At 39.3% G+C, this 70,215-nt stretch overlaps 6 protein-coding genes and 1 long non-coding RNA gene across 13 annotated transcripts in view; 1 reads left to right on the forward strand and 6 right to left on the reverse strand.

Moving 5' to 3' along the window:
• LOC18780757 (probable leucine-rich repeat receptor-like protein kinase At5g49770) lies at positions 8,285–8,764 on the reverse strand. The gene has a single exon (XM_020562378.1). It carries the CDS (start codon positions 8,762–8,764, stop codon positions 8,285–8,287), a length of 480 nt encoding a protein of 159 aa, XP_020417967.1.
• LOC109948682 (cubilin-like) lies at positions 8,801–10,326 on the reverse strand. Its single transcript, XM_020562379.1, has 3 exons — positions 10,322–10,326; positions 9,677–10,048; positions 8,801–9,594 (listed from the first exon to the last, which is right to left on the reverse strand). Exons 2-3 carry the CDS (start codon positions 10,026–10,028, stop codon positions 8,801–8,803), a joined length of 1,146 nt encoding a protein of 381 aa, XP_020417968.1. The 5' UTR covers positions 10,029–10,048; positions 10,322–10,326.
• On the reverse strand, positions 17,477–19,424 carry LOC18779467. The gene is made up of 3 exons (XM_020562803.1): positions 18,428–19,424; positions 17,709–18,245; positions 17,477–17,612 (listed from the first exon to the last, which is right to left on the reverse strand). Exons 1-3 carry the CDS (start codon positions 19,238–19,240, stop codon positions 17,514–17,516), a joined length of 1,449 nt encoding a protein of 482 aa, XP_020418392.1. The 5' UTR covers positions 19,241–19,424; the 3' UTR covers positions 17,477–17,513.
• Positions 21,752–24,767, reverse strand: LOC18779671. The gene is made up of 3 exons (XM_007212546.2): positions 23,924–24,767; positions 23,277–23,648; positions 21,752–23,190 (listed from the first exon to the last, which is right to left on the reverse strand). Exons 1-3 carry the CDS (start codon positions 24,765–24,767, stop codon positions 21,884–21,886), a joined length of 2,523 nt encoding a protein of 840 aa, XP_007212608.2. The 3' UTR covers positions 21,752–21,883.
• Positions 25,494–31,881, reverse strand: LOC18779358. Of its 5 annotated transcripts, none has more exons than XR_002271002.1 (5): positions 31,308–31,881; positions 29,723–30,156; positions 29,316–29,468; positions 28,507–28,761; positions 25,494–26,087 (listed from the first exon to the last, which is right to left on the reverse strand). It is a non-coding gene; the product is annotated as an uncharacterized LOC18779358 (long non-coding RNA). The 5 variants fall into 5 exon arrangements; XR_002271001.1 differs by having other exon boundaries at positions 29,723–30,165; XR_002271003.1 differs by having other exon boundaries at positions 29,723–29,979; positions 31,308–31,875.
• On the forward strand, positions 58,745–64,582 carry LOC18778141 (protein N-lysine methyltransferase METTL21A). Its single transcript, XM_020562110.1, has 8 exons — positions 58,745–58,979; positions 59,133–59,200; positions 61,265–61,384; positions 62,040–62,113; positions 62,205–62,262; positions 62,337–62,438; positions 63,194–63,305; positions 64,054–64,582. Exons 1-8 carry the CDS (start codon positions 58,906–58,908, stop codon positions 64,184–64,186), a joined length of 741 nt encoding a protein of 246 aa, XP_020417699.1. The 5' UTR covers positions 58,745–58,905; the 3' UTR covers positions 64,187–64,582.
• Positions 66,493–70,215, reverse strand: part of LOC18778541 — a 5,370-nt gene continuing 1,647 nt past the window's right edge. For 2 of the 3 annotated variants that reach the window (XM_020562108.1, XM_020562107.1), the window contains exons 4-7: positions 68,524–68,655; positions 68,162–68,206; positions 67,500–67,572; positions 66,493–67,056 (exon numbers count right to left, since the gene is read on the reverse strand). In XM_020562108.1, coding sequence (XP_020417697.1) covers positions 66,947–67,056; positions 67,500–67,572; positions 68,162–68,206; positions 68,524–68,655 — 360 coding nt within the window. In that variant the 3' untranslated portion in view covers positions 66,493–66,946. The remainder of the gene's footprint in view (positions 67,057–67,499; positions 67,573–68,161; positions 68,207–68,523; positions 68,656–70,215) is intronic. The other variant, XM_020562109.1, reaches the window with a different exon arrangement.

A 70,215-nucleotide genomic window follows, 5' to 3' on the forward strand; every position in this document is an offset into this window, starting at 1 on the left:
AAACCCAGCAACAATTTCCTCATACAGTAAATACAGTCCTATTGCCATCGTCCTTTCTGTCAACATTAAAGCCACAACTACTGCCAGCCTCACCCTCATGCATCAAAACCTACACCCTAACCGACAGTCAAAGTCAATTAAAGCCCATCCTCCAGCAACTACCTATTTCTCATTTAACAACATTAAAACCCAATTTTCTTGCAACCACTGAGAGCTCCAACGCCTATAAATGGAAGACATTGGTTACCCATGGGGGGTAGACAGACAAGAATGGCAGGAAGAGCAAGCATATCCTTTAATTGCTTAAAGTACCATAACTTAAGCCTTAACCTTTCCATGCCTTTCCCAAAAACACCCGAACCATTCCAGTATCCATTCCTCAAGCAAATCTCTCATTCTTGCTAAACTTATTGGCTCTTAGCTCCCACACCACAAGCCACTCAAACCAAGCCTAAACTTTTGATTCACTTATCTTTATTTGCTTGGTGAGAAAAACCAAAGTATTCCCTAAGAATCATCGTTCTTTCGTGGTATTTTGGGGCCTAGTTCTTGAACCCAAGCAAAGTAGCAACTTCACACTCTCTTTACAGTGGCCCAAGTCTACCTAGAGCTGCTGGAACAAAAAAGACCCTCACATAAATGGTGACTCTACTTGGGACTAGGCCATTTTCTCTTGCAGTGACTCCTCAACAACCACAAGCTTTATGATCTTTTCAGGCCACTGAGGTGTCAGAGACACCAAAGCAAACTCCTAACAAACCTACTTGGGGGCTTCATGCCAAGCAAAATTTGAAATATATATATTTGATTCGCTGCTCTGCTTGTACATCTACCAAGTAGACTTACCATTTGCAGATGAACCACCATTCCAAGCAGAAACTATTCTCTCCATCCATGTCCATGAGGATACCATCGGATCCATCTTCAATATCATTCTCATTAGCACTGCAGACATCTCTCAACATCCATTCACGACTGGAGGCTTCAGCCAACATGCAAGCCGCTGATCACTGCCTTTCACTTCTATCTCCACCATGAAACACTATCAGCAAGCCTGAAGCATCGCCAAAATCCCTTATGTTATCCAAACAAAAAGCATGAAATTGATTATGTGGAAGCAACCAATGGTTTCACTTTCTCGAATTCGTCCTTCCTTTTGGCGATTAATTGGTATAAGTTTAGTGGGCGTTATTGTTCGATTTTTGCTGGTCCTCACCTTATCTTGGAGGATTTCAATGCTGTCCTTGGATCTCATAAGAAACTTGTTGGGCTTCTCCCACGTCGTGCATCTTGTGAGGATTTTCAGGCAATGGTTGATACTTGTGATCTTTTTCTTATTGACACTAAGGGCTCCCTTTTTACATGGACCAATGGTCGTGGTGCTTCAACGCACATTTAAATGCTTCTAGATCATTGTTTTTGTTGTTCTTCTTGGTTTGATGCTTGGCCAGTTGCAAGTTACTCTACGCGCTCGTCATTCTTCTGATCATAAGTCGCTTTTCAGAAGTATGTTGCACAATTTCCCACTCATTTTCGCTTTTAGTTCGTTTGGCTTTATCACCCAGATTTTTAAAATTTTGTCAAGGATGCATGGACTTCTTTCCAAGTTTTTGGTTGTCCAATGTATGTTTCACAGTCTAAACTGAAATTACTCAAGCCTCTTCTAAAAGCTTGGAATATTAATGTGTTTGGTAATGTTCACACTACGGTTGACTCTGCTTGATCAACTTTGGAATCTGTTCAACTAGAGATTTCTACTTTGGGGTTTTCTGAGGCTTGTCATGAGGCAAATTGCAAGCACTTTCTCATCTCTCTCAGGCTCATTCTAAATGGTTACATGATGGGGATTAGAATACCAGTTACTTTCATACTCTTGCTAAAATTCGACGGTGTTGTAATTTTATTTGTTCTGTCTAAGTTGGTCCTAATTTGGTGGAAGATATTAATTCTTTAAGGTCTCATGATGTGGATAATTTTTCTATAACGTTTACTGATGATCAGTCCACCACTGATATAGGTCTCATCTCAAGGTTAATCTCTCCTATGGTGTCCTCCTCTCAAAGTGATTTGTTGTTAGCTGTCTCTACCTTTGATGAAGTTCACTGAACTGTGTTTTCAATATATCCAAATAGTTCCCCTGGGCTCAATGGATGTGGTAAATGTGGTTCGCACATTTTTTTTATATCTTGCTATATTCTCCCTAATCTCAATTCTAGTTTTTTTTTGTTTTTTTTTGTTTTGATCCCCAAATAGCCGGAGGCAAATTCCATCTCCCAGTTTCGTCCAGTTGCCATGGATAATTTTCTTTTAAGATCATTACCAAGATCCTTGCTTGCCCTAATTGTTGCCAGAATTATCTCACCAAATCAATTTTCTTTTCTTAAGGGCAAACATATTTCATATTGTATTTTACTCACTTCGGAAGGTATCAATTTACTTGATAATAGAAATTTTGGTGGTAATGTGTCAATTAAATTTGATGTCGCCAAGGCTTTTGATACCCTTAATTGGACTTTTCTCACCAATGTTCTCACTGCCTTCGGTTTCCATGAAGTGTTCATTAAGTGGGTGGGTGCTATTCTTTCCCCTGCTTGTTTTTTGATTCTTTTTAATGGCTCTCCAGTTGGGTTTTTTGGTTGTTCTCAAGGGGTTCGTCAAGGGGATCTGCTTTCTCCCATACTTTTTTATCTTGCTGAAGAGGTTCTGAGTCATTGCTTCCACGACCTTCATATTTCTGGTTGTATCAAATCCATTTCTTCCCCTCGTAGGGTTGCTGCTCCCTCTCATGTGCTTGATGCTGATGTTATCCTTGTGTTTTGTAGTGGTGATAAGCGTGAAGGGAATATTGTTGGAATGGTGTTGTGTAGAGATTTCTAAAAACTCTAAACAAAACTTTGAGAGTATAAATTACCTAACAAGCCATATCTAATATGAACTCAAAGTATGAGCGGAAGCATTAAATAAACTAGGGATTCATGCAAGTCTCATTTGGTCCCAATCTTTATAAGCCTATGAAAGTGTGCACTAAAGACTCTCTAAATCCTATTTAAGAGAAAGATGAGATGTTCATAACCTTGGAGCGAATCTTGAAACCAAGAATGGTGTTCAAGTAGAGGGAGTGGTCCCTTTGTTGTCGGCTCTCCTTTTGATGTTGATTCTCCACCTTGTAGCTTTCCAAATATGTACAAAGATATGCACCTCCCCAAACCTCTTCACCAAGGATTGAATGAGATGAGAGAATGAGTAGATAACAAGTGAAGAGTGGTGCTAGCACCCTCACTTGATGTGATAGGTTGAAGGGGTTAGAGAGGGAGAGCTTGATGTTTTCTCTCTTCCAATTTCACTAACTCGAAAATCCTATGATGATAGGATTTCATAGCTACACACTTATAGGATAAAAAATGTCATAAGAGTGACAAAAATGTCCCCAAACCCTAGTGTAGCCATGTCATCTTTTGCTATCTTGGTCCAACACATTAACCCTATAATGTGTCACATATGTGCCTAAGTCCATATGGTCAAATCCCTTTTGAATTTCCAAGTCGTATGAGACCTTTAATTAAAGTTTCATAACTTTAATTGAATAATTAAATTAATCTAATCAATTTAATTACTCTAGTGACTTGACTAATTCAATCCCTCACTTGTCTAACGAGTGTTGGTCCCAATCATCCTTAGTTGACCGTGTCAAGTGTCGGGTCAACCGTTTTGACCTTTGATCTTTGACTTTTGACTTTGACCTTTGACTTTTACATTGACTTTGACCAAGTCACAAAATCATTCATTCTCTTTATAATTTCCCAATCGATTCATTTTCGGTGTGCGATTTTATAGGTTCTAATTAGCGAGGCAGTGGGTATGAATGATTCACTCTGAATCAAGTGTGAATTGTATTCCTCCATACAATTCTCCCTATTGTGAAGGTTAATTATAATTAGTCCTTACAGGGCTTCCACAAGCCATGAGTGACACCTAGCAGTATGTCATGGCTACCCAAACTAAAAATAATTCATTTAGAGAACCTAGTCAGTTTGTGATTACAATGCAATTTGATCCTTCTCTAATTCAATACTGTCATATTCTTGAGATATGGTAAACTTGTGTCAAAATCCCTAATATGTCATCTCTAGATTATATGATTCAATTTGATGAAATTGCAAATGTTCTTGTTTTAGTTTCCATCCAATACTTTGGCCAAAGATTCATGAATCATATCTTTAGAGTATTCTCTCTTCTTACTAAGAGCAGAGATTCCTTATTGTACATTCACCTGTCTCTACATACACGCTGAGAATCCTGAGGAACACCTTTAAGTCACATCATTTTGATACGACCGTATAGTGCTCTCAAAGAGAAACAACATATACACAAGACAATTGTGATGTCTCAGGTCTAAGGATTAATTTGCATTATCACAACTTAGAATTCTTTGTTTGATACTTGTGAGTAAGACTTCCATACAAGAATTCTAGAGTTGATCGTGTTCAGTGGACTCCATCCTCTATAGAGCGCCTACACATCTGTCTCAGTGTCTCTACACGAATGACTGGAGACTAGTCATCCTCCCAATTGAGCAGACATAATGTGTACCAGTCTTTGCAGGTCACCATTGTCCAATTGGTGATCCTATGACCAGGAATATTTTAGGATACGATATTTATATGTATGGAAAGGTCTCGTGCATCTAACTTCTTTAAACCACTTTCCATTTATATCTTAATCCATGGACTTGTTACTTTGTGTACGTTATGTATCTAAAGCAACGTTCTTGCCCCTTTGATTATTATATATTATTTCCTTAGAATTATCCATTTTATATTAGCTTCCAGGGCACAGATCTAACAAAGCAAACTCTACAAATTCTCACGACTTTCATGGATGAGTATGGTTTGAATTCTAGGTAGTTTATTAGCAAGGCAAAGTCCCGTGTTTATCTTGGAAAGGCTGTTGTCCCATATAGCTCTCTCATTCTTTCTTGGTTAGGGATTTCCCGGGGGGAGTTCCTTTCACTTATTTGGGTGTGCCTCTCAATCATGGGTGTCAAAAACGCTTTTTTTTTTTTTTTTTTTTTTTTCCAACCTTTAGTTGATAAGATGTGGCAGCTTATGTCACATTGGAATGGCCGCTCGTTATCTATGGAGAGGCGTCTCACTCTCGTTAAATCAGTGGTAATTAGTTTGCTATCTCACAGTTTTTCAGTTTGTGCTTGGCCTGCTTTTATTCTCGTATAAGTACGTTCTTGGGCTTGTAACTTTATTTGGACTGGTTGTGAGGATTCTCGTGGGTTTTCAACAGTTGCATGGAAAAATATTGTGTTCCTTACTATGAAGGGGGTCTTGATCTTCACAACTTTGCCTCCTTAAATAAGGCTTTTCTCCTAAATAATTTGACTACTTCTTCTATGGTTGCAATTTTTTTCCGAAGTCAGATTTTTTAACAGCTTGGGACTGCCTTGTTCGTGCTATAAGTGTTCATCGATCTTGCCTGGTTTGGGTCCACTTTGTCTCTCACTCACTTTGGACTATTGGTAATGGTGAACATGTTTCTTTTTGGCATGAAATTTGGTTAACTAAGCCCATTGTGGATGCTTTAGGTATTCATGTGTATATGTAAGTTCTTGAAAGCTAAAGTCTCAGATTTCATTTTGAATGGTCGTTGGTGTTAGCCTACTTCTCTTCATAATTAGATGCAACCCATTTGGAATCAAGTGATTGCTATTACATTACCTGCGAGAGCTGGAGTAGAGGACCAAATTTGGACTGATGAATCTGATGGTCATCTCACATCAACTCGGGCTTATGATTTTAAGCGTAACAAACAACCTCTTGTTACTTGGGACCACTGGGTTTGGCGTTCTTGTTATTGCCCTCGTAATTCTTTTCTTTTATGGAAGTATTTGCATAGTAAACTTGTCACTGACTCTCTTTTGCGTCTATATGCTCTTTATGTCACTCTGAGGTTGAAATGCTTTCTCATCTCTTTTTTGGTTGTACTTTTTCTCGTCAAATTTGATTAGCTTGTTTGAGTTGGTTTAAGGTGGGGATTCTTTTTTATTTCACCCTTTGTTTCTTTTCCCCTTCATCATGGTTTTGGCTCCCAAGTTCAAATTTTATGGTGGGGGATGGTCAGAGCTGGTTGCTATTCTATTTGGGCGGCTCGTAATGTGGTTTAACGAGCTCTCCCTCCCAGTTTCCTCTATTGTTCATGCAAATAAGTTACAGTTGGTTGAGATTGATTCTCTTAGCACAAAAACTACACGCAAATATGTGTCTGATCTTTGTATTCTTTGAGCTATTGGGGTTCAAGGGTGTTGAGGATTTGGCTTCCTCCTTCAATTTCTTAGATTAAGGTCAACACTGTTGGTGCTGCTCGTTGTAGTCCTGGTTTAGTTGGTCTTGAAGGTATTTTTTGAGATCATTTTGGCAATTGTTTATGTTGTTTTGCCTCTTTTCCTGGACCTGCTTCTTCTTTGGAGGCAAAGTTGCATGCCCTTATCAATGCTATGGATTTAGTTGGGGAAAGAGGTTGGAATTACTTGTGGATTGAATGTGACTCTTCTCTAGCTATTCTTTTTCTTTGTTCTTCGGATCGTCGAATACCGTAGCGTTTGAGCTTTCGTTGATTTAACTATCTTGCTTTGCTCTCCCGAATGTATGTTCGTGTCACTCATATTTTCTGGGAAGGTAATCAGATTGCTAATTGTTTGGCTAATTTCGGTGTGGATCATTCTGGGACATTTTATTGGGACTCTTGTCCCCCTTGTGCGACTTTTGCTTTTTTTTTTTTTTTTTCATAACCTTTCTTCTCGACCTAATTATAGGTTTTGCTAGTTTGGTTAGTTTCTTATCTATTGGTGCTTGGGCATACTATATTTCTTTGCGGGGTTTTGGCTCTTCGTCGGTGGATGCTTGCATCCTGTGACCTTCAGTTAGGAGCTAATCTTGCATAATCCTTTATTATTATTATTATTTTAAAAGGTATGTTTTTTTGTTGCTTTTCTATTTAATGCAATATAATCTAATTTGTTAATGAAATATGTGTGCAACTACTCTTTAATTTGTGATTGACAATTTTTTTTCCTATTAAACACATATTGCTTATTGGAGGTAGTAAGGGACCTTATGGGGGCATAAGGAGCTTCTTTTTGTACCAAACATACTAATATTTAACTTTATCAAATTAAAACATTAAATTTTTATGAATTTGATTTTTGATTATTACATGTTCATTGACGGTGACTTTTAGTTATAAAAAATTGTTTTACAACATTAAGTTATAGAAATTTTTTTTTTTATAGTATTTTCGTATTAGATTATGTGAGGCCCCAATTTAAGTTCACACATGGCCCTCAAAATCTCAGAAATTGCCCAGTCTCATATCAACACAGTTAATCTGTTGCAATGTAATTCTATGGCTGTTCCATGTAAGAGTACACCTCTCAATTCCAAGACCCAACTTTCTTCCTTAGATAGTGATCTACTATGACTATCAGGCCCCACTGAGCACTGTCACCTCGTTGGTTCTCTTAAGTATCTGACAACACTTACCCCACAGACATTGCCTTTGGGGTTCATCATGTCGCACAATTCATGAGTGTGCCTCGCACTTCTAACCTCGCTGCTGCTAAGCGTATTTTGAGCTATCATTTCTCAATCCCCTTCTGGTCCTCTTGCACTTCATGCCTAGGCATTCTACTTCATGTTATTGTATTTTTCTTGGTATGAATCTAATCCATTGGAGTGCAAAGAAACAACCATTTGCTTCTCGTTCTAGCGCTGAGTCTGAATACCATTCTCAAACTTTACACTCAATGTTTGTCAAAAACAAAAAACTTTATACTCAATGCGCTAGACTTGCAGCCTTATAATGATACTGTAATTCATCACTATCAATCCTTTTTGTTTTTTTGTAGACACCTAGTTGCTACATTTGGTTGAACTTAGGTTGTTTATGTACAATATGTTTTTACGAGCAATGGATGCCTAATTGACAACTTAATTGATTAATTATTATGTAACATTGACAACACTACTGATGTACCTAAGTTTTATTTTCTTCTCTGATTTTTTTATTTTCCTTTGCAGATTTTGATTGCAATATAGTTTTGACGTAATGATGTGAAAGGAATAGTTAGGATGTGTAATCTGGCTTTCGATATATGTAATGTGGTTTTTACCAAAGCCTACACCTAAAACATGTACAAAATCCACAGCTCAGAATTTCATCCAACAATTACTGCGACTGTTGTTCTAGTTTTTCGCTATAACAATGTGTTTGTTTTGTTTCAACCTGAAGCAGTGGAAAACAAGAGCTTCACCTGCTTCAAACCCGACAAAACATCACCTATCTTGGGATTATTCTTACCCCCCTCAACTCTCCAGCTACTATCAATGCACCACTTTGCAATTTCACCAAGCTTTACAAAACCCATTTTGCATGTTTCATGGGGGATGGTCAACCTACGGTCAACGCACTCCTGACTGCCAAGGAGCTCATTTATCTCTTCTAGCCTCCTAGAATTTTTATATGTTTCTCTGTCCACCAGAGGCTCACCTCTTAGAAGCTCAACTAACAGTAGCCCAAAGCTCCATATGTCTTCAGCCATTTCTGATAGTTGCTCAGGATTAGCTCTGTTGCTGCTGCTGCTGCAATAGTTTGCAGCCCCAAAACCTCCTAATTTTGCGTTGTAGAATTCATCAAGAAATATGTTTTCAGATGTTATGTTTCCATGACATACTGGTGGCTTCAAGTACATATGCAACATTTGAATAGCAGAGCAGATTTGTAAAGCTATTGCTATTCACTTATCCAAGTCCAGTGTTTCTCCTCTTTCCCTCAAGTTCAAGCTCAAGTCTCCCCTACCCATGTACTCAAACACAAAATAGTGTCTTCCAAGTCCGTCTTGAGAATGCCCCAGAAATGAAATAATGTTTGGATGAGAAGAGGATTTGGCCATAATCTCTTGTTGAAGTTCTGTTTCAGCAGCTATAACTCTTAGAGATTTAATTGCTACCAGACCTCCATCAGTCGAAACTGCTCTATAAACCACAGCAGAAGGCCCCTCTCCAATTCGGTTTTCCACCCTAATAGCGTCTGTGCTCATTAGTGTAAGTCTCTCGTCTGAATCCATTGCGTTTTTGAGCTCTAGTTTCTTTCTAACTACAGCTAATGCCACAGCAAGAAGAGAAACACTAGCTGCTATAAGTGCTAAGACAACAATAAGGATGACAACGAAGACCTTGTCATGATTCACAGGATGAGCGATGTAAGAGTTAGCTGACCAGCCTTCTCCTTGATCAGTCTGAGTGGTGAATGCAATAATAACCTCACCACTCAAGTTCAATTGTGGGAGATCAGAGCCTGTAAACAACCCGGAAAAGTTTGCTATCTGCTGCATTGTGCCATTATAAATCGCAAGAAAATCCAAACCTTTAGAGATGTTTATATGAGTGAAGGTTATAAAGACAGGAGTTCCAGGTTTTCCATGGAGAACCCATTGGCATTTCAGTCCCTCTACATAGGGAAAGCTAGTAGATGCCACGTAGCCGATATTTCCATCATGTTTGTATAAATTTTCCTTTCCATAGCAAAGTCCTAGCATTGTGCAGGAAACTATTAAAAACAACTTCTAAGCATTATATATAGTTAAAACAGTCATATTAGCTTGGGATTTTACCTGCAGAATAACTGAGCTCCCATCCTCTTGACTCAAAAGAAACTTGGTCACCAGTTCTGAACTCAATGTAAACTTTTGAGCTCATCAACTTGAAATTCTTCTCATATCTTCCATTGTTTGATTTCAACGTAGAACACTCTGCAGATTTTGATTTTGACCTGCAAATTAGCAGGTGATCATCACTATCTGCTGCAACTGAAAGGTAGTTGATGGTGAATCGGATAAACTTTGCTGTTGGGTAGTGGATTGCCCAACGACATTTTTGGTTTGGGGGATATGGCTGCAAACCATTGGAGCGGTTTACTATAATTCCTCCCCTCAAGTATCCTTTTGGCTCCCTTAAGATAACCATTGCATTAGTTTCATAGGTTTCTGGAAGGAAAAAGAAGGGGAAAACAAACTTGATTATGTTAAAGACAAAAAAGAAAAGAAAAACACCGGAAGAAAGGCTCTCGTTAATTTGCCAAAAGAGGAGGAGAAAATCAACAAGAACCTTTCAAAACTTTGCAACACGTATATGAAGATATTTTATGGTTGACTGTTATCATATTCTTTACTAATGAACAGAGAAAAAGAGGGTCATGCATATTGCAGAAGAAGAAGGCATTTAGCTTTCTACTTCCCTGTTTGATTCTTATAATATACCTGAGAGTTTCTGTTAAAGTATAAGTGTTTTTAGCTGAGTGTGTATTGTTTAATTGTGAACCATTGGATCACAGTCCAATGGACAGCTGAGATGTATTCTTAGTTTTAGTAGAATTGTGCCAAGTGTAGCTATCTCATAGGATAGTTTAATCAATGGTTAGATTGAATGATGTAAGAGGAATATTCTATTCCTAATGGATATTTTTGCTCTGCACAGCTTGTGCATGACTAAGTAAGAGATAACAGACTCATTTTTGATCTTCTTCTTCTCCAAGTTTTCTCTCTGTGTTTTCTCTTCCTACATGAGCTCCATCTACCAATAATCCAAAACCTAAAAACAGATCATAGTCTGTGAATTCTAACATGGTATCAGCTGCCTGGTTGGTTATTTAGCTGGGCGTTTGAATCTGTGAAGGAAGTAAGCTGCGATTTCTTGGAGATCTGTGTCTAACATGGCAGGATCTGGAGGTGGTGAGCTGCGAGCTCCGATCTTCAATGATGAGAACTATGAGTTCTGGAGCATAAGGATGAAAACCATTTTCAAATCTCATGGGCTTTGGGAATTGGTTGAGAAAGGAATAGGAAGCTCAGATTCGAAGGGAGATGATGAATCTGATGCAAAGCAGAAGGAAAAAGAGGAATTGAGTGGTGCTGGGAAGATGGCTCTAGCTGAGATCCTGATGAAAGATGCTAAGGCCTTGGGGTTGATTCAAGGAGCTGTATCTGAAGGGATCTTCCCTAGGATTTCTCATGAAGAATCATCTCATGGAGCTTGGAACATTCTGAAGGAATTTCATGGTGATAAGCAGGTAAGGAGTGTAAAATTACAGAGTCTTCGTAGAGAATTTGAATATACTAGAATGAGAGAGGATGAATCTCTATCTGCTTATCTTACTAAGTTGTTTGATCTGATAAATCAAATGAGAGGTTATGGAGAAGAGTTATCTAGAGAAAGAGTTGTGCAGAAAATGTTAATTAGTCTGCTGCCTGTGTATGATCCAATCTGTTCTGTAATTGAACATTCAAGGGATCTAGATGTAATTGAGGTTCAAGAGGTGGTAGCCTCATTGAAGAGCTTTGCTCAAAGATTGGAAAGACATCATGAGAACAAGACTGAGAAGGCCTTTGCTAGCTTGAGTGTAGATACCAAATCAGCTAAGGCCACTGGAAATCAGAATTCCAAGCAGCAGAAGAATTGGAAAGACAAGGAGAAGAAGTGGGATAATAAATCTACTGATGGAACTAAAACTCCTTGCAAACATTGTGGGAAATTGCATTATGGAGAATGTAGATTCAAGGGCAAACCGAAGTGCTATAACTGTGACAAGCTTGGTCACATTGCCAAAGACTGCTATAGCAAGAAACCTGTGGAGCAGCAGCAGCTTCAGTTTGCTACTCAGGTTATCTCTACACCAACCATGTTCTATGCTAACAATGCAACTGAGAAAAGGTCCATGGAAGAGGTATGGTACTTGGACAGTGGGTGTAGTAACCACATGACTGGCAGAGAAGATGTTTTGATTGATATTGATAGGAATGTAACTGCTAAAGTTGCAATGGGGACAGGACAGTTGGTTGATGTCATTGGAAAAGGAAGCTTGATGGTTGAAACTAAAATGGGAGGGAAATATATCAAGGAGGTGCTGCTGGTATCTGGTCTCAAAGAGAACCTACTCAGTGTTGGACAAATGATGGAGCATGGATATTTTCTTATCTTTGGAGATAACAAGGCAGAAGTCTATGATGATAGCTCTCTCTCAAATCTGGTGGCTAGAGTGCATATGAAAGGAAATAGAAGTTTTCCTTTGAAACTTCAAACAGACTTGCATGTTGCTCTAACTGCAAGCATTAGCCAATCAACATTGCTTTGGCATAGGAGAATGGGGCACTTAAACTTGCAGAGTTTGAAACTGCTGCAGAATGAAGACATGGTGTTTGGTCTGCCAGAAATAAAAAATACAAATGCAGTGTGTGAAGGCTGCACTTTTGGAAAACACTGCAGGAAGGCATTTCCAAAAGAAGCAACCAGCAGAGCTACATCTCCACTGGAATTGGTACACACTGATGTGTGTGGTCCAATGCAAACTGTTACCAAAGCAGGAAACAGGTATTTCCTTACCTTTATAGATGACTGTACAAGAATGTGCTGGATCTATTTCTTGAGATGCAAATCTGAGGTATTCACAGTGTTTAAGAGGTTTAGAGCCACTGTTGAATTGCAAAGTGGATATAAGGTGAAGAAACTAAGAAGTGATAGGGGAGGAGAGTACACCTCTAATGAGTTCAATAAATTCTGTGATGAAATGGGAATGGAGAGGCAGCTTACTGTGGCATACTCACCACAGCAGAATGGTGTGGCTGAGAGGAAAAACAGAACCATAGTGGAGATGGCCAAGTGTATGATGATTGAGAAGGGCATGCCACTTGAGTTTTGGGCAGAAACTGTTAATACTGCAGTGTATGTTCTAAACCGAAGTCCAACTAAAGCTCTGGACAAGAAAACACCATTTGAAGCCTATAGTGGGAGAAAGCCAGGACTTAAACACTTAAGAGTGTTTGGATCTTTGTGCTATGCACATGTTCCAAATCCACAGAGGCAGAAACTGGATTCAGCAAGCAACAGATGTGTGTTTCTAGGATATGGCAGCTGTGAGAAAGGGTATAGACTGTATAACATTGCCACTGAAAAGGTGATTATCTCAAGGGATGTGGTATTTAATGAAGAAGCTAGCTGGGATTGGAATGCACAAAAAGAATGCAGTGTTTCAGTGCCATTTACTGAAGTTGTGTCTGAAAAGGAGAAAGGGAGCAATGACACAGTTGTGAAACAAGCAGAACATTCAGTTGAGAATGAGCTGCTAACAGAAGACAATGAAGAAAGATCTGTGGTGGACACAGGTACACAAGATATTGACCACACTCCATTGAGATACAAAAGTCTTACAAAGATCTATGAAAGATGCAACATCTGTATCATTGAACCAGAAACCTTTGAAGAAGCTGTCAAGGATGCAGCATGGCAAAAGGCAATGGAAGCTGAACTTGAGATGATTGAGAAGAATGAAACTTGGGATTTGGTAAAAAGACCATCTGATAAACTTATAGTTGGAGTCAAATGGATCTTTAAAGTCAAGCTAAATCCGGATGGATCTGTTCAGAAAAACAAAGCAAGGCTAGTAGCTAAAGGCTACACTCAAAAGCCAGGAATTGATTTCAATGAGACATTTGCACCTGTTGCTCGGCTTGACACAGTTAGAACACTGATAGCTCTGGCTGCTCAGAAAAGGTGGAAGCTGTTTCAGCTTGATGTAAAGTCAGCCTTCTTAAATGGAGTTCTACAAGAGGAGGTGTATGTGGATCAACCTCCAGGATTTGTGGTTCAAGGCAAGGAAGACAGAGTTTATAGACTCAAGAAGGCTCTTTATGGCCTTAAACAAGCTCCAAGAGCTTGGTATGAAGAAATTAATTCATATTTTACAGCTGCAGGATTTCAGAGGAGTCCTAGTGAGGCTACATTATATGTGAAAGCTGCAGAAAGTGGAATCCTAATTGTTTCACTATATGTAGATGATATCATCTACACAGGAAGTTCTGAAGAATTGGTAATGAACTTTAAAACTGAAATGATGAAAAGATGTGAAATGACTGATCTGGGATTGTTGCACCATTTTCTGGGATTGGGTGTGATACAAGCTGAGTCCTACATCTTCTTGCATCAGAAAAAATATGCAAGAACATTGTTGGACAAGTTTGGTCTCAAAGACTGTAAAGCAGTGTCAACTCCACTAGCTATGAATGAGAAATTATCCAAGGAGGATGGAAGTGAACTGGCTGATGAAAAGGTGTACAGACAGATAGTTGGAAGCTTGCTATATCTGACAGCAACAAGGCCAGATGTCATGTTTGCTGCAAGTCTTTTGGCTAGATATATGCATGGACCTACAAAGAAACACATGGGAACTGCCAAGAGAGTACTTAGATACATTCAAGGTACTCTAGACTATGGCATATTATATGAGAAAGGAAAAGAGGCAATGCTGGTTGGATATTGTGACAGTGATTGGTCAGGTTGTGAAGATGATATGAGAAGTACTTCTGGCTATGCTTTTCATCTTGGATCAGGTGTTTTCTCTTGGGCATCAGTTAAGCAGAGCAGTGTAGCACTATCTACTGCAGAGGCAGAATATGTTAGTGCAACTGAAGCTACAGCTCATGCTGTCTGGTTAAGATTTGTTCTATCTGATTTTGGTGAGGAACAAGTTGAGGCTACTCCAATCCTATGTGACAATACTTCAGCAATTGCAATAACAAAGAATCCTGTGCATCATCACAGGACAAGACATATAAGTAGAAGATTTCATTTCATTCGTGATGCTTTGCAGAATGGTGAGATTGATCTGCTATACTGCAGAACTGGAGAGCAGAATGCAGATATTTTTACTAAGGCATTGGCAAGGGATCGGTTTGAATATCTAAGGGGCAAGCTTGGAGTCATCTCAGCTAAACACTTAGAAGGGAGTGTTAAAGTATAAGTGTTTTTAGCTGAGTGTGTATTGTTTAATTGTGAACCATTGGATCACAGTCCAATGGACAGCTGAGATGTATTCTTAGTTTTAGTAGAATTGTGCCAAGTGTAGCTATCTCATAGGATAGTTTAATCAATGGTTAGATTGAATGATGTAAGAGGAATATTCTATTCCTAATGGATATTTTTGCTCTGCACAGCTTGTGCATGACTAAGTAAGAGATAACAGACTCATTTTTGATCTTCTTCTTCTCCAAGTTTTCTCTCTGTGTTTTCTCTTCCTACATGAGCTCCATCTACCAATAATCCAAAACCTAAAAACAGATCATAGTCTGTGAATTCTAACAGTTTCAAGGCTTAGTTCCTGGTATTCTGGTCCCAAACATATGGTATGATGTATCGATAACCATTCAAACCAACCACATTGAAACTCATTCTTTTCTGTATCCCTGAACAAAGGAGGATCACCATTATCCCTCCAAAATGGAGAGGCACAAGAATTACTAACTGTCATCCCACTGCCATCATTACTAACCCATCCACTTCCATCTTGGTTGGTAACCTCCTCAGCAACGTTGGCAAGCATATAACCCACCAAGCTATCAACCTTCTCATCACCATTTGGAGGTCCCAAGTAAGAATTTCCATGAAAAAGCATTGAACATTGATCAGCAGCATTTTGAGGGGGTCTTGCCCAAAGAATATTTACTTTCAACCCTGCAAAAACCTCAAGTTGAAACCCTCCACTACACATGTCCATCAGTTGCCTCTGCTCCTTGCTGTCTAAGAACATCACAGTGTAAGAAAACACAATATGGTAGATACTGTTATCATTTACTTCGAAAAGACGATGACAGTTCAGGTTCCCATCAAAACCTTTGATGGAAGACTTGTTGAACACTGATCTCCCAATGTAAACTACTTGGTCTAGGGTCATGTTGAGTTCAGGACCTGTATATAGAAGCACTCAGCACCCAAATCCGCTCTATCAGTGACAGCAACATTATTACTGTCTCCATACTGTCTAATAATCTCCCACCAGTTTCCCAATGTAGGAACCTCAGAATCCTTAACAAGATATTGAAATGAAGTTAGTGAAGTAACAGACATTCTTATAGCTTCTCTATCAGATTCTTGCCAACCAGTACCAAACCATAGAATATTAACAGAGACCGGTTCTGTCATGAGTTTCCCTCCATGATATGAAAGACCAAAAGAGCTTTCACCTGAAGAAAAACGCTGAAACTAAGCAAGAAAGTACAGTGAAGTGCCTATTAGAATAATTCCAACCATTTGAAATTTTCGAAAAATATTGTAAATGTTAATGGCAATGTAATGGAATTATCATCGTAAGTATAGTGTGGGTTTCAGCCGGCATGTGAAGTGTGGGAGCAAATTTCCCCACGAGAATATTTGGTTCGAAAGATTCCCCTCCCTTCTTTGCCGCCTCTTTCTCCTTGCAAAATAGAACAAATACGGGGACCACCCCCGGGGGGTGTTGGCCAAAGCCCCTCCGATGCCTAAATTAGTTCAATTGAATCGTATAGGAAACAATAGCTAATAGGGTACGGAGATATGTTTATAATATAAACCGGGCGGCCGGAGCCTTATGTAAAAGAGAGAGAGAGAGAGAGAGAGAGAGAGGAGGTAGCTAGGCTCTATGAGGGAAGATCTCTATAGAGGTTTTAGTAGTACTTCTGACGTACCTCATCCTTGTGCGTAACCAAGTATTTATAGTGGCCTTGGAGAGGTTGGTGGGGTTGGTGTAGTTGGTGAGGTTGGTGAGGTTGGTCTATTTAGGGATTATGAATTTAACCGAATCCCTAATTAAGGCGAGGATAACCCCCAATTTGATTAGGTAATTCCCAATGAGGTTAGGTAACTCCTAATTAGGTCAAATAATTCCCAAATTGATTGGCCTAATTATTTGACCTAGGGTTCAAGTTTAATTTGATTCCCACATGAAGAAAAAAGGTCCTAAAGATTGAAGTAAAACAAAAGAAATAAACCAATAAGTTGGAAAAATGAGAGCAACCCAATGGCCGGCCAAATAACTTTTGATGGTCTTTGAAAGGAACGGACTTGATTAGAATGGCTGACGGAGTGGATGACAATTGACATGTATAAAAGACGGGTAAATGGTTCCATTAAGGGAAAACTAGTTAAAAACACTGATTTTTTTTTCCTTTTGTCTTTCTTTGTTTTCCAAGTAAACCACTGGCTTCCAATGCAGGCGAGCAGCACCCAAGTCCACTCTATCAGTAAAGGGTACATTGGTAATCCTCTATTATTATTATTATTATTAGGTAGTTAAATTAATAGTGTACTTAGTTAATATTACATTTTGATTTAAATATTAGGGTGTACTTAGATCATAGAGTGTAGTCAGTTAATTTTAGAGTTCGTTTAATAACACCTTGAAAAAAGAGCGTGACATGAAATGCCATGTGACATGCCACATCAATTAGTTTCAATAAGTTGGTATAATAGTTAGTGCCCGTAGCATTACTGTACATATCTAAAATTGAAACTAAAACTAATGTCGAAGAGTAATTAACTAACTTATTTTCATTCAAGAATTCAATCTTTAATGAAGGTAAATGTCGAAATATTAATTTTCTTTTCCTTTCCATTTTTTGGTTGTGATAAACATCGGCTTTTGTACAATTAGGCGATAATTTCACCCTCCATGCAAGCTCTGTATATAACTTGAGTAGTGTTAATGTCAGGTGCATATGCTATATCACAGCAGTCTATTCCTCTGGCCTGAAAAGTAAGTAAACAACATAAGACACGAACAAGTCAGTAATAAACATATATATACTTGTACTCATGAAAGGCAATGACTAATTAAAAGCTGACCTCCAAACGTATTGCAGGCAAAGTAACCTGAATTTTGGTGATAAAATCCGCCGAGTGGTTTCCACTTGAAGAACAAGGTGGCAAACCACGTGGAGCTGTTCGTGAATAAGTTGTAACAGTTTGGTTCCCTTTAACATTCTCATCAATAGAATCGAAGGAAAACAGATGAGGAGCTTGACATGGATCATTGTAAGTTAGCCGGGTGTTGAACACGTAGAATGGCGGTCTTGTATTCTTCCAAGGCCTAAATGTCTCGAGGGGTCTCCGTAAAATGCTCCGGGGAATTACGTTCTCATAAATGTGAGCAGAATAGCCCCATGAGATTGAGAAAGACCAATTGCTTGGTCTGTGGTAGCAGATGGTTTGTTGAAGAAGACGAGAAGGGTCAACTTTTGCTGGCCTCATGAGGTGGTTAATGGACTCAGAGCGGCTCATGAAGGGGAAGATTGGGTCTATGGTGTCAATGTGGTGGAGGGAGAGGAGAGGAGATTGTGGATGAGATGATAGAAGACCTGATATGTCACCATGGAGATCAATCTGTAATTACAAACACAAAAATGGACTCAGAACATGTGTTTTAAGCTACAACTACTTCTAGCTCGTTAATTTATATCTTAATTAGTGTTTTATGTTCTCTCAATACAGCAAGAAATTACTTATTATTTGCGACAAACTACAACTACTTATTAGTTTTTGATGCGTAAGAGGTGATTAATTACCTGGTGAAACCCCTTTTCTTGAGTTAGAGCGACTCCTAGATCAGCCAAACATATATGTAACATAAAATCACTGAACCGCAAGTATGGATATCTCTCAATACACTCATCCAACTTTGTTGCCAATGTTGCCACCAACGGGTAGCTCAAAGCATAACCGCCGCCGCCAAAGGCCATATCGAAGGAAAAATCGAAGTTAGAGTGAATACATTCCGAACTGGAACCAATGTAATAGTACTTAGTGTGGTCATACTTTGCAAGAACCTCAACTAAGTTATCAACAAAAAGGACGGTATCATCATCACCCATTACATACCATCTCACATCTTTGTCACCCTCTCTGAATGTCTCCAAAATTGTACGTATTATTCGTACTTGGTCTGGCCTCACAATTTTTGGGTACACTTTGAATCCGGTGATGTCCTCATTGACTCGAAAAGGAGGAGCAGATGAAGGCCATGGTAGAAATTCCAGCGTAGGAGCTCGATCTAAAAAGAGGTAACCGCGGGTAACATTAGGTTTCCACCATGCTTCAGTGTATGCTTTCTTCTTCTTCCATGTGTTCATGGAGCCAACAATTCCGACCACAATGTGGTTTAGATTGGTAGGAGGTAGGGGACTAGGGGAACTTGTATTAGCTTCCGGACAGCTTTGCTTGAAGGCTTCCAAGAAATTTGAAGGTTGGTAATTGTGTGATTTGTCAAAGAAAAATATGTAAAAAGATAGTAGGATTAGTGCTGAAATAGCTAGAAAAGAGTTGCATAAAGCTAGTTTTGGTTTAGATGAGCTAGAGTTGATGGACAGTAGAGAACACATTTTGAAGGATGTAGGCAAAGTGATTAACTAAATAAAAGGGAGAAAGAAAAACATTCCCCAATAACAATCCAACCAGAGCTCTCTCAATAATTTTTGTTTTTGTTTTTTGAGGTTTTGAGAGTTTTAAAAGGTTTCCAAGTCCATGATTCTTGCTTAAGTTTTCTCATGCATGTGATGTTATTTCTCTTTGATACGTTAATGCAGTCACAAATGTTACGGTAAATCCCATAATTCATGTTCTTAAAGTCAAATGATGAAACTTGTTCATTACCGTTTTTCCACACCATGATGGGTTGAAGTTGTTATAACTTAATTACTTAAAGAAAAAGCTTGGCTCCTTAAAACTGATGAGGAACTTTTCCCCAAAACAAATGGGATTTTGACGCATGTCAATCTCATTTAACTTTTTATTTTTCTGAAATTCTTTTAATTTTAAAAATAATTGTGCCTCACACAATCCAACCTTTACTTGAAGTAGTAGTTGAAAATCAAAATGAAAACGAAAATAAGAAATCATTAGGGAAAGTCAAAAGAATTACTTTGTACTTCACAAAAATCAAGCAGAGAGATCGATGATGATAGCTAGAGTTGGCATAGCGTGGGACAAAAGGAGTAATTCTACACTTATCACATTTTTATCCTACATTTCTATACCACATCATGATGTGGCATGTCCATATTATATGCTACATCAATTAAATAAATTAAGTGTAATTTAATTAAGACAATTAGAAAAATAAATATTGGAATAAATCATAAAGGAAAAGAAAATATTAAATAATTTTAATTGATGTGGTTGTCCACCTCAGCTGTCACATTAGATGGTATAAAGATGTGGTATACAAATGTGGTAAGAGTAGATTCTTTGTAAAATAATTGTTGTAGAAGTCTTTGTAATTAGGCTAAAGTTTAGGTATACATGCATCTAATAGAAAGTTGGCCCCCAATATTCAAAAAATAGAAGTTGAAAAAGATTAACAGATGAATAGATCGTGTTGATCAAATTCAAATTTGTCTCCATTTAATTAGAGGAAATTCCAGGTTCGACTTCATTTGTTTGGAGGTCTCCATGTGATGAGTTCGATTTATACCTAGTTAATGGTGATGTAAGCTTGCTGTGAACGTATTCATTGTATGTTGACTCCTTGTAAAAGTATCTTGTAATTATCCTATCGTTTGTAAAAGCCAAATATGAATTTATAGTGAAATAAGATTTCTAAATTTTTTGCATATATTCGATCAGTAATTATGATCCAGTTTACAAGTTCTTAACACAAAAGCAATATCATTGATCTTTCGACATCCATTTAACAAGTGCTCTGCTTCAAGCCTTGACCTTATTGGAGGAGGAGAAAACATTTAATCTCCTCGTTTGAGGGGAAATACATAATTACAGGAATTTTTAAGTTTCTTTTCACTTTCTACAGCCACCCACCTCCCCCCTTTTTTCTGTTGAAAGGTACTTGTACTCGCAGCGTCACATGCTCAGGCAATATCAAAGGCCGAAATGATAGGGAATGCGGACAAATAGGTGTAAACAGAATTCCAGGAACCTGAAATTATAAAGACCAAATCATAATAACAATTTTATAGTTGCAAAACATGAAACAGCTACAGGTAATAACAGTTTTAATAGATTTATTGATTTCTTATTTAGGATAAGATCAACCAGAGTGCCTTTTTGTGAGATTATTTTGAATATCCCAGGAACAAGATTGTCAGATTCATTGCAAGTTCCTCCTTCAAGATGTTAATTTTCTGATCTCTTTTAGCATAAGATTCTTCTCTTAAACATATATATATATACACAGAGAGGTTCCATTGAAGGACACCTTTGTAGGGCTCACTCCGTATTGTATTTCACTAATCCAAACCTTCTATGGTTTAGATAATCAGTCAAAGATCATCTCTGTTTTTATACTAGTCATCTACTTTGTACTTCACATCTGTTTTGTGTTTGTTTCAGAGTGAAATTGAACGTATTAGCAAAAACACAAACATACTTTCCAAGACTCCATGCAAACAAACACGAGACAGTCCAAGTGTGAATAGAGCAAGTAAATTACATTACAAAGTTGGTAATGTCCATAAGGAAAAAAAAGAAGAGTGGCAAATGGTTTTCGGAGGTGAACGCGGCCTTGATTGTATAGGATTCAAATTCACGATGTCCCTTCTATAAACTCAAGGTTTTCCATCACTGTTTTAATACACTTTCTTCTTCTTAGGCATAACATTAAAGCAGTAGTATAAAATTAAAACAAATTTTTGAAAAATAAAAAATAAAAAATTGCTCCAGGTAGCTCTGTATCAGAGTTGCCTAAGTGGGGTCTCCACCACAGGCAATAATGTCAAGATTATTAGAACCAGCTGATGTTAGTCAACTTATCTATCAATTCACCAAGCAAGAGGCACTATACATATACAGTACAGAAATACCATATAAGATTTTGATTGCAATATCGTTTTGACGTAATGATGTGCAAGGAATAATTAGGATGTGTAATCTGGCTTTCGATATATGTAATGTGGTTTTTACCAAAGCCTACACCTAAAACATGTACAAATCCACAGCTCAGAATTTCATCCAACAATTACTGCGACTGTTGTTCTAGTTTTTTGCTATAACAATGTGTTTGTTTTGTTTCAACCTGAAGCAGTGGAAAACAAGAGCTTCACCTGCTTCAAACCCGATAAAACATCACCTATCTTGGGATTATTCTTACCCTCCTCAACTCTCCAGCTACTACCAATGCACCACTTTGCAATTTCACCAAGCTTTACAAAACCCATTTTGCATGTTTCATGGGGGATGGTCAACCTACGGTCAACGCACTCCTGACTGCCAAGGAGCTCATTTATCTCTTCTAGCCTCCTAGAATTTTTATATGTTTCTCTGTCCACCAGAGGCTCACCTCTTAGAAGCTCAACTAACAGTAGCCCAAAGCTCCATATGTCTTCAGCCATTTCTGATAGTTGCTCAGGATTAGCTCTGTTGCTGCTGCTGCAATAGTTTGCAGCACCAAAACCTCCTAATTTTGCGTTGTAGAATTCATCAAGAAATATGTTTTCAGATGTTATGTTTCCATGATATACTGGTGGCTTCAAATACATATGCAGCATTTGAATAGCAGAGCAGATTTGTAACGCTATTGCTATCCTCTTATCCAAGTCCAGTGTTTCTCCTCTTTCCCTCAAGTTCAAGCTCAAGTCTCCCCTACCCATGTACTCAAACACAAAATAGTGTCTTCCAAGTCCATCTTGAGAATGCCCCAGAAATGAAATAATGTTTGGATGAGAAGAGGATTTGGCCATAATCTCTTGTTGAAGTTCTGTTTCAGCAGCTATAACTCTTAGAGATTTAATTGCTACCAGACCTCCATCAGTCGAAACTGCTCTATAAACCACAGCAGAAGGCCCCTCTCCAATTCGGTTTTCCACCCGAATAGCGTCTGTGCTCATGAGCGTAAGTCTCTCGTCTGAATCCATTGCGTTTTTGCGCTCTAGTTTCTTTCTAACTACAGCTAATGCCACAGCAAGAAGATAAACACTAGCTGCTATAAGTGCTAAGACAACAATAAGGATGACAACGAAGACCTTGTCATGATTCACAGGATGAGCGATGTAAAAGTTAGCTGACCAGCCTTCTCCTTGATCAGTCTGAGTGGTGAATGCAATAATAACCTCACCACTCAAGTTCAATTGTGGGAGATCAGAGCCTGTAAACAACCCGGAAAAGTTTGCTATCTGCTGCATTGTGCCATTATAAATCGCAAGAAAATCCAAACCTTTAGAGATGTTTATATGAGTGAAGGTTATAAAGACAGGAGTTCCAGGTTTTCCATGGAGAACCCATTGGCATTTCAGTCCCTCTACATAGGGAAAGCTAGTAGATGCCACGTAGCTGATATTTCCATCATGTTCGTATAAATTTTCCTTTCCAAAGCAAAGTCCTAGCATTGTGCAGGAAACTATTAAAAACAACTTCTATACATTATATATATGGTTAAAACAGTCATATTAGCTTGGGATAGCTTACCTGCAGAATAACTGAGCTCCCATCCTCTTGACTCAAAAGAAACTTGGTCACCAGTTCTGAACTCGATGTAAACTTTTGAGCTCATCAACTTGAAATTCTTCTCGTATCTTCCATTGTTTGATTTCAACGTAGAACACTGTGCAGATTTTGATTTTGACTTGCAAATTAGCAGGTGATCATCACTATCTGCTGCAACTGAAAGGTAGTTGATGGTGAATCGGATAAACTTTGCTGTTGGGTAGTGGATTGCCCAACTACATTTTTGGTTTGGGGGATATGGCTGCAAACCATTGGAGTGGTTTACTATAATTCCTCCCCTCAAGTATCCTTTTGGCTCCCTTAAGATAACCATTGCATTAGTTTCACAGGTTTCTGGAGGAAAAAGAAGGGGAAAACAAACTTGATTATGTTAAAGACAAAAAAGAAAAGAAAGACACCGGAAGAAAGGCTCTCGTTAATTTGCAAAAAAAGAAGAAGGAGAAAATCAACAAGAACCTTTCAAAACTTTGCAACACGTATATGAAGATATTTTATGGTTGACTGCTATCATATTCTTTACTAATGAACAGAGAAAAAGAGGGTCATGCATATTGCAGAAGAAGAAGGCATTTAGCTTTCTACTTCCCTGTTTGATTCTTATAATATACCTGAGAGTTTCAAGGCGCAGTTCCTGGTTTTCTGGTCCCAAACATATGGCATGATGTATCGATAACCATTCAAACCAACCACATTGAAACTCATATTCTTTTCTGTATCCCTGAACAAAGGAGGATCACCATTATCCCTCCAAAATGGAGAGGCACAAGAATTACTAACTGTCATCCCACTGCCATCATTACTAATCCATCCACTTCCATCTTGGTTGGTAACCTCCTCAGCAACGTTGGCAAGCATATAACCCACCAAGCTATCAACCTTCTCATCACCATTTGGAGGTCCCAAGTAAGAATTTCCATGAAAAAGCATTGAACATTGATCAGCAGCATTTTGAGGGGCTCTTGCCCAAAGAATATTTACTTTCAACCCTGCAAAAACCTCAAGTTGAAACCTTCCACCGCACAAGTCCATCAGTTGCCTCTGCTCCTTGCTGTCTAAGAACATCACAGTGTAAGAAAACACAATATGGTAGATACTGTTATCATTTACTTCGAAAAGCCGATGACAGTTCAGGTTCCCATCAAAACCTTTGATGGAAGACTTGTTGAAAACTGATCTCCCAATGTAAACTACTTGGTCTAGGGTCATGTTGAGTTCAGGACCTGTATAGAAGCACTCAGCACCCAAATCCACTCTATCAGTGACAGGAACATTATTACTGTCTCCATACTGTCTAATAATCTCCCACCAGTTTCCCAATGTAGGAACCTCAGAATCCTTAACAACATATTGAGACGAAGTTAGTGAAGTAACAGACATTCTTATAGCTTCTCTATCAGATTCTTGCCAACCAGTACCAAACCATAGAATATTAACAGAGACCGGTTCTGTCATGAGTTTCCCTCCATGATAAGAAAGACCAAAAGAGCTTTCACCTGAAGAAAAACACTGAAACTGAGCAAGAAAGCACAGTGAAGTGCCTATTAGAATAAATCCAACCATTTGAAATTTTCGAAAAATATCGTAAATGTTAATGGCAATGTAATGGAATTATCATGGTAAGTATAGTGTGGGTTTCAGCCGGCATGTGAAGAAAAAAGGTCCTAAAGATTGAAGTAAAACAAAAGAAATAAACCAATAAGTTGGAAAAATGAGCGCAACCCAATGGCCGGCCAAATAACTTTTGATGGTCTTTGAAAGGAACAGACTTGATAAGAATGGCTGACGGAGTGGATGACAATTGACATGTATAAAAGACGGGTAAATGGTTCCATTAAGGGAAAACTAGTTAAAAACACTGATTTTCTTTTCTTTTGTCTTTCTTTGTTTTCCAAGTAAACCACTGGCTTCCAATGCAGGCGAGCAGCACCCAAGTCCACTCTATCAGTAAAGGGTACATTGGTAATTTCTCACCACTTTCCGAATGTGGAAAAATATTGAGATAAAGCTACCAAATCATACTGGGAGAGAAAATTGTAGGAATGCCTAATGCTGAGTTTAATGGGGGTGTAGGTGTTTACAGTGGGTTTGATCCATATTTACATCTGGATGCTAGAAATAGGATAGAATTTCACAGATGAATCGAAGATCCTCCTATTCTAAGATCCAGAAGAATATTGATGTCACAAGCTAACTCATATTACGAGCCTTGTTACCATTGATGTCATATTTTTGAACAAATGTCCCACATATACATATACATATGTTTAACAATCAAAACGAAAATTGACCAAGAAAGAAAACAATCAAAACGAAACAAAATAGAAATATGATTCCCCAGCTAGACTTTTAATATCAAGGTTGTATCTTAAAATAGCTGGAAGCAATTCAATTAAGAACGGAATTGAACGTGAAGAATATAGGTTCAAAAGGGCCCTTTCTTAAATGAGCAAGACCCAACGCCCATTACCCAACAGCTCCAGTTGAGAACGAATACAAAATCTTTGATGTGGAAAGAGACATCAAGAATAACAACACTAAATCTGATTTACATTTCATCCGGAAAGAAAGGTTGAACATATGGGGGCATATTCAATCATTTCCTTCCCTCAACACAAATTCTACCACCTCAAGTGGCAATGCTAAAGGAGAGAATGGCGGGGACTCCCAACGTAGTGGAGAAGATGGAGGAGAGAGCCACTGAAAAAAGGTAAACTCTTCTGGTTCAGGAATCTCTTCTATTTCAGGATAGCAAGGAGGACTATCAAGATCATCCTAAAGCACAAAAAATCAGATAAGTAACATAGAAAAAAGGCAAGGCTAGCATCTAAAGCAATAAATAAATAAATAATCTAGGGCTAGATCAGTGCTAGATAGTGTGGGGATAACAGTTGTCCCATGTTAATGTAATGGGTAAAACAATAATCCACTGCCCTCCATGACTAAAGCAATAATCCAGAAGAAAAGGGTTAAAAGCTTCTTTTTTTATTTTTTGTTACAAGCCTTAAGTGTATTAAGAAATAAGTTAATAAGAGATAAGAAAAAGAGGTCATATTTCAGTTTCAATCAAATCATCTCTCCATTTATTACAATAACATCAATCAAATCATCTCTGTAATAATGAATTGGTTCTCATCATCAATGTTTTTCAAGATCCAAGATGATCTTATAACTCATCCAATTGCTCTTTCGTAAGATTAGCTTCATGCATTTGCAGTGCACATAACTGTTTACTCATACATACATACATACATACATATAGGGTCAGGATCGGTGGACATACATAACCACACTTTTTTACACACATCTTCAGCCCTTAAATCTAATCTTAATCTAACGGTCAGAATTCATTTAAGATGCACTTAACTTTGCATTTATTACTTTATCAGCAAGAAACACAAACTTCTAAAACTCCTCTCTCTCTCTCTCTTCTTTAATTTGATTTCATGTCTATTTCCCAACAATCTTATTCACTCTCTTCCTCTACGACTTCATAACCCATACTCCCTGTGCAGCTCTGTTCCTTCCGCAACTCCCTCTGTAATATTCTCTTAACTTGAAGCCATCATAGTAGATAAGATGCTTGGAAAATATCTTATTGCACCAATTAAGATAACTATAGTGAGAATCTCCCTTTACATGTTCAATGAAATCCAATAGGGGATATGATTTTGGGCTACAAGTTCTCGGATTTTCATGTTTATCTAAAGTTCAACTGTTATATTTTTGTAATCTAATCGCTAGCATATATCCCATATTGGTGTTGAGGGGGGAATATTACTATTTTTGTGATTTACAAGCTATCTATAAATCCCCCAATCTCTAGCATATATACCAGACCAAGTTTAATTTGAGATCGTCCCACCCATCATGGAACCCATTAAAATGAGAATCCTTTGAGTTCAAATTGTTGAGAGAATTTACTTTACCATTTACTGTATCAAAATTTCTTCTCTCATCAGGTCTCTTGTTAGAAATTACAATGTGAGTTGGTTCAAATCGAATTTTGGTTGGATGGTATACAAAGTTGGAAGCCAAGCCATTGAATTGCCAAAACGACTCCATTTTTTATCAGGTTCAATCCAAAAGTATCAAACTCAAAAAGTCTGAGTAGGTGAAAAATATTCCCTTAGTCAAAATATAGGTTCAGAAAATAAGACAACTTATTCTTTTTCTATGAAAATTGGAAGGAGAGTTGCAGAGGAGAAAAATGACTTGCTTCAATGAAGAAGACAGATCTTGGCCAAAAAAAAAAAAAAATTAACGAGAGGGAAACGGAAGATCAAAAGAGGAGAGATAAAGAAGTTTTCAGAACATGAATTCATCTTCCCAAAAAAGGAGTAGTAGTATTTTGTTTTATATTTTTTTTTTAAGTGAAAAAGTTATGTCAGCATTCATCCCAACCATAGAAAGTGGTCAGATCTAAGAGTTTCAAAAGTGTGTTAAATTTTGTGGCTTTTTGTGTGTCCCTCAATCCTGACCCATCTATATTTCATTTTGTTAAGCCATTTAGTAATGTAACGATTTTCTAACTTTTTGCATAATCTATCAGGCATATCTTTTTCAGCAGCCTCTCTCGCAACAACTCATTTCTCAGACATAAAAGAATTGAACTACTGATTTATCCACGATTCATCCTTCTCTGCATAGCAGTTCATCTTTATGTACAGGGTTTTAGCGAAGCCTAATGCACCAGTTCAGCATGCATTTTGACATGGCAGTTGTCATATACTGAAGACATCTCATCTGTTAACTTCCCTATTTCAAACTTAATGCCACCATTGAGAACTAATCGACCAAAGCTCAATATCAATCACAGAGAGAAGAAATTATGTTGTAACTTTACTCTCACTCACAACCTAATATGATAACAAAAAGAAGATTACAAAGCTCAAAACCCAAAACCCAAAACCCAAAAACACCCAAGCACTTCTACAGTCTTAAATTTAAAAAACTTTCTGATATGTTGCCTAAAACTACCCACACCCTAATGCCATATATAGACTCATTTAAACCAAAGTCCAATGAGGAATAGGAATAACTTCTTTATAAGGAAATATGAAAGTTTCACTTAACAGTGTATTTCAAATAGGAAACAGAAGTCAACAATGAATTTGAGACATATTCTGCCACAATATACAATATTGACAGAAGACAAAAAGTTAATGAATATCAGGATTCAAGATATAGCTACCTTGTACTGGAAGGACCGTGTCCAAGTAAAACTTATTCATCGCGGCTCCTTTGCTTTGATACATTTTTCGTGATCATGCAAAAACTTCTTCAGCTACATTAAAATCTTCCTTAGGTAGTGTCTTTTGCTTTGATGAAGCTTCCTTGGGTAAAATCTTGTTTGTAATGTCATTAAGAGCTTTACGACTCTCAAAGCCCACTCCACCTTTCTTTGTAGCTGTTTTAGAACACTTGCTCTTCCCACCGGCATTAGGCTCTGCAAAACAAGTACGTGCTTAGTAAGAGAAATTGTTTTGTGCATAGTAAGAGAAATTGTTTTGTGGTAAAGCCATGGTGTAGAAAGATATGTACATATATATAGAGGCTTTCTATGGTCCTGGTGTCCTCATTTTCCTAAATTAAGTACATCCTATTTCTGACCTATTAAGTACACGCAAAAAATCAGTTGAATCTGAAATTGTTTAACCATTTGATTATCCACATTTTTGTTTCAGTTTTATCCAACTGCGTTTTTTAGGCAAATTTTAGATAACCAAACAACTTGGGTTTTGAATGATTTTTTCAAGGATAAATACAGACGGTTCCTATTGTTGACATACGTTGTTGGGTAGCCTTAGAAAGGATGCGTTCACTTTTCTTACAAAAAAGGGCATCCTTAACAAAGAAAATTATATATATGCACAAATCTGACAGTCAAAGGATAAATGTCAAAAGAAATTCTGCACCAATTTAGCATATCATGAGTAAATGCCAAGTGGTCCTGGGTCCCAAAAAAATTTCCAACTATTCTTTGAGCTTAAAAATGTTCACCTCAAAGGATGGCAATACAACATTAACAGAAGCATGTTGAATGTACAAGTTTTCATTTGGAATGATCAGCTGTTCACCGATGGCACGCCTTGCCATTGATTTTGCTTTATATATTCTTCTATACTGTGAAGATGCAAACTTGAACACCGAGTTCTGCAACAGAACATTGTCAAAGAGAAAATGTTCAACAATAAATTAAAAAAGGGAATATGGAAACAATGTTCCATCAGCAAGCAATAGCTTCATTTGTTTAAGATAAAAGGATAAAGCTTTGCAGCTCTTTTCAGTTTAACATACAAACTACGGGCTGTACCCTCTGGATCGCTATACTCCTAGAAAAATGATATATGCAACTACATGATGTACACCCTGGATTGCTATACTCCTGGAAAAATGGCTATTCTTACCAGTGTTTTCAAAGGCATGCCTAGGCACGCGTTGAGGCGCGCTTCGGAGCAAGGCAGCGGTGATTCGCCTCAGGCGCAGCTCAGTTTAGCAAATGTCATGAAAGGCGTACGCCTTGAAGTCGAGGCGGCCGCTAAACGCAGATGCGCTGTGAAAGGCGCAAGCCTCGCGAGGAAGACAGAGTTCCTTTATTTTAAAAATCTGATTCCGGACGACGTCGTTTGCACTTGCTGTGTTGTTTTGTTTCCCTTTAGTTAAGCTGTGCGTTTCAGTTTTAAGTTTGAACATTAGACACGCACCGTTTTGTTCAAAAGAAACCAGTTTACCCATTTATTCCTTCCCTCTCCCAAAAGCCAAAGTTCCCAAACAGACCAACAGAAACTGCCTCCCACCTTCCACCATCAGTTCAGTCCACCTCCATAATCTACTCTTTTATCTATTCGAACTAGGTAGAAAGGCACTAGACTTAGAGAGATAATATAACCAAAAGCATATATGGTAAAGAATTGAGCAATAGTAAGAGAAATTTTGAAAATAACAAGTTTGATGGTTAATTTATATTGTAGTGTGGCATTCAATACATTCAGTAGCTGTTTTATATTTTTGTAATTATAATAACTCAATACCCGAAAGGCTTACGCTTCAACGCTTTGAGGCTTACGCCTCGCCTCATAAGGCATAAAACGCCTCACCCTAGCGCCTCGTCTTTCAAAACATTGATTCTTACACACACACAACAGGAAGAAAAAAGGCTGCACTTGAAGGATTTGTGTTCATATTAGTCCTCCCACCCTCTCCCCCACCCCCCACTCCGAGAGAGGAAGAAAGGGAGAGAGAGAGAAGACAACTTTCATGTAATCACTATCTTTAACCAGAAGAAACCATTTTCTTTACATTCAAAAACGGTATTGATGTTTGTTTGAAACAAGATATTTTTCAATTGTTCAAAAGTTTTACTCAACATTTTATTAGGAAATAGTTTCTCAAGGCAGAAACAATTTCCCACTGTTATGTCAATCAAGAAAACATTTTCTATTAAAAAAATATTCAAACTTTATCGAACAATCATAAAGTTTCCAGAGATAACCCTTTTAAGAAACTTTCCCAACAAAAAGTTTTTTTTCCTTCAATAATTCGATGTTCAGTTGAAACAAATGGAAAATGAATACAATAAGAAAGGTAGACCTCCCAAAATGATATCTCCATAACAAATAAACTCAAATAGAACCAACAGCACAATGTAGCTAGTATGAGAAATCCAACTCACAATACCAATAAAAATAAAAAAATAAAAAAATAAAATAGCCAAGACATTTATTCAAAAATAACATCAAAGCCTGTCACATTTATTCAATTTCTTCAGTCATGAGATTCAATTCAAATCATTTACATGAATGCAAACGATCAAACGGGTTCGAATGCAAATGATCAAACGGGTTCGAATTCAAATGTTTGGAGCAATTATCAAAACAAGAATTTCCAATGTACAAGCAAATTCATAATTTTTTGAAAAATCCCAAATTTAAATGAGCTGAGGCAGTTGAGAGAGTTAAGCGAGAGTTTCGAAGAGAGAGATTGAGATCATACCTTCAGAAGGGTCGAGAAATTCAGAGAGAGACAGAGGGGCGACGAGAGAAAGAGAGAGAATTAAGTGAGAATCTGTGAGAGATTGAGGGTTTAGGGTGGCGTCGGACGTGATGGCAGTCGTCCAGCGACACAGGGGGAGACAAGGAGAGAAACATGGTGACGAGAGAGAGAAGTTGAAGATGAAAAATGAAAAGGACTCGAAGAGGAATAAAGTTCTAAAAAATAGTGCTAACGACAAAAGAAACCTGGTTTTGAGTCATTTTTAAATTGGGCTAAGGGTATCAATTTTATCAATTGACGCCCTTATGTTTTCAATATTGTTCAATTTCATCCTTTCATTAAGTTAACTAGACAGTTAATTGTAAAATGCTGACGAGGCACCCATGGAACCCACCCCACTAGCGGATTGACCATTCCGCGCATGTCAGTTGAAGTGTAGTTTTGGGTTTCGACAATTCCAAAAAAAAAAAAAAAGAAAGAAATCTTGCCCAATTTGGGCACGGGTTGCAAAGCTGGAGATCGAACAAAAATCCCCAAAACGTCGTTCGTCCTCAACCTTAGTTTAACCTAAATCATAAATCTCTATAGCTGAGAGCTTAGATCTACGATTTTGAAGAAGTGAGAAGAAATTTCGAGGCTCCAGGCGCTCCGCATCCCTAGTACGGTAAGTTGCTTTAAATTTTTGCGATTTGGGTTATTTGTGGTGAATGGGTTAGAGGTCGTATGGGTTATTGTGGTTTGAATGTTGTGTTTTATAATTTGCGTGGAATAGTGGGAGAAGTATGAAAGATTTTGTCGAATATAGGTGTCCTTCTGCAGATTTCGAATATAGGTGGTCCTTCAAACTAAGCATGTGCTGACAATGTCTGCCTAAGGTCAAAGTGTCTGCCTTTGATAAGGCAAAAGTTGTTTAATAAAAACTTAGCTTTTTCTATAATGGTCCTAAACTGAAAATAATTGAAAATTATGTTTTGGTTTTTGTGTAATGTGTGAATACTGTGTTTTGTGTTTTGTGTTGTGTGTTATGTTTTAACTGAAAATAACCCATGTTTGAATCATGTAATATGTAGGTGATCCTGAATTGTTTTCTATTCGAATGTACCATGGTGCTCAAATCTATGGTAACTGTTATGCTTGTGGCAATGTAGCTTGGTTTTATTATTGTGACAAGGATAGAATGTCAATGACTGAGATAGACAATATGGTAAGGGAGTTAGGCTATGATGGGGTGATTAGTTACTGGTATAGTTTCCCTACCTATAGCAATGGTGGCCTAACAAAGCTTAATGATGATCAATATGTCATAGATATGCTTGTATTTGTACCAGAGACAAGGCTAATAGACATCTTCCTACATCATGGGGTTGATAGTAATGAGGATTGGTTTTATAGTCAATCAGGATCAAATTTGTTTGTTGATTTAGAAGCTAATATTGTGCCTAATCGAGGAGTTGTGATTGAGGAGCTTGATGACAATTATGGGGCTATTGTTCCCGTTGGTGGGAAATGCAACAATGGAGACAACAGAAAAAAAATAATAATAATAATAAAAAACCAAGCGTTGTGATATAGAAGAGCTCAATGAAAACCCAAAATGGGGAACAAAGTGGTGGGGGTACACAAAAGGCAAGGGAATCTTGTGCAAGACAGGGTGTTTGTGAAAAAGGCAAAGAAAAGCAGTAGATTTAGAATCTTGTGTAGTAGAGAGGGAATTTTCTGCAGTGCAAACAGACAAAGAAAAAGCAGTTGAGAGGGAATCTTATGCCCCTGTAGACAAAGGGAAAAGTAAAGTCAGTTCTGCTTTTGGGAAAATGAGGGCAAGAACTTTTGGTAAAAGGAGGTGCAAAAATGTAAAGAAAACACGTGATAAAGAAGACCAAAGGTCCAATACAGTAACTGAGGGACTAGTTGAGAATGAGGTTGTTGAAGCAACTGTAGAAAAGAGCAAGATATTAAGATGTCATTCAATGAAGACAAGAAAAGCAAGGAAAAGGACCACAGTTTGTGATGATGAGGAGTCAGCAAACAATCTTGACTCTGATTTTGCAGACCCTAACTTCAGTTGTGATGATAATGATGATGACGTCGATTTTGATGAATGGGTAGACAAGCATACTAAGTGGGTTGGAGATGGGGCAAAAGGAAAATAGCCAGACTCTACAAATGCTGGGGTTGAATCTTGGGATTGGGATGCAGATGTCAAATTGGATTCAGAGGAGTATGATTCTGATAATGTGCAGCCTAAATATGACTCTGATGATGACACTCCAATAAAGGATAGATGGCTAGAGTTCAATCTGACAACTGACATGGGGGATCCACAGTTTGAGGTTAGGATGAAGTTCAGTGATTGTAAAGTTTTTAAAACTGCTGTCAGAGAACAATTTATAAAGATGAATAGGGATGTTGTATTTGTGAGAAGTGAGGCTTTCAAGCTAAAGGCAGTTTGTGCAGATCCAGATTGTCCATGGGAGATATATGCTTCCAAAATGCAGCATGAGAAGACCTTGTAGGTTAAGAAATATGAGGGTGAACACACTTGTGGTATTGTTTGGGAGAACCCCACTGTCAACTCTAGTTCGCCCAATGCCAAATATATGGAAACATTGAAGAGCAATCCAAGTTGGCTAGTTAGCTCATCCATGGAGACTGTGGAGAAGGATTATAATATTGGAGTTTCTAGGCAACCAGTTTATAGGGCAAAAGAGAGGACATTAAGGCAGATTGAGGGAATATACACAGAACAATACTCCAGAATTTGGGATTATTGTGAAGAGTTAAGGAAGACCAATCCAGGAACAACAACCAACGTTCAATGTGATTTCAATGAACAATTGGGTCATCCAGTGTTTCAAAAGTTATATGTGTGTCTAGGTGCATGTAAATCAGGGTTTATTGTTGGATGCAGACCCATTATTGGATTGGATGGCTACTTCTTGAAGGGTGTATATGGAGGGCAATTTTTAGCAGCAGTTGGTATAGATGCTAATAATGAAACATGGGTGATTGCGTATGCAGTGGTTGAGTCTGAGTGCAAGGACTCATGAGTTCGGTTTCTGGAATTGCTGGTAAAGGATGTAGAGATTGTTAACCAGGTTGGTACACTTTCATATTAGATAAGCAAAAAGGGTTATTACCAGCTTTTGAGCAAGTTGTTCCTAACAGTGAACACAAGTTTTTTGCAAGACATCTTTTCACCAACTTCAGATACAATTCAGAGGGAAAGCTGTCTAACAAATTCTAGGGAGCTGCAAAAGCAACAATTGTTCCACACTTTGCAAGACAGATAGAAGAGCTAAAAAACCTTGATAAGGATGCTCATGATTGACTGACTGAACCAAAAAAACCTCCCGTGCCACGTCAACATTTAACGATTGACCGTCTGGTCAACTTAACGGAAGGATGAAATTGGACGATGTTCAAAACGTAAGGGCTTCAATTAATAAAATTGATACCTTGGGGCCCAATTTGAAAATGACCCTAAACTATCAGGGTGTCTTTTGTCGTTAGCCCTAAAAAATATATATTAAATATAGTGGTCGGGTTCGGGTTTTCCACCTAGATGGAATTCCACCTATATGATGCTAGAAGCTGCTTTGAAATTTAAAAAGGCCATGGTAGAGGGAATACGCCACCAGTTGAGGAGGATTGGGCAAATGTTGTTGTCTTTGTCAAGTTTTTAAAAAGTTTTTATGACTTCACTTTGAGGTGAAGTGCCACTTTGCATGCCACAGTTGTGGGAGCGATTTTCGTCTCACGAGAATATTCATCTAAGATTCCGTCTTCCTTTTCGATTCTCATCCTCCCTGCAAAACAATATGGAGTAAAGGACTACACCTGGGGGGGGGGGGTGTTGGCCAAAGGCCCTTTGATGCCTAAGTTAGTTCGAGTGTTTGTAGGAAAACAATGGCTAATAAAAGGGTACGGAGATGTATGTACGGTGTGAAACGGGTGGCCGGAGCCTTGTGTGAGAAAGAGAAAGAGTTATGGCGGCTAGGGTTTGTGAGGGAGGTTTTCTGCAATATTTTGATACAGAAGTTTAGACGTACTTCAACCCTTGGTGTAGTAGCCATGTATTTATAGAAGCCTCGGAGGCCAGGGTTTTGGAAGAATAATTCCACAGATGGAAATGAATTATTCTTCCCCAATTTGGAGAGATTGGCGTAATTAGGGATTTGATTTTAAATCAAATCCCTAATTAAGGTAAGAATCGAATAATTGCCAGTTGAATCAAATAACTCCCAATTAGGCCAAATAATCCCCAAATGGAAGGAAATATTTGACCCAGGGTTTTGCTAAAATTCGGTTCCCACAAATGCCCTCTAGCTTCTGCATAGCATATGGTGGCATGTAGGAGATGTAGATTGACTGTCGGACTGGGTTTCCTTCTTGGAATTGGACTCCTGCTCGGAGGAGGTTTTTGAATTGCTAATTTTCTGAACACCCAGTTGGAATGGGCTTCAGATTCCTTGTGAGTCAAGGAATTTTGATCCTTATAAATATAGAGCTCCTCCCAATTATTTTTCTCATCACGAATTTGTCCCTTTAACTTTGTCAGTGAGAGAGAGAGAGAAATTTGGAGAACTGTTCCAGCTTGCTTGAGGGATTGATTTTCGCCACACATCCAAGGTAATTCAACTTGGATTTTTTTTTTCTTTATTTCTGACTTTTGGCAGCAAGGATGTGGACCAATCGAGTGTTTTTGGCTATTGTCGTGGCTTCATGGTTGAACAGCGAGTCTGTGGGCAAGGGCTGGGGGCCTGACATAAGCTGGAATGGAGCTGGCTAGGCTAGCATGTGCCGAAGTCCTAGAGTATGATGGAATTGGGCCTGTATGCGCTAGGCTAGGAGAGAGAGCATGGAGGTGCTGGGCTCGGAGCAGAAGCATGGAGGCACTAGGCCTTGTGCCCGACACGGGCTTGTGCTGGGCTAGCTTACTGGAGTTAGGCCAGGAGGTGCGCGCTGATAGGGATCAAGAAGAGCCTCGTGAGTTGCACGGGCCTGGGCTGGATTGGGAGTGCATGGCTGGCTGGAACGCAACAAAGGCCTGAGCGCTGGGCCTGTGAAGGCCTAGGCGCTGGTCCTTTACGACTTGGGCTGGTCCAAGTTGTTCAAAATATATTTTTTTTAGTTGCTGCCATCTCTCTGTTTTTTTTTTTTGCATGCTCCTTTTTTTATTTTTTTATTTTATTCTAACTTGCAAAATCTTTTTTGTCTTATAGTTGTCAATCATGTCTTTCGAAGACAGTAGCAAGTCACCAAGCTCTCAAGTTCCTTTGTATCTGTGGGGAGGCTCCCAAGTATACAAGAAAAGGTTCATTGCTAATCTGCACCGCGTTATGAATGAAGCTCAATTCCAGAAGTGGCGGGCAGCTTATGCTTCTGCCATTCCTGAAGACGTGCATGTGAAGCTAGGGAAGCCTTTGACCGATGAAGTGCCTTGCATGGATGCGAATGATCTGGATGCTAGGATCATCACCTTCCGTCCTTTTCATTTTTCATGGGCTTCACATTCCCGTTGTCAAAGCTTTTCAAGGAGGTGTTCTGCACCATATGGTGTGCTCCGAGTCAGTGCACTCCGAACGTCTATCGGGCGATCATGTGTTTTGAGAATCTGAGCCATTTCTTCAAGCTGGAGCTGACGGTGCGAGAGTTCTTCTACTTCTTTGAAGTGAGGCACTATGAGAAGTATGCTCAAGTTCGCATCTGCCATGCCAAGCTGTTTGATAGTATCAGTCAAGGAGATCACGTATGACATGACGATGTGTTGAAGGTCAGCGGACCTTGGGAAAGGAATGTTTGTGATGGTCCACTTGTTCCCATCACCTATTACAACGGTACGTCATTTTGTTGTTTTGATATACTTCCTTTTTATTTGAACTTCTTGAAGTATGGCTGACTAACTTCTATTTTCTGCTTGCAGTGAATGACATCTGCAAGAAGTTGGATCTTGGGCCGAACATAGCTAAGGTTGGTCGAGCTCTAAACATCCATCGAAGTTTCGCGAGTGGCGCTGGCTGTTGATCGAGTATCGGGAAGAAGTCGGTATGCTGCCCTTGCCCAAGATGTTGAGAGATGGAAGCAGAATGGTCGAGACCCTGATGATCTACCTATTGAACAAGAGGAGTGTTATCCTGAACCCCCATAATAAAGGAAGCCTGCGGTCAAGTCTTCAAGAGATGAAGATGCTTCTTCGCGGGTGAGAAGACACAAGTAGGAGCTTTCCCCCCGTCATCTGTCAGGGTTAAACATCTCATTGGTGTAGATAGCAGGAAGGTTAGCAGTATGCGCAACGCTCGGGATATTCTGCTCAAGCCTCCTGTTGACAAGCTTGAAGACCATGACTTGCTTAGCGAAGTAGTCCGTGCACGATCTAGTTCACTCGCTGAGAGGCAGAGAGATGCAAATATTCCTCTCCGAAGTTTGGGTTGTCTGCATCAGTCAAAGGATGAAGATCAAACTGGGAGGTCTACTCATGATCCAGCTGCTGAGTCACGGGCAGTCAAGCGTGGAGTTGATTCAGCTTCATTGACTCCTTTGGATGTGAGGCTGGTGTAGGCTAAGAAAGCGAGAGAGTCATCCGCATGAGCGAAGGGTTCTCATGCAGTGCTAGCGGCCAACCCTGAGGTGGGCAAGTTCAATCCTGTCGGAGATGCAGGCGTGTCTAATCTGCTCAAGAAGAACTTTCTGTCAAGCCCGGCGATCTTGATACCTTCTCGAGTCTTTCTTTGGAAAAACAAAGGGAAGCGACATTTCATCTACTTCAAAAAGGATTAGTTTTTGCTGCTGAGACTGTCTCGAACTGGTCTGATGTTGGCCTCTTTTCTGCTCAGCTCAGCGAGTTGGAGAAGATGTCTGATTTGAGGGCGATGATATCTGAGTTGAAGAGTTCCCTTGCCGAGAAGGATTCTAAGCTTTGCTCTTCTACTTTCGTCTTGAGCTCAAGAATGCTGACGTCACCCTCAACTATGACAAGCTTCTAGCTAGACTTCGAGCCTACTACAAGTTTGTTGAAAAATCCAAGTTCGAAGCCATCATAAATGCTTACAAGCTGGGTAACCTGCACTACACAAATGGGACTGCTCCCTTCTATGCAATTAAAGATGGAGACATCAAGACGTTCTGCCCTAACTTGTTCCCTTAGAAAACGGATAGGAACCTAGATCTCTCTTAGGAAATTCCTAGCGTATCCTAGGTCTCTCGAAGGACGCTGCTTATGGGTAACTGTGTGACTATCCTACCTCCCTTAGGAAGCGAATAGTGATCTGGATACCTTGCTTATGAAATTCCTGGCGTACCATGTGTCTCCCTAAGGACGCTTCTTGTGGGTTGCACGCCCCAAAGGACCCTGTGTGACCATCCTGCTTCCCTTGAGAAACGGATAGGAACCTGGATACCTCACTTAGGAAATTCCTGGCCCATCTTGCGTCTCCCGAAGGACGTTGCTTATGGGAAACTGTGTGACTATCCTGCCTCCCTTAGGAAACGGATAGTGACCTGTTTACCTTCCGTAGGAAATTCCTGGCTCACCCTGTGTCTCCCTTAGGACGTTTCTTATAGGTTGCACACCCCGAAAGGCGCTGTGTGACCATCTTGCTTTCCTTATGAAACGGATAGGAACCTGGATACCTCCCTTAGGAAATTACTGGCGTCCCCTGCGTCTCTTGCATTGCGTCTCCTTTAAGACACTCCTTATGGGCAACCGTCTTTTATTTTTTTATTTTATTTATTTTTTTTAACATTCTAGAATGAGAAACTGAACTTGTATTGATTTTCATAAGATTACATCGCTTTATTTGAAATAGAAATAACTGAATAAAGAACCTGGAACCTCTAGCAGTTGCTTTTCTTCTTCAAAAATATGTAGGGCTCAATCATCTGCTTGAAACTGAGCAGATAAGAGAAAACGTCATGGGTAATATCTTTGGAGGTGGTAAGCATTCCATTGTCGTGGAATTTCATTTCCATCAATGGTGTCAAGTGTATAGCTTCCTCTGCCCCAGACGGCTGATCACGTAAGGGCCCTCCCAGTTGGGATTCATCTTCTTTGACCCTTGCCTTGACACAGTGATAAAAGTTCTTTTGAGGACAAGGTTGCCGAGTTGAAATTGTCTGACTTTGGCCATTTTGTCATAGTAAGACTTCAATTACTGCTAGTAGGAGGCAACTCGGACAATGGCTCTCTCGCGTTCTCCTTCAAGCAAGTCAAGGTTAAGCTTCTTCTTGTCGGAGTTTTGATCAACACTACTCACCTTAAGAGAGAATGGGGTTTCGCTAGTTCATCTTCGCTTGTGGTATGATAAGCTTATAGTACCCCAAGGAGCTCATCTACCCATTTCCCTTCGGCGCCTTCTAATCTCTTCTTTAGTCAATTCAATATGATTTTGTTGGATGCCTCGGCCTGACCATTGCCTTGGGGGTACCTCGAGGTAGACAGGTGTTGTTTGATCTTGTATTTTGCAAAGAAGGCGGTGATCTGCTTGCCAATGAATTGTGAGCCATTGTCGATATCTAGCGTTAGCCAGACTGACAGATGATGTTTCTCCAGATAAATCGTTCCACGTCAGCTTCATTGGTAGATGATAGAGGTTCAGCCTCGATCCATTTAGTAAAGTAGTCAGTGGCGACGATCATCATGTCTTTTTTAACGGGCGCCGACAGTATGGGAACCACCAAATCAACAGCCTATTACATGAATGGACATGGATTGTTCTGCAGATGGTAGACTTCGGCATGCAGATTAGGAACCGGTTGGTACTGTTGACAGCGATCACATCTCTTGACATATTCGGTAGAGTCGTGGCGCATGGTAGACCAAAAATAGCGTATGTTTATAGCCTTTTGGATGAGTGACCTGCCCCAAGAGTGGTTACCACACTCGCCGTCGTCAATTTTACAGCGGACATCAAGTGTTTGAGGGTACTTTATGCAGGTGAAATGGGGGTCGGAGTATGATCTGCGAATGAGCTTGTCATCTTGCATGTAGTATCTCGCGGCCTTCTGCTGGACCTTTCTAGCTTCAGACTTGTTCGTTGGCAGATTTCCATTCACCAAGTAGTCGATGATGCCAGCTGGGGTCCTCGTCAATTTGCATTGTGTTGATCGGCTCTATTTCTTCGATGTTTTGTCTGTCAAGGTGTTCGACCTTGATGAAGTGTTTGAATTAGGTATCCAGTGATAATTCTAAGCTTGTCAATGCATCTGCATGCGTGTTCTCTACCTGTGGAACTTGTTGTATGGTGAAAGTAGAGAATTCTTTTAAAAGTTCGTGGACTTTGTCGAGATACTCGATCATTCTTGGAAGCTTTGCCATGTACTCGCTTGAGACTTGATTCGTGATCAACTAGGAGTCTAAGTAAATGGCCAATCTTTTAAGCAATGCTTTGAATTCTGCCTTGTTGTTTGAAGCAGGAAAGCCTAGTGTGATGGCTTATTCCAACAAAGTTCTGCCTGGGGTGATTATGACGATACCTGCCTCTGCTCCCTTATGATTTGATGCTCCGTCTACGAGCAACTGCCACATGTCGTTAGGCAAGTTTGGATCGACAGGGAAGGGATCGTCTACTCTTGAATTTTTCTTGTTTTTCTTGACCAACTTCTCTTCTTCGACTGTTAGAGTAAACTCTACAATAAAATCTACTAAAGCCTAGGCTTTTATAGCAGTCTTCGGCCGGTCGAAGAGGTCATATTGACTGAGTTTGATGGCCCATTTCATGAGTCGCTGAAAGGCGTCGTGGTTGTGGAGGATTGATCTCAAGGAGAATTCTGTCATAACAATTATCCGGTGAGTTTGATAATAAGACCTTAGTTTTCTTGCGAAAACTACAAGCAAAAAAATGAGCTTCTCCATTTTTTTATAGCGAGTCTCTGCATCGAGGAGAGCTTTTGAAGTGTAGATTACCGGATGTTGTACCCCCAGCTCTTCTCGGATGAGAGCTAAGATGACAGCTGTGTCGAACACCTCTAGGTATATGAAAAGTCTTCGCCAGGTATCGATTTTGAGAGTAAGGGAGGCGAAGTGAGGTAGGTCTTCAAGCTCTGAAAGGCCACTTCGCACTCTTCGTCCCACTTGTCCTTTTGCCTTTTCTTCAAAGCTTTGAAGAATGACCTGCATTTGTCGATAGATTTCGAGAGGAATCGATTGAGAGCTGCCGCTCTACCCGTTAGACTTTGTATCTCCTTGGTTGGGCAGACGACTTCATATTGAGTATAGCACTTATTTGATTTAGATGTGCCTCAATTCTTCTTTGGTTGACCAAATATCACAGGAATAGATCGGATGAGACTCCAAATGTGCATTTACTCGGGTTCAACTTCATGTTGTATTTTCATAGTAGGTTGAATGCTTTCAACAAGGTTTTTGACGTGGTCTGCTAGCTGTAGAGCTTTGACTAGCATGTCGTCTACGTAAACCTCCATAGTCTTGAAGATTTGCTCCTTGAAAATTTTGTTCACTACCCTTTGGTAGGTTGCTCCAGTGTTCTTCAGCCCAAAAGGCATGACTTTGTAGCAGTATGTACCCCTTTCGATGATGAAGGAGGTCTTTACTTTGTCATCTTCATGCATCATGATTTGATTGTAGCCGGAGTAGGCGTCTATGAAGCCTAGCAATTGATTGCCATAAGTTAAATCGACTAGCTGATCAATTCTTGGTAGTGAAAAGTTGTCTTTAGGGCATGCCTTGTTGAGATCAGTAAAGTCGACGCAAACTCTCCACAGGCTCTCATCTTTCTTTGCTACTAGAACGACTTTCGCCAGCTATTCTGCGTAAGCTACTTCTTCTATGAAACCAACAGCTAGGAGCTTGTCAATTTCGGCTTCGATGATGGCGACTCGCTCGAGAGTGAATTTGAGTCTCGTTTGTGCTACTGGGTTGACATGAAGGTGATAGAAGATGATCTGGGGATCGATGCCTGGCATGTCAGATGTCGACCATTCAAATAAGTCTTTGTTGTTCTGGAGGAAGGCTGCAAGCTCTGCCTTCTCCTGTTGGCTTAGGCGGGAGCCAATTCGTGCGTTTCTCTCCGGCTTGTTAGGATCCAAGGGTACTAGCTCGAGGTCCTCTTCTGGTTTCAATCCTTCTTTAAGAGAGACCTCCGAACGGATTCCCTGGACTTGGTCCTTATGCTTTGATTGCTATTGGGGAGTAGCTATTCTCTTTCCTTTCTGCCCTGCTCAGCCATCAAGAATGGGATTTGCTTGTTCTACTCCCTTTAGATCTGTCTGATTCATAGGGAGGAACTATGTTTGGGTGTACTGCCCTTGTCTGCATGGATTCCATGGCCTAAGCGATTTGAATACTGATGACCAGGGCATCGTTGTGTGGCAGATCGAGGCTTATAAGATCTTTCTTTTGGAAGTCGATCACGGGATCGTCTTCTGCCGGTGAGAGGCTGGTCGAGTTTTGGGAGATCATAGTGGCCTGTTTGATCTTCCTCGTGTTTTCTTTGTTGGTCAGCCCAAACTCCTCAGAGTCAATCAGGATCGTGTTAATTCTTATGACCTTCTAGGGTGGCTCCTTAGCAGTATCGCAATCCTTAATCTACTGGATGGCTTGCTTTGCAATAAATTCCAAGCAATGGCCTTCTCTCATGAGTTTTGCGAGATACGTTTTCCAAGCAAAGCAGTAGCCTTCTCTTAGTATCGTGTCCGTACGTCCCATGGAAGGCATAGTTTTTTCGCACATCCCTCTTGTCCGGATCTCCTTTCAAGGGTGGCAGTCTTCTTACCCAAGGTTTGTCCTTCACTTGGGCTAAGATTTGATGTATAAGGATGGAGAACTTGGTGTAGTTCTCTTCTGCCATAGCGTCTCCTTGCCGGCGCTACTTGCATTTGTCTTTGTTCCTACTACTAAACTTGTTGCTTCTTTGGCCTGCCTGCTTAATTGGCGAATCTTCCTGCTTGGTAGACTTCTTCGCGGCGATTTGATTGTCCTCCCAGAGCGCATAGAGTTTCGCGGTCGTGAAGACCACTGCTAGAATCTGGCTGGGAGTGATAGTCAACTAGCGGTATAAGTCGTTCTCAGCTGGAAGACCTTTCTTGAAAGCAGAGGACGTGACTCGGTCATCGCATCCTACAATGTTGGTCTTTTCTGCATTGAATCTTTTGATGTAATCTCGAAATGATTCATCGAACTTCTTGCACAGGTTGTACAGGTGGTCAGGGTTCCGGTAAGAAGTGTATTCTTTGGTAAAGACGTAAACTAGCTCCTTGGTGCTCCTCATCGACCCAGATGGTAAGGTGTGGAACTAGTGTTGGGCTGCTACTCACAAGGTCATTACAAACAACTTGCACATTAGCACGTCGTTGGCCTCGTAGAAGATCATAACACTTTTGAAGTGTTTTAGATGGCTCTTGGGATTGGAATCCCCTTTGAAGTGTGTGAAAGATGGTGTTGAGAATCGTTTCTAGGAAGCAGTTTGTTCGATTTCTACGGTGAAAGGCGTAGCGCTTACTTGGTCCACCTCCCTCCGTATAGCATCTTTGAAATTTTTGCCAATCTTTAAGTATCGAACTCGGTCATTTACGAGCTTCTCAACGTCTTTCGCATGCACGGCTTGCTGATCACGTTGGTGACCTTCATGATTCAGGCTGGGATGGTTGACTTCCTCATTGACTCGTAGAGGTCGACCTCCGCAGTTGCCATGCCTGTGAGGCAGATTAGTAGATTGAGCTTGGAGCATTCCTCCACGAGTTGTCATCGTACGTTGGTTCTTGAGCAAGTTAGTGAGTGTCAATTATTGCATTCGTCATGCAATCGTTCACGGGCTCGTGCTCCTTGTGGGCCCAAGAGAGCTCGAACATTGGATTGTGGGCCCAATCTCTCATGTACATTGGTCCTTGGACCAAACCTTGAACGGATAGTCGACCGGCTCAGAGTGCGGCTTGCAGATGTCTGCATTTCTTCTGCACGATCTCATTCCCTCCCCTACCCGTTTGTCTCTGTCCGACTAGTCTGGGATCTCTCGAAATGCTTGCCAGTATGCTCGTGGATCCCTCTCTCCTCCTCGCGGGATCCAATGTTAGGGCATTGATTCAAGTTGATCTACCTGAGTAGCTGACCAATTAGATTGTTTTGGTCGTCAACCCTCTGTGTGAGTTGATTGACTCGTGTGTTAATGCCCACTTGACTCCGTAGGTCGGGAAGAGAGGTGTGGATCGGGCCCAATGGCATATGGGCTAGGGCTCCATTAGATGCGGACACAGGTGCATAGGTCAAGTGTGGTTGCAAAGGAGGGAATGTCCATATTTGCTCCAAAACTGTGTTGTCGCTTGGTCCTTATGGCTGCAAGATGGAGGAGGCCACGAGGCCATGGTTTGGCATAGGAACAAGAGGTGCAGGAATTCCAGCCACATGTATGGCCGTTCTAGAGGCCATTGGCGGCCATTCTAAGGCTTCCGGAGTCTGCGGTAAAGTATGGGCAGCCACGGAAGGTTGGTGCGATGTACTGGCAGCCATGAGAGGCTGTTCAAATGTGTTGCAGCATCTATAGGTGGCTGCAAAACAGGTACAGCCGCTACCTCTTGTGGTGGCAGCGATGTTTCAGCTGTTCGGGAATGTAAGCATTCATTCGTGTTTCAGCTGAAGTGACGTGTTAAGTTGCAGATATCACCTTGGCCTTGCTCCGGGTGACGACCCTAGTAGAGTCTCCGCTTGAGAATGAAGCACTCACACTTTTGCCTCTCGTAGAGGGAACGGTTTGAATCTTCTTGGAAGCCATCGTTTTCGGTGTGTTGATTGATTTTGGAACTGAAAAAAGAGATGAGAGGTAGAGATAGTACCACTTGGCGTGCCAAATTTGTAAACACGAATTTCCTGCGACAAATGAGACAAGAACACGTGTACAAAATAATATTTGTATTAATTAATTTAGGGTTACAATCTTTGTATTAAGTCCTCTGATTTGATCTCCAAAGTGTTTAAAGAAAATTTGTGTTTGATACAAGGGTCGTAGAGACTTGATCTTGATCCAACAGGTAGCACAAGGCTGGTTTGGTGTTTGGGATTTTTCAAGGGTGGAGGAACAGGAACGTATTTGTTGTGCTTGGTGGCTCTTCCAAAGTGGGGTGAAGAATGCAGAGAGTTTTCTGTTTCTTCTGAATGCTTTGTTTTTCTAAGCCCTTTTTCTTACGTCTTGAGGCCTCCTATTTATAGGCCCTTGCAAGATGCTTGACCTAAATAACTTTCCTTCTTTAGGACCCTGCTTTGTGGGATTTTGATTTGATTTAAAATCAATTCCGATAATTTGGCAATTTAACGAAATTATTTTCAATTGATTGACTTGATTAATATTTGATTTAAATCAAAGTCAATCACAAAATATTCTTTCCTTTAATTTTGTCTTCACTTTGAACCGTTTGATGCACTCCGTCGGATGTCAACACGTGTCACTTTTAACGACTAATTCGATTTTGATGAGTCATACGCCACATGGGCGAATTATGGGGCCCATAATTTAATCCACCAAACCCTAATTATTTTCTTGCCACGTATCTATAGTGTGACTTGAAGTCCCTCTTGAAGGCAAATGCATTTTGTTCATCCTGTCAATTGCAAGAGTTGATCTTGACTTGATGAAGCCACTCTTGTTGAAGATCACATTTCTATTGTTGCAATGACCTTCTTGTATGGGCCCCTTTTTTTATTTTATTTTATTTTTTTTCGCTTAGCTGTATATATCAATTTAGGCCATTAAGATTAAAGCGCAATCTTGGCTTCTTTTTCTTTGCATGCAGCGCCAACTTCTGCTACACAACTTTGATCCCTGTTTTTTTTAAACATGAAACTTTGGCAGGTCGTGCCCTTGCAAACTTTGATCATCACGTCTATTTTAATTTCTAGGCAAGGGAATCTCTGATTCCATCCATTAACTGTTGATGTCTTGATTTTGGAGCATTTGTATGGTCTTGAAAGTTTCCTTGTCTTCTTATTCCTTAGCCAATAGATTGTGTGATCAGATAATTTCCCTAAATGACTTGGAAATTAATTGGGCAATTGAATGGGTACTACTCCATTATGGTTTGTTCATAAATGAATATTATGATTTCATATGCCTTCATAATCTTCCTGATCATTGTAGCTGACTATCCTTATATAGGGTCACTAGGGTGGTTTGTGCACCCACGCCACCACCTTTTCCTTGGTAAAGAATCTTTCATATAAAGTAAATTTATGAAAACTTCCTTAATATAGCAGTAGGAGCAGCAAGAAAATCAGAATATTGTCAATAATCTCGGTGACTTGAGAGAGAACCCTATGATTTGAGATAAGGAAGTTGCAACGCTAAACAATTTCTTTTTGGCTCGTTCTGAATGGAGTCGCAATGCATAATTGCTTGCATTTCTGCACCAAGCCCCTGAACTGCGCCTGGTCTATACCACATGCATCTTTAGCCATTTCTCTTGCTTGATGTTGTGCACCTTCTCAGCCTTGAGCCCGTGCTCACCCAACCTCACTGAGCCAATCGACGTTCAATGAACTCGTCTTGGCACGATGATGATGATAAGTTGTTGTTCCCATACTCCATTGAAGTTCTTATATGAAGGAATATGCCACACATGTAACTCATGACAAGGAGGCCATAACGCAATGAGCCAGCTACTTTTTATTTTATTTTATTTTATTATTTTATTATTTTGGCAAGGCACATGTTGCTAAGGGGGCCAAACCTGAAGTTGCAATTGAGGATTTGATCACAACTAGATTTTTGAAGCGCAGACAGAAATGATTAAGCTATCAATACCATGATGCTAGAGACTTGTCAAAAGGTGGAGTTCATCTTGCTGGATATGTGAGGAGTTACATGCATCATAGGGCCCATGTGAGGGTCAATTGAGGTTTGCATCCACCAGTCAACGACGAAAGAAAAACGTAGAGGTCCTAACTGCTTGGGTTTGAACCATTTCTTCGATGTGGTGATAACCCACTCAAGTGCTTAGGCTTGATCTTGTTGGAGGATGGGTGAAGAACGTAGACGTCCTATACCGCTTGGGTTTGATCCATCTCTTCGATTTGGTGATAACCCACTCAAGCGCTTAGGCTTTATGTATTGGAGGACGAGTGAAGAACATAGAAGTCCTATACCGCTTGGGTTTGATCCATCTCTCTGACTTGGTGATAACCCGCTCAAGCGCTTAGGCTTTACTTAGTAGAGGACACCCAACTTGGTCGAGCAGAGATACTTTCCCAAAGAGACTTCCTTTTCTTTTCTTTTTTTTCTTTTTTTTAATATATTTTTTATATATTTAAGATTCACCAAAGAAATTATCCATAGTGAAGCTTTTGGAGTAGACATGTCATGGTAAATTACAAATTGCACAAAAAAAGGCAAGATATTCATTTGACGATGGCAAAGGTAGCAAATGGTGTGAGCACAACATGGATGAACATGGAGTGCCAGCCTGGTGCAGTTATGGCTCATGCAGGCGAATGAGCCTTTGGTGCCTTGTGCAGGCAAATGAGCATTTGGTGCCTTGTGCAGTTTTGGCTCGTGCAGGTAAAGGAGCGTTTGGTGCCTTGCAGTTTAGGCTCGTGCAGGCGAAGAAGCGTTTGGTGCCTTGTGCAACTTTGGCTCGTGCAAGCAAAGGAGTGTTTGGTGCCTTGTGCAGTTTAAGCTCATGCAGGCGAACGAAGGAGCATTTGGTGCCTTGTGCAGTTTCGGCTCGTGCAGGCAAAGGAGTATTTGGTGCCTTGTGCAGTTTAGGGTTGTGTAGGCTAAGAAGCATTTGGTGCCTTGTGTAGTTTAGGCTCATGCAGGCGAACGAAAGAGCGTTTGGTGCCTTGTGCAATTTCGACTCCTGCATGCGAAGGAGGATTTGGTGCCTTGTGCAGTTTTGGCTCATGCAGGCAAAGGAGCGTTTGGTGTCTTGTGCAATTTTGGCTCGTGCAGGCAAAGGAGCGTTTGGTGCCTTGTGCAGTTTTGGCTCGTGCAGGCGAAGGAGCGTTTTGGTTGAATTTGTGTCAAACGAAGTGAGAAGTGTCCTCCTTATGTTTTTCACCGCGGGAGGTGCTCGACGCATTATTCTTGAAGAATCCTTTAGGGAAGAAGTCATGTAGCATGATGGGGCTAGCTGACTTTTGTTTCAATAGTTCATCTTTTTGAACCACTTTGTTCATATTTGACAATTTATTTCCTTTATGTATTTTAGGTGGTTGAGGAGAACTTCTTTTGTTTACACATCTTTTTGATTGAGTAGTTCTTGGCAAAGATGCATTCTTCTTATGTAACTTCCTCCGAGTGACCAATGTCCGTTCATTATCGTCATCGGATGGTTCGACACTACTTTGACTTAACACCCCAAAACACTCATATGGATTGAGTTGATGGGTTTCAGAGATTGCCTCCAGTGATTGAAGTGAGGGCGAATGTGCTGAACCAGAGAAGACAAACGAGATCGTAGCATGGTTCGACTCTACCACCTTGTCAAGATACATTTCGATTCTTTCTTGTTGTGCCAACTTCATGATGAGATCTTTCAAAACGAAGCACTTTTCCACTGGGTGACTGATGACACGATGGTACACGCAGTATTTCAGGTGGTTAATATGATTCATCTCTTCAGAGCGTTTGCACTCGGGTAACTCAATCACCTTCTTCTCGAGTAAGTCTTCCAGCATGCCTTCTACGTCAGAGTTTGAAAAAAGATACTTCTTCTCCTTCATTTCTTTTAGGGTGTGTCATCGTGGTTCTTGATCCTGAGTTGACTCGGCCTTCCTCTCATCTTTCTTGCCTCGAGTGGAAACCTTCATTGGAGCGGCACTGATCGTTATTGACTCCAAGATGTGTGTCTTCAAAGAGTCTGCCCCATTTCTCGACAACTTGTCATTTCAATGATCGCTCACCATTTCCTTTCTTCCATCGTGACTAGTGATACTTTGCTCTATGTCATGCGCACGAGTGGCCAATTCTTCAAAGCTACGGGGTTTGATCCCTTGAAGAATGTAGAGCAGACCCCAATGCATACCTTGAATGCACATCTCTACCGCCGATAACTCTGAGACTCAATCTTTGTAGTCAAGGCTTAATGAACGCCAACGATTGATATAGTCAACAACAGGTTCGTCTTTTCGTTGCTTTGTGCTAGTGAGCTCTAGCATGCTAACTGAACGACGAGTACTATAGAAGTGGTTGAGGAATTCTCTCTCCATTTGTTCCCAACTGTCAATTGCCTCGGGTTCCAAGTTAGTGTACCAATTGAATGTAGTGCCTTGAAGTGAGTGGACAAATTGTTTCACGAGGTAATTATCATTAGTGTCAGCGTTGTTACACATCTCGATGAAGTGGGCAACGTGTTGTTTACAGTTACCTTTTCCATCAAACTGCATGAACTTTAGAGGTTGATAACCGTTGGCATTCGAAATTTGTCTAACCTTTTGGTGTAAGGCTTGGAATAGATAAATGTCTCTTGAGAAGACCCACCATATTGAGCCCTAATGGTGTTCAAGATCATGTCGTCAAGTTGTTGGACCGATAAAGAACCCACCGAGGCGGTGTCGCCTTTTTTGTGCAACTTCTCACTCGATTCTGTTTCATGACCCAATCCTTTCTCGTTGGATTCAGCTTCATGATGTGGTCCTTTCTTATGCACGTCTTGACCAGATTCCTTATCCTGATGTGCCTCCCACTTGTTAATGAGATAAGCAATCTACGCATCTTTCTCTTCGACCATCTTCGTCAGTTTCGTGACTGCTTCGCTCATATGGGCTAGGTGTTCTTCAATAGACATCGCTCCTGTCACCATGACCTGCATAGCCATAGAATAAGACTCACCTATGGACGCCGAGGGTTTCATGGCAATCTTCTTTTGTTGGTCACCAGATGGGAATCCATGGTATAAGCCTATGCTCAAATCAGAGTCTGAAACAGGCGAGAGTGAACGTTTTCTTGAATTCTTCAAGCCCGAAAAACTCCTTTCTTCATTCCGAGAGTTTTTCTCATCCTCCTGGGAGGTATTCTTCTTTGCCCCCAAGGAGGCCAGTTTGATAACCGGTTCACGCCTTTGGTTCACATCTTTCGCCTTGGCTTGAGTCGGTATGGAAGTGACATGTTGAGTTGCAGATATCGCCTTTTTCTTGCTCCTGGTGACGACCCCAGTAGAGTCTCCGCTTGAGAAGGAGGCGCTCACACTTTTGCCTCTCATCGCGGGAACGGTTTGAATCTTCTTGGAAGCCATCGTTTTCGGTGTGTTGATTGATTTTGGAACTAGAAAAAGAGATGAGAGGCAGAGATAATTTGTAAACACGAATTTCCTGCGACAAATGAAACAAGAACACGTGTGCAAAATAATATTTGAATTAATGAAATTTAGGGTTACAATCTCTGTATTAAATCTTCTGATTCAATCTCCAAAGTGTTTAAAGAAAATTTTTGTTTGATACAAGGGTCGTAGAGACTTGATCTTGATCAAACGGGTAACGCAAGGCTTGTTTGGTGTTTGGGATTTTTCTAGGGTGGAGGAACCAGCACATATTTGTTGTGCTTGGTGTCTCTTCCAAAGTGGGGTGAAGAATGCTGAGAGTTTTCTGTTTCGTCTAAATGCTTAGTCTGTCTAAGCCCTTTTTCTTACGTCTTGAGGCCTCCTATTTATAGGCCCCTATAGGATGCTTGACCTAAATAGCTTTCCTTCTTTAGGTCCCTGCTTTGTGGGATTTTGATTTGATTTAAAATCAATTCTGATAACTTGGCAATTTAACCAAATTATCTTCAGTTGGTTGACTTGATTAATATTTGATTTAATCGAAGTCAATCACAAAAGATTCTTTCCTTTAATTTTGTCTTCACTTTAAACCGTTTGATGCACTCCGTCGGATGTCAACACGTGTCACTTTTGACAACTAATCCGATTTTGATGAGTCGTATGCCACATGGGAGAATTGTGGGGCCCACAATTTAATCCACCAAACCCTAATTATTTTCTTACTTAGTGGAATTTAATTCACCAAAATTTCATTGTCTACACATACATGGCTTTAAAACTAATTTAAATTGCTTCCCATGAAGCGAAAAACCTAACAAAGCTCTTCCTAAGACAAGTCTTTAAGCTTCTTGAACCAAAACTAAGACCCCCATTCGCATAATTAACAATTCCAAGCCCCAAGAATACTTGTTGCTCAACAAAGCGATACTTTATGGGGTTTTATGTGAACACCATGTCGGCAAAATACATATAAAGCACTTACATGCCATTGTCAATGTGGGAACACATCCAATAAGAAGATGACATGTGAAAAAAGAATATTCCTCGGTCAACTAATTACCCTAATTCAATCCTATTTAATTAGGAAAATTATTTTTGATTTAATAGAGGAATATCTCCCTAAATCAAGGAACCAATTTCCACCAAATCTCTTGGATTAATTCCGATCATCTTTTTGGGAAAGAATAATCTTAACCAAATAAGGATTCTTCTCTCAAAACCCTAGCATACAAGGAGCCTATAAATACATGGCTACACAAGGCATTCATGGTAATTCTTTTTCAATCCTAAAACCCTCTCTTGCCACCACTCTCTCTCCCCTCTCTCCTATACGGCTCTGGCCACAACACACAGCTCCGGCCACTCGGCTCTCCCCATTAGAGAACAGGTGGTCAGGGTTCTTCTTGATGTAGTCTCGGAAGGACTCGTCATGCTTCTTGCATAGGTTGAACAGGTGGTCAAGGGTTCTTCTTGATTGTTCTGTAAGAAGTGTACTCTTTCGTGATGATCAAAGCTAGTTCCTTGAAGTTGTTGATCAACCCATATGGCAGTGTATGAAACCAATCCTAGGTTGCTCCTCATAAGGTCATTGCAAAAACCTTGCGTATCAGCACGTGTTCGACATTGTAGAGAATCATAACACTTTTAAAGTGCTTCAGATAGCTCTCGAGATCAGAATCCCCTTTGAAGTGTGTGAAAGAAGGTGTTGAGAATAGCTTTCATGGAGCCGCCTACTCGATCTGGGTGGTGAATGGTGAGGAGTTCACTTGGTCCACCCCCTTATGCAGAGCATCTTCGAAATCTCCTCCAATCTTCAAGTCTCGAAGTCGGTCATTTACTAGATTCTCGACATCTTGTGCATGCTTGGCCTGCAATTCATGTTGGTGTCCTCCATGATTCGAGTACCGTTGGTTTCCCTCCTCGTTGTCTCTACGGAGCAGATCTCCTCGACTGTCCTACCTGTGAGGTATGTTAGAGGACTGAGCTTGCGAGGGAAGCTCCGTAGCTTGTCGTCGTGAGTTAGCTCCTTGGGACCGAGCAGGTGGGCGTCTTTCTTCTCTTACTTCATGGGGATGATTGTGAGGCTGATCTCCTTGGGGGCCTAGTCTCGCGTGAAGGCTTCTCTATGGGCCCAGACGAGCGTGAACATCAGATCATGAAGCCAACCTCTGGTGCACGTTGATCCTCGGACTTAATCTCAATCGAAGACTCGATCTACTTTGAGCTAGGCTCGTGAAAGCTTACGACATGCAGACGCACTAAGGGACAAACTCTTGTCATTCTTCTTATTTGCTTGCTCCTGCTCGACCTACATGGGACCTCTCGAACTGCCTGCGGATGTGTTCGTCCATCTTTCTCTCTTCTCCTTGTGGTCCAAGGCCAAGGTCTCGAACCAAGTCAATCTGGTTGAAGAGCTATCCAACTAAGTTGTTTTGGTCGTTCATTCTTAGAGTTAGATGGTCAACTTTAAGACTAAGGTCTGCTTGACTTCATGGATCATGAAGAGAGAATTGTGTGGAGCCCAATTGCACATGGGCTAGGGTTTCATTGGAGGTGCATACTGGAGTGTATGTTGAGCTCAGCGATAAAGGGGGAAACGAAAGCACTTGCTTCAAAACTGAGCCATCACTTATGGCGAAGACTAAATAGCCATGGTGGGAGGTTCCACTGTGGACCGATGTGGCGTTGCAGTGGGGGACGTCAAAGTAGGCTATGCGGCCATGAGGCTATGAGGTTACTGCGCAGCGGCCACTAGGCCGTGAGCTTGAGCCGCAGTTTTAGCTACGGCGCGTTGTGGGGGTGCAAGGCCTATGGTGGCTGTGGCTTGTGGTGGTACTGCAGGACTGGCTATAAGGGTGTTCGTGGCCATGAGGCCAGGCAGTGGAGCCACAGGTGCGGTGCTCTCGGGTGTGGTGTCGGGAGGCGGAGCCGCGGCCTCGTCTATGAGGTCGTATGATGGATAGCTTGGGCTCGTTTCGAATTGCGTCTTCACAGCGGCCTTGCTTCTTTTGCATTTTGCTTCCAACCATGGTTGTTTGCTTCGGTTGAGCGATGAAAAGGAAGGAACGAATTCCCTTGATTCAAGAGCACACGTGAGTATAACTCATGCTCTCAATGAAAACACCAAAATGTTTGTGCAAATTTCTCACGGGAGAATATTCGCATTTAGATTCTTCACCCTTCGAGCTTCCTTCTTTCTCTTCCTCGGTTCCTATGAAACAAACATGAGTAAATGACCACACCCAGGGGGTGTTGGCCAAAGGCCCTCCAATGCCTAAGTTAGTTCAATTGGATCTTTGAGAAAAGATGCGGCAATAGCTAAACTGGACAGAGTTTTCTCTCACAGAAAAAGCCGAGTTGCCGGAGTCGTGTGTAGTGGAACTTAGCAATGTCGGAGATATGAGAGAGGGAGTGACCAGCAGCTAGGGTGTATTCGACAGTTAGAGAGAGAGAGAGAGAGAAGGGTTTTTAGAGCTAGGTTTAGAATTACCTCATTTGTTGAATGTGGCTGTATATTTAGGGGAATGCTAGCAACCTTCTCTCTAACATTTTCTTTTGGACCTTCTCCCTTCTCCTTATGACATGTGTCAATTTCTTTACACTTAAAACAATATCATTAATGCATCACACAAGATACTTTTTGTTTTCAAAATTTACCCTTATTAAATGTATTAGCTTTTTTATTTTCTTTCATTTATCCTATTATTTTATAACTATTTTATCACCTTGTTAAAAAAATTAAATAATAAAAAAAAACGTTAGTTTTATATGAAGAAAAAAAATGTTTGTTTTTTTATATATAAAAAATGTATGTTTTTCTTTTCAAGAGAGGACATTTGTTTTTTAAACACAAAAAGATTTTAGACCACTATTGATTGACACTGCTAAGAACATGCTTGAAGGATGATTTTTTTGCACTAAAACAGTCAAACTTGTCTAAGGCAAAAGCTGCACATGTGATGCTTACATAGCCATTATCAATGACCAATAGAAACAAAGAGAAAATAGGAGTTTTATTTCTCTAGAGAAAACCACACAAAAAAATTGACCTTTTGTTATTTATTTAAATTTTTAACAAGGTGATAAAAAAAAATTATAAAAAGATTAGCTTGTTGTAAATTAAAACAAAAAGGTGAATATATTCAATAAGGGTAAACTTGAAAAATAAAAAGTAGCTTGTATGATATATTAATGGCATTGTCTTAAGTGTAAGGAAATTGACACGTGTCATAAGGAGAAGGGAGAAGGTTCAAAAGAAAAAGTTAGAGAGAAAGTTGCTAGCATTTCCCATATATTTATATGGCTCTAGCCATCTAGGGTTTTTCAAAGAATAATTCTTATTTGGAAGGAAGATATCTTCTTTTCCTTAAATGGAGAGATTGAGTCAATTAGGGATTTTTATTAGGATTAAATCCCTACCTGATGATAATATCCCCAAAATAAGATAATATCTCAAATTTGTGATATTATCTTTAATTGGTGATTATATTCCCAAATAAAGATAATAGCTCATATTGAACCATTTTCTTTTTTCTTTATTCTTTTTTTATAAATAAATTATAGGTTATTTTTATAATTGGATAACGCAACCACAAAAACTGCGCAGAAAATACTTGTCTCATTTCTTGGAAGTAAGAACATTTACTTTCAAATCATCATAAGAAAACCCTAGCCGCACTCTGATCCCCTTTCTCCTTGTTGACAACCAATCGCGAGGAAGCTAAGGGGGGGAGGTGGCCACTGCCCCTCCTCCCCTCCGCCCATCTTCCCCTTCCTCTCCTCATTTCCCTTTCTTTTTCTCCCATATTTTCCTTTCCTCTTATCCCCTCTTCTCTTCTCTTCCCCTTCCCCTCCCCAGATAGTATAGATATATTTGGATCTATGTCTGTTTGTCTGTTTATTTGTTTGTTTTGTTTGGTTGTTTTTGCAGTGTTCCAGGTGACTGGTGTTGTCTTTGTCTCGGCGGCGGCGACAGTAGTAACGCTGGATTGTGTCTCTTCTTGAGAGAGTTGTGATACCTGATGGCTGATGTTTTGTTTCTGTTTTAACGGCGGCAGCAATAGCGATGCTGGTGGTAGTTGTTGGGATGTGGTGCTCTTCTTTACTTTGCGCCAACCGAAGAACTATGCTTGGTCATATGAGGTTTTCTTTGTTAGGTTTTGAGTTGAAGTGGAGTTCTTCTCATGGGTCTTTTTACTGTTGTTTCTGTGTTCATCCTCTGTGTTCTCTCTTGGTTTCTACTATGGTATGACTTACAGTTTGTATAGGTGTCAAAGGACTATGATTTTGCTCATAGAAGGCTTCTTTTGACAATTGGGATGTTCTGCGGTCCTCTCCTGTGGGTTTACTATTTGGGGTTTCTACGGTCCTCTCATGTGGGTCTACTGTGTTGGTCTCTAGTTGCGGTTCTCGTTGGAGGTCTTTGTGTTAGGTTTTGTTTTTGACTTGTTCTTTTATTGTAATGGTCCAAAGTGACCTGAATTAGACTCTCATGTTAGTCTATGAGATATGTGGTACTTTTTCCTCCCCTGGGATTTGTCCCTTGAGGTTGTCCTAGGAAGGTTTTAACGAGGCCACTATATCATGTCGCTCTTTGTACGTCTGTGGTTTTATGAATGAATTTCTCCTTCTCAAAAAAACAAAAATATATATATAATATCTCATATTTAAGATAATATCCCTATTTTTGGTGGTCTCAATTAATTGGCCAAATAAATGGGCCAAATTAATGACCTAGATGATTTTTTTCTTGTCCACGTGGCGCCTTGTGATTGGAAGTTGGAATATTTGCTCCTGCACACATCTGATTAGAACGTAACAACTGAAAAGTAAGTCATTTAACTTAATTTGATTAATCCATGAAGGATTTAAAAAAACTCTACAATATTGTTTGTAACTAAACTACAACCTTGAAGCCAAATTGAGCAGATTTCAATTCCTTGGTAATCTTTAGACATCTTCAAGGACTTCATCGCTGAGTGGTAAAGGAGGAGGAGAGAGAGGATTCTCCTGGTATGGCCACGCCAATCCTGGTGGAGGTCCAAAAGGGAGTTCTAGCTGCTGGACCACAACATCTGGGTTTCGAATTCTCGCAATAGCAGCCTCACGATCCTTCCTGAACTGCCTGTTGACTTGCCACTGCATCATGGCTGTCATGTTGTTTAGAGTATCCTAGCTCCTTTGTGCTGCAGCCTTTTGTTGGAGCACAGCATCCTGTATCTGGTTTATTCTTCTGGGGCTAGACCTGGAACGTCTACTCTTGGTACTGCCATAGGCTGAATGCCTAGCATCACTTTCCTCTAATTCATGTCCTTCTTGGAGAGCTACTTAATCTCTCTCCATGGCGAAGCGTGGATTCTGGCTAGAACTTCCAATATTCATATACTAAAAGATATCTTCTAGGAGTATGTATACTGAGAAGTCCCACTGGGCGTGCCAAATTGTTCACCCATTTTGATATAATCCTGTGATTGTAGGGTAAAGTTCCCTATTAACTTGATAACCATTTGTGGTTAACAAATTAACTTTTTTTTGTGTATGAGCGTACCACTGCTAGCGTTTAAAACCCTAGCAAACTTCTAAAAAATAGATAACTTGCGCCCCAAGTTACTAATTCTAAACAAGCAATTGTGAATTTGGGTCCCAAGTAAGTTCTTTTCTTGCCGCAGACTGGTGAGGACTTCACAACTTTTCACAGTACAAAAATTGGAAGTTCTGGCCAGAATAAATATTAAAAGAGAGCAAACTGTTTAGTAGAACTGCCTATTACATAACTTAAAAGAGAAACTGCCAAGTCCGAGAAAGACAACGGAACGTTGGACTTCGATTTCTGGCTGGGTAGTTGCCTCTGAACTGGGTTGGATTGGATGTGTTTATGCTGGATTGAATCGTCAACACCTTCAACTGGAAATTGATACCAATGTTTGAATTTGCCAGAGCTTCAATCTGTTTCGAGCCCTGGAGGACTTGTTAGATGGCAGAATTGAGGCCTCTTCAGGCTGGAAGGGGCAGAAGTGGTTGGATTGACGATTGTTGAGCTGAAGCTGCACTATAGTACCTGTTTGCTTAATCAGGACCTCTTCATAAATTTGTTGAGGTTTTCATATTGTAAAAACCCGGATTCTGCTTGACTTGGCTTGTGTTGAACCAAATTTGTAATGAGAGAAATCTCGCTTTGTGAAACTGTTGCTCTGAATTGAACTGAAGTAAGAGACTTTGAGTTCTGGCTGACCTATCTCATGTGGATCAAAGAGTTTGTGTTGCTTCAGAATCTGAAGACTTTTTGAGATCGACTGATCTTGTTTTGAATTTGTCAATATGACTTTGAGAGTTTTTGTTTTGATTGATTTTTTGTTGTCCTTTACCCTGTTCATCCCTTCTTATATTTATAGAGAATCTGAGTGAGGTTTTAAATATCTAGGGGCATGAAAAGAGACTTCCCTCTCTAATGTAGATAATTTATTAATCTGCCATGATGGTCCGTTTGCTTTTTCTAGTGAACAACTCTCCTACTTCCTACTTATCTCTTGAAAATATAACTTGTTTTGGTGCAGAGCTTTTCTGCACAGGTAGAGGGGATTTGATCTTCTTTTCCTGGTTTTTAAAATGGAGAAGGTTTTTCGAAAAACTTGTCTTCATTAACTCCCTATCACTTCCTCTGTCTTAGTTGAGAATTTTGACTTTTCAAAGTCTGAAAGTCACATGGAGTTCCTTTTGAGAAAAAATCCTTCAAGCAAAAAATCTGCTGATTTGCTCTTTTGGGGTTGAGATTAGATTGTGAGAGTTTTAGAAGCTGAGACGTTTGATCCAAAGGTGGGTGTGTCAGATTTAATTGCCAATAATGATAATTAATTTTTAGACCATGGTAATATTTGTAACCTGCCCAAAAAATGGTTTGGGCCATTTCAGTATTTTGGATTGATTTCCAATTCCAATAGATACAAAGCCCAATCGGTTTTTGTTGTTGTGAGCCTTTTAACAAAATAGGCTGGCGTGCAGAATTTTGGCTCAAGCACCTTCCCTAGGCTACAGCCCAGAGTAGTCCTTGGGCTAGTTCTGCCCCTAATCAAGAGGTAAATGAACTGTCATTGTGGCATAAATAGCTTTAACTTGTAGACGAGTTCAAATCCCCATGACACTTTGTGTGTGAGAAACCTCGTTTTCTTATAGTTTTTATTTTTATTTTTAATTTTTTTGTATCGTACATCACTTATATTATTGAAAAAGAGGAGAAAAAAAACTCGGAGGGAAAATACTTGAGCACCAAAACTTTACCCAGAGGCCCAATACCTCCTCTCTCTGTAGAGTCTCGGGTCCATGTCCAGTCCAGTGAGCGACACAAAAAGCGGCGCCTAAGAGCAGAGTCAGAGTGGAAGAAGAGGAAAGAACATTTCTATAGCAGATGCGGCAAATGAAAGGAGAAGGAGAAGAAGAGGACATAGTTTGCTTAGATGAATCTTTCTTCATCGATGACAAGTAAGAGGAAGATACAGTCTTTTTAAGTTTTGTGGTTATTTCCTTTTTTTTTCTGTACAATTTTTGTGATTTTGTTTGTGAAAATAATAATAATATTATTGTTAAAATATAAAAAGCTTGATAATTATTCACAATGGTTAATCAATGGTGCAGTTACCAGCTGACCACTTTCACATTTGGGTCTCAAGTTATTGAGCTGCTTTGCCTCCAGTCTGCTTCAAGTAAGTTTGTTCTATGTTTAGTTTTCCATTTTAACTGAAAATAATGAAAGCATGAACCCATATAAGTCGATTGCACATGAGTATAAGTGGATTCTCTCTCTCTCTCTCTCTCTCTCTCTCTCTCTCTAATGTTTCAATTCTAATTTTCTGCTTCCATTTTGATTGTGACCCAGCAACTCAAACAATTTTCTGTCGTACAATTTTTAGATAGAAACTGAAGTTTTGGCATATTGCAGCCAACTTACCCATCAAACAATGGTCTTCTGAAAATGCAACACCGTATTGCTTGTGTTGTGCACGTCTTAAAGAAACCAGGACAGTTCAGAAACCATGATTTTTTTTTTTGTGCTGCTATTTCGACCTTCCCCACCCATATCTTTAAAAATATTTAGACAAATTTACCCCTTTGTAAAATTACTTCCAAGGACGTAGGGAAAAAACCTCAACTCAGGGAACCCACCTATTCTACTGTTTAACAAAAAAATAAAAAAAGCGTATGACTCAGTTGCTCAAGACTCCAAATTTATAAGGTGATTCGAGACAAAGCGGTCAGGTGTTAATGTTTAGCTTTCTAGAAGATGACGGCACATCAATGATGAAGAAATTTTAATGAAACATAAAGAACTTAGTTCAAGGAAAATTTAAATTCTTCCATCTCAAAATGTACTTGTGCACTACATTAGACCATCTAGACTCAAATGTAGCTTTATCAACTTCCTGTAGAATAGTTTGATGTTGGCCTCCTTGAAAACAACACATGGATGTTTGGATAAACTGTGCAACATCTTGTGCATAAACAAGACTAAACATTAACTTGTTTTTTTTTTTCTTTCTTGTATATATATCCAGAATATTTGCAGAAGCCACAAGGTAGAGAATAAAAAGCTAAAAGATCCAGAAAATCAAAATATTAGACTAAAACATTTATCCGGTCCATCAAGCACAACTTGATCCTCTCCATATGTCAATTACTAATAATTAGCAAAGAGAATTTGCTTGAATTAATAATTAAAGGGTATTTTAGGAATAATGGTGGGTGGAAAGATAGGATTGTGTTTTTTCAAATTTACATGGTGGGTGTGAAGATAAGGTGGGTGGGGAAATAGGACAGGGGGTGGAAATAGCATTCTTTTTTTGTTTTTGGTTAGTTATATGGATTTACAATATGAACCATTCTTGTAATTAGTGCACTCTTATATATAACCCTTTATTATTCTTGCAACTGAACTTTACACAGCTGATAAACCTTAAATAATAAGGGTTATGAATCGTTCTCTATTGGATCCTCAAAACTTGAGAAGAGTCTAATCTGAATGAAGCTATTACTTTAAACTTTGTTTACAGCTCAATTGTGGAAGGTTTAGTAATCACCAAACCTGGCATAACTGACTGGCCCCTGTAAGAGTTCACCATCACCTACTTAGTATCTTATACTCTAATTAAGCATCAAAATTAAATAAAATCTTGATTGCTAGGTGAAAAGAAAATTTGCATTGTATGGAGATAAATGTTATTAACTACAAATTTACCTAACAAACAATAGTAGTTTCAACTTGAGCACATATTTTATTTCTGCCTGCAGAAAGTTTGAATGTGTTATTCACCATGTAACTTCTGTGTACGTTAATCAGCTGCTGTTACTATTCATTTGGATGCATAAATATTTGCAGCTGCCATTTCTTACTTTGGAACACTGAAGAGGATAAATTGAAGAGTAGTCGATCTTGTTGACAGCTTAGTGCAGTATAATAGAATTTTCTAAGGTGTCAACGAGTATCTTTCTTCAGTCCTTATTTCTTAGTTTTCTGAAAATTTAAAGCGGAAATTTGAAGTAATTCCTTCAGTCATACATTCGAGGTTCTGTGATACATGATGCATGCTTTAAATATGCCACGAACATGAAATTTATCTTATGAAGCATGTCTTTCCCATATCTTTTCCTATTGTTCAAATAATATGGGCATCATATTAAATTGCAAACTACTTGTGATTTCCTTTGGTTATTTGTTTATTTGTTTATTTATTTAGTCTTCCAGGTTGTAGTTCTAACTATTCTTGAAACAGCTGATTTTGATCTGACTGGGCAACTGGTTTGGCCGGGGGCAATGCTGTTGAATGATTACCTTTCAAAGAATGCAGAGCTTCTGCAAGGATGCACTGTTCTGGAATTAGGCTCTGGGGTTGGTATGTACTCTCTAAGAATTTCCTTCCTTTTCCCTATAGGTAATCTTTTACTTCAACATTAAAAATGCATGAGATGAGTAGAGGCTGAAAGTACTAACAAAGAAAAATATATAGCTCTGATTATGTTGAGTGACTTAGGAAAATAAGAGGTCAAACAAAAAGCACCTGGTACTTGAGGGTGCCGGAGCAAGGTTAATATGTGGAATGCATGCGCACAATTTAGTTTCAGTTGATTCATCTGGCTTTCTATTTGTATTTAGCTTAACTCAGTGTGTGCGTGTGCGCGTGTCTGCGTGTGTGCGTTTGCGCGTGTCTGCATGTTTGTGTGTCTGCACATCTGTGCATGTTTGGGCGCTTCTAGAGAGGGCATCACACTCCTACTTAACTTGAGGGAAAAAAATCATATGTAAGGTAACATTGGAATAGTGAATAATTTGTCAATGTGTATTAAGTGAAAATTACTGAAGACTATTGACAAAATATTGAATAGGTTTGAAATGTTATTGATAAACTATTGACATCTTATTGACAAGTTATGGAACACGTGTTTTTTTCCCGCTAGTTAAGAAAAAACAGACGACCTCTATGTGATTGTGTGTGTATATGGTGTGTGATTTCGAGGCAGGTTCTGTAGCTTGATTTTTCTAATTTGCAGGTATTACTGGAATACTTTGCAGCAGATTTTGTAGCAAAGTTGTATTAACAGATCATAATGAGGAAGTTCTCAAGGCAAGGTCATGATATTAAAATGTAATGCCAGGAGATTTGATAGGTCATCTATAGTCTCCTAGTTATTTGACTGCTTTATGTTTTGTCTCAGATCCTGAAGAAAAATATAGAGCTGCATGCATCTTCTGAGAACTCTAAATGCTGTTCTGGTGAGAGAAAAATCTGAAAATAGAGGATGTGTAGTGAACTTCGTTGATAATTTCTTTTAATCATGTATATGCAGGATTAGTAGCTGAGAAACTAGAATGGGGAAATTCTGAGCAGATCGGCCACATTTTACAAACATATTCAGATGGATTTGATTTGATTCTTGGAGCTGACATATATATCCACAATAGTTGTTTTTGCCTTTAAGTTAAGCAACATGAATATATTAATTGCTAGTATAGTAAGAGTGCACCTGCATTTGAAGGGCCTTGTGTTTTTTTTTTTCTTTTGGCACATGGTTGCACCTTTTTGGTTTTATAGTCCATGTTCTATAGTTAGACCATACATTGACATGATAGAGCCCAAAACTGATGTATTTAATATCATGTTTCTGTAGCCTCTGTTTTCACCTCTTAATTGATTGTGGTTTTATTATCTGTTCACGGTTCAGTTATAGGCCCATGGTCAAACACTCATAGATGAGGAGGTGCTGCATTTGCATTACATAATCTTGGGTAAAGTTAGCTTTTCTTGTATGTAGTTTCTAAAGAAAGGTTAGAGAGAGAGAAAGAATGAGGACAGAGAAGCGGAACATAGATGGAGAACTTTGTAAGTTTAAAAAAAAAAAATAGTGGAAAGTGATGCCACTTCTGGCCTTTTCTCACATGTCCAGTATGTGACCTGCTTTCCATCGGCATCACATGGACTGGAGGTTGAGACAAACTCAAAACTACAGGGTTGACATTGTTCAAGTTAGAAATGCATGGATCAAATTGAAACAATTAACAAACAACATGGGTGAATTTCATTGAACATTTCCCTATAATATTTCTTTTATATGAAATAAGTAGACATACATTGCATCCCACCATTGAATTCCTCTTTTTCGAGCATGTTTGAAAAAGAAAAGAAAAAGCCCTTGACAATGCATACGCTTTCAACAGTCAAGCATTTGTTTGCTTTTCGATACTGTGGAAAAACTTCTTCGAAATAGAAGGGAAGGACAGTGCAAATTCATACTAGCCTACGTATCCCGAACTAAGATGTAAGACACAACTTGTTATTACTTTCTATTTTCTTCACATTTTTCGGAAAGGATTTTATTGAATATAATTCCAATAGCAACAGTTATATGATTGTATAACTTAAATAACTGTTGCTGCAGTGTGATTGATCATTCTTACCCTTGCACAGTGTAGATACCATTTCCTGCATCCATAGCTAATGATTCAAAAATATTTTATTCTGGAAAGTTCTTGTTTAATTTAGTGCTGAATGTAAGTGAATCAATACCACTGGTAATCTTAAATTGATAATTTTCAAAGAGGAAATTGTGTTGGATTAGTGTTGTATGTGTTGACGAAGTGGTGAGCTGGGAATGGCATAAAATCCCTTTATCAGTTTTAGTCATAATCCTGTTATCAGGCTACAAAACCCAGATTTTTTGGCGCTCTACCTCTTGCTTGCATATTGCAAAATATGTTATGGTTTTGCTTTTGGTGCTTATGTCCTATATATTCTATACCCATTAGAGTCAGAATAAAAGCCATAAATCTTCAGCATTTCATCATTTTTATGTGCCTTATACCCATTTGTTACTCCTCTTAACAAATTCACCGAAGTCAAGCTTTGGTGTAGTTCAAAATTTTATCATGTGAAGAAGTTTCATTACTGCTTTGATATCATGACTTCATTTTTCAGCTTGCTAGAGTTCCCTGTGTATAGTGTTCCTTTTAATTATTGTTGTTATAATTCCCTTCCCTCTATGCAATTGCATTTTTCTCCCCCTGTAGCATGGATTCGTTGGTCATCAGTGAAGCTGTGCGGTGTGGGATGCAGATAAATGAATTAGTTGGGACTCGATCTGTCGTGGGAAATCTCGAAGGAGTCATCTTTGAGGTGACCCTTAAAAAACAGGATGAGTAACTACTGCATTCACATTTTATCGTCAACACAAATCGAAAGAGAGATTCAGGTGTTCGTTTTATGTTGAACCAGAAATGGATAGTTTTTGTTATGTATTTTGCTTCTTTGAGAGGTTACTGTAGGTCTGGATTTTGCATTTTCAATTTCCTTTAGTATAAAACTTCCCTTCCAATAGGGTCGGATGGGGTTTGCAGTTCAATATCTCTCTACCATGAATCCCAACTTTGAATGTACCAATATCGTGTGAAAATAGATTTTAAGATAACTGGGATACACGATTTGTTTATGATTTGAACTGAGGTTTAATTAGAGGGAAGTAACTGCTTTGGTAAACTCCATATGGCCTGTGGTAGTTGATGATTTGGGAAAAGTCATAATTTTGTTTTGCAGTGTGTACATTTCTTTGACATATTTTTATCCTTTGGGTTTTTGTTATCTGTTAATTGCAAAGGTCGTTGTGCACAGATTTAAAGTTATAGTATGGTATATGTTTGACTTTTCCTTTGATATCACACTGTCACTGATCATTGAAAACTCTAATGGCTAGGGAAATTGCTTGGCTAGCAAATATCCTTCATGTTCAGAGCTTTAGAGTTTTGACTATTGTATATTTTGTCATTGTCTTTGTCCTCTCCTTGGTTGCTGAAGCGTTTGCAGTTGGAAAGGGGTACACAAGATTGGCTCAGATGAATCGTTTTAGGCTCAAAGTTGTAGAATTTGATTGTATTGATTTCATGTTGTCCCCTTCGTGCTGTGATCGGGAAATCTCTCCTCGTGAAAACATGGAGCCGTGGTTTAATCTGGTGTTGGACCACACCAGCAGGCACCAAGCTGCCGATTTTATTGTTTCTTTAGCTCGACTGGGTTGTGTGAAGTGTGGAACTTTAGTGGTTTCAATATTTACTGCCTCTACATGCATCCATTTGTGCACACTCAATTGCTCTACATAGCTTTTGCACTCGAATTTATCTTTGAACAGTCAGGCTGAGGGAACCTTTCTTGTGGCTCACACTTGACGATGACAGTGGAAGTTGCAAAAATGGTACAACGATGATTCTTTCTAGGGTGGCAAAGTACAAGCAAAAGTGATTTTTTAGGGGTATTTCATATTCTGCGAGTAGGTTCAATTCAATCCATGGTCTGACTTATAACAAGCCCGTTGAAGTAGTCACGGTCTTGGGAAGGTGGAAGGTAAAAGTTGGCTTTGTTAGCTAAATGACTTCATGTGTAATTAAAAAAAAAATTGGCTAGAGCGAATGTGTTTCTCACTCTGCACTCGAGTTCGAATCCCTTTCCCTTTAGTTTAGATTAGATTAAATTAGAATCACTTGTATATAAATAAAATTAAAAAAATTGTTTTAGGATTTTTTTTTTTGACCAAACTTAGGACGGGAGAGGGAGATTTTTTCACCCACATTGTCAATGTATCATGGAGATTTATATCTAAAAGCACTGATTTGCAAGTCAATGTTATTTTCCGTTGTGCAACTTCTACTTCATAATACACTGCACTCAACTCAAATTTTGTATACTTGTTGGATCATCTGTATAAAAGGATAGCTAACTGCGTCATTCCATAAAGTCTCTCTTGGTTTGAGTTTGGGCTCTCTTGTCTTGTAAGGTTTGAGAGAGATGCATGCGGTGGGTTCAGGAATAAAAACAAGTCTCTGAAATCCTACAAAGCTTTTTTCTTTATCTATATCTCTCTTTTTTTCTATCTTGGAATCTAAAGAGAAGGCTTTGTGGATGTTGGTTTGGCTTGAACAATATAGAGCCTCAGTTTTGATTTCTCCCATGGATTTAACATATGGGGTTTTTATGTAGTTTTTAATACCAAATTGAAGTTTGATGATATAAGATGGGTAGAAAAATAAAAGGATGAGGCACTCCTCAACCATACACTCGTAGTTTCATTAGAGAGTTTTGAAAATTGCAATTTTAAAGTTCAATATTTTTTTTTTGTTTACATGGAGGCAAGCCAAACAGACAACTATTAATCTGGGTCTGTTTATACTTGCCGAGTCATCATGAAAATGAACCACCAGGCTCTCAGGAAGATGAGCTAGCACATTATAACTTAATTAACAGTCAAGGCCAAACTTAGCCAAACTATCAGCAGCTTAAGTTTCTCTCTATGCACATAAATTAAGTCACTACTCCAGCTCCTACGGAAGAAAATTCTACATTCATAAACAAGTCACAGTGCCTCTGAACAAAGTGATAACTAATGCAGGATCTACCTCAACAATTATGTTCCTAATCCCTTAATACCAACCTAACCTTAGACCAATTTACAAGAACCTTGGTTAGCCATGAAGATGAAGCCAATAATTCAACTGCCATTGCAATCTTTTAATCAACAAAACTTGGCTCTAACCAAGCCATCGTGACCTATCCTGAAATCATCAATGTCAAGTCAACAAACCTTTGAGGAGGGGACCCCAAGAAGAAGAGTGTGAATGGTTACACTCATTTTAAAATAAGGGTTATAAACTCTCTAGACCCATGTATACAGTCTAGGTATTTACAATAGCACCTTCATTCTTAGGTAATAACCCTTTGTACCAAAAATAACATTAAACCTAATAAATGGTCACGCCAATTTTATGAATCTGAGACAAATCCTGACGCTAAAGAAGAGTGAGTCTTTCAAGCTGCTGCATTGATCATTCCTCCCCTTGATTTACAACACATCTTTCACATTCTTCAAAAAAGACGCCTAAAAGAAACTAAAACAAGCTATGGGGATTAAGTAGGATGCTATGACAATCTGCCAATCTGGGGAACCAATACCTCTGGGTTGCATGATAGGTCTGACTTTATCTTTAGCCCTTTTCCATATGCAGCAATGAGAAGTGCCTCAGCCCTCCCTAAATATCAAGAAAAATCAGGAGAATGCTAAAAGTCAATGGAGCTAGGATTTTATGATATTTGAACTTTTAAAAAGTGTTTCTCACTTAAGCAATATATTTAAGGGGAGTTTGTGATTGAAAGAAATAAAAAATTCAAATTCTGGTTTTCCACAACATTGGAAGGTTAGGTTAAACTCTCTTACAACAGAAACATAGGGCCAAGGTTTAGACAAAAAAGATAGAGAGAAGAAAGTATCATATGATTAGAAGGTTAACCTTGATGGAACTCACCTGTCCAATTTTAAATGGCATATGAAACTTCAAAATAATATGTGATCCATAGTTTCTCAATTTAGATAATTTTTTATTATTATTGTTTAATGGCATAGAATAATAAGAAATATATATATGTGTGTGTGTGTGTGTGTGTGTGTGTGTAATTAAGATGATCAAATTAATACCATGATCTTTTTTCCTTTTCAACATGGAACTCAATGATGGAAATAATGCAGACGCAACCCTTCGGCTATCATCCTGTCAAGTCAAAATTTAGCATTCATGAATTATAATAGGCAGTTGATAGTATTCGTAGATGCCAAGTGAAATGACCAATGTAACAGTGTTTATCAATGAATCAGTCTAGATATTACTAGTAGTTTAATTAACATGAGAGCCTCATGAAGCGCATTATATGGGACAAAACTACAAGATGATACAGAAAATTTCAAATAGCAATATATGTGTGCAGGGGAATACATAAATAGGCATTTATGAACCAACAAAGGTGCATGTACTTATGTATAACTGCAGTTAATAAGTTATTTACAAATTCCCATTGTAAACACTAAGGTCCCGTTTGGTTCACGGAAAGGAATTGATGAGAAATCAATCCCTATATATTTTCCCAGGGGATGGATAATGCTGGAGAAAGTAACTAGGAAATATCATTTTACTTCCTTTCCCATGTTTGGTTTGTGCAAGAATTGTAAACAAACTTCGTTTAATTAATGCTTGTCTTGGTTTCCCATTGGAACAGAAAATGAAACCCAAGGTGGATGAAGGGTTTAATTTTCCCCCTTATTTTCTCATGAGCAAGGAAATCTATTCTTGAGCTTGGACTTACCAAACATGGAAAAACAAATGATTTCCAATTCCCAAGCCCCTTTTCCTGCCAACCAAACATAGCCTAAGGTCAAAGGAACCACTTTACTGGTGCCCCTACCAGGTTTACTAGTTTTTGTTTTACAAAGATACGAGGTATGCTAGTTTTTTTAATATAGAATGGTTATAATAGAGGGTCCACCATTCAAGTGTAGGGTTGATATCCAACCAATTATTTCCATTTCCGTTCTTCAAATTGTGTGGGATAAGGAACCTTCAATATGAAGTAATTAATCAAATTCACAATGTTGCATCAATAAATTTTTTGGCAATTAAACTGATATAGATAGGCTGTGAAAGCAAAAGTAATTGGGACCAACCAACCTTTGTAGACATGCCTCCGGTGAGTTCAAATTTGTTCTTCCACGAAATAGATGATACTGGAACAACAGAAAACCCCAAGGCAACTAAGATCCCAATCCATAGTCCATACCCAAAGCCTCCACTCCACCATCCCTTTATCCAGGAAAAAAAATGGAAAAAACACTCTCAGCAAGAATCAAAAGAATTTGAACAGTTTTTCGACTTTTTATTTTTATTCACTTTTCCTGAAATGATCTCAGCCATCTAGGACAGTTAACAAACCAGAACTTGCAAGAAAAAGCAGGAATTGATCAACGAACAATGCAGTGGAAGTTCTCATTACTAAAATATGAGGCTGAAAACTGTCTCTACTTACAAGTATGAATATATAAATATCTTGAAATAAACGTGAAACCTTTTCATTGTAAGCCAGTTGTTCAGGTATAAGTACTACCCATGGTTTCAATGGTATCGGAGCTTCGTTTGTAAGAGGTCCTTTGTTTGTAAAGGATAAGTACTAACCATGGGTTGTGATATCGAAATATGAATAAAGGGGGCAAGGTATAAGGGGAGGACGAATCTAATTATTTAAGCAGATAGTGAAATTAATGTCGACTGGGTGCAAGACTCTTGGAATTTCCGATAAACCTTCGGGTGATGAGCCTACACTAGGAAATGAATGAACCTTCATTATAAGTCCACCTATCCTCGATACCTAGGTAAAACCCCATTCCCTTCCTCGCTTCCAAACTGATTCACTTATCCATCACTTCAAACATCACCCCTAGGGAGAGAGCCTAACTGTTTGAGAAGAAACATATATTCTTGAAAGAATCTAAGAAAGAGTTCGGGGCAGCCACCTTTGTGAGATTGTATTCAACGTAATTGTATTATTTTCATATTAGAAGTGTTTTGGTCCTCCTTCCAAAGACAGGTCAAAACACATAACTTCTGGGTTTTTGTACTACTAGTATATTGTTTTTGTATGGTCTTATATAACTCAAGTTAGTTTACATGTCTACATATGTGTCTCATTTTCAGGATTTGCCATTTTGGGCACCTTGTGTTTGCAAACTCATTTACACGTATGTCCATGTCAATCGATAATACATCCATGACTTTTAATATTTTTTCCAGGCCAAAAAGGAACACACTAAACATTTATGGACATTGCCTTGTGAACGTAGGGGTAATCTGATTCCAGACATCAAACAACTCTAACGTTTTGAATATTTGCTAAAGTGCAAGTTGGGTCATCACAAAATCTGGGTTAGTGTCTAGCACAACCACTCAAGCAGAGGCGAAGTTGTTACTTTACTTGGGTAGTAGTTAGCATGTGATTCTTGTCTGTAATATGATTATGTTCTTTTCTTTGTCATATGCAAGCACTATGGGCTCTATTATTAAAGATTAACTAGCCCGCTAGTAATCTCCTATATCAACGACCAAATCTAGTAAAAAGTTTTTAAGAGTTTGAACAGCCTTGCCAATAGTGTAGTCCATGATTCATACCAAAGAAAAAGTTATCACAATCTGCTGTAATGCTCCTAGTCTAACTTTTGATGAGTTATGGGGGCAATGGGAAATTTGGACTGGATTTTTTTCTAAGGTTTTGCTTTGTTGGAGATAACATTGAACCAACTATGACATAATTTATGAAAAAACATTGCAATAAAAATAAGAAGGAATACCTATATAAAAGAAGTGATTGCA

Source organism: Prunus persica, chromosome G4 (genome assembly GCF_000346465.2).
Source record: "Prunus persica cultivar Lovell chromosome G4, Prunus_persica_NCBIv2, whole genome shotgun sequence".
Taxonomy (NCBI): Eukaryota; Viridiplantae; Streptophyta; class Magnoliopsida; order Rosales; family Rosaceae; genus Prunus; species Prunus persica.

What these genes read in the sequence shown, in the direction of transcription:
- LOC18780757 (XM_020562378.1), bottom strand. Translation starts at nt 8,764, where the DNA reads ATGTTGCATATGTACTTGAAGCCACCAGTATGTCATGGAAACATAACA.
- LOC109948682 (XM_020562379.1), bottom strand. Translation starts at nt 10,028, where the DNA reads ATGGTTATCTTAAGGGAGCCAAAAGGATACTTGAGGGGAGGAATTATA. An exon ending in GGAGCTCAGTTATTCTGCAG is followed by an intron (nt 9,595 to 9,676) that starts GTAAAATCCCAA and finishes GCACAATGCTAG; the next exon opens with GACTTTGCTATGGAAAGGAA.
- LOC18779467 (XM_020562803.1), bottom strand. Translation starts at nt 19,240, where the DNA reads ATGTGTTCTCTACTGTCCATCAACTCTAGCTCATCTAAACCAAAACTA. An exon ending in AAGAAAAGGGGTTTCACCAG is followed by an intron (nt 18,246 to 18,427) that starts GTAATTAATCAC and finishes TTGTAATTACAG; the next exon opens with ATTGATCTCCATGGTGACAT. An exon ending in TGCCTGCAATACGTTTGGAG is followed by an intron (nt 17,613 to 17,708) that starts GTCAGCTTTTAA and finishes CTTACTTTTCAG; the next exon opens with GCCAGAGGAATAGACTGCTG.
- LOC18779671 (XM_007212546.2), bottom strand. Translation starts at nt 24,767, where the DNA reads ATGACAGAACCGGTCTCTGTTAATATTCTATGGTTTGGTACTGGTTGG. An exon ending in CTGCGCCTTGAAACTCTCAG is followed by an intron (nt 23,649 to 23,923) that starts GTATATTATAAG and finishes TTTTTCCTCCAG; the next exon opens with AAACCTGTGAAACTAATGCA. An exon ending in GGAGCTCAGTTATTCTGCAG is followed by an intron (nt 23,191 to 23,276) that starts GTAAGCTATCCC and finishes GCACAATGCTAG; the next exon opens with GACTTTGCTTTGGAAAGGAA.
- LOC18778141 (XM_020562110.1), top strand. Translation starts at nt 58,906, where the DNA reads ATGCGGCAAATGAAAGGAGAAGGAGAAGAAGAGGACATAGTTTGCTTA. An exon ending in ATAATGAGGAAGTTCTCAAG is followed by an intron (nt 62,114 to 62,204) that starts GCAAGGTCATGA and finishes GTTTTGTCTCAG; the next exon opens with ATCCTGAAGAAAAATATAGA. An exon ending in TACGTATCCCGAACTAAGAT is followed by an intron (nt 63,306 to 64,053) that starts GTAAGACACAAC and finishes CTCCCCCTGTAG; the next exon opens with CATGGATTCGTTGGTCATCA.